Source organism: Camellia sinensis, chromosome 1, assembly GCF_055761805.1.
Source record: "Camellia sinensis isolate YWXY chromosome 1, ASM5576180v1, whole genome shotgun sequence".
In the NCBI taxonomy this organism is placed as follows: Eukaryota; Viridiplantae; Streptophyta; class Magnoliopsida; order Ericales; family Theaceae; genus Camellia; species Camellia sinensis.
Genome location: NC_138961.1, coordinates 105,638,076 through 105,710,164, shown reverse-complemented (window position 1 = coordinate 105,710,164; position 72,089 = coordinate 105,638,076). Strand labels below are relative to the sequence as shown.

Sequence of the window (72,089 nt, the reverse complement as noted above, 5' to 3'; positions counted from 1 at the left end):
GAAGCTAGAGTTGAAGTTCCCGCGAAGGGATTTCGCGACAAAAAGTGCACTTTCCTTGTACTTTCCCGAGTGCTGGGGACTCCAATCACTTCCAAAATTTGCAAGGAGTTCAATGAGACCGTGGAGACCACCTTAGGAGCACCACCAACCAGGTTTGGAGGCCATTGGAGGTCGCCGACCAGGTTTGGTAAAGGGGGCCGCCTACCAGAAAAGGTGGTCGGCTGACCATCTAGCCCAAATCCAGGGCAGTTTGGTACTTTCACACTTGTTTCTTTAAGTATACTCAGCCAAAGCTCTTTTCCTCACAACTCCAAGTCCGAAATCAGTCCCTCTCCCTCCCTAGAGCATTTTCCCTCTTAGATCTGCGCTCTATACACGTTTTTCAACGCCCCACGTAAAGTTGTTTCGCCAAATCTTTCGATTTTCTTCACTTTGAGCCGATTAGATTTTGATTTCGGAGCTCTTTTCCACATTTTCACCACTTGAGGTAAGTTTGTCTCAACATTTGGAAGATTTTCTCGGGAGTTGACTTTTGTTGACTTTTTCATTTCCCGAGAGTTGACTTTTGTTGACTTTTTCCAATTTTGGTTCATTTTGCTCCTTTTTGCAGATTTTTCGAGATGGCAGGTCATTTCCCTTATGGCAGAGGTCCTCCCGGTGCCAGAGGTGAGCCAGACATCATGTCTTTACCCCCGAGGGTTCAGCCATTCGACCCCGAGAGGTATCACCCTCGGGAGCATATCCTTCCTCGGGCCGTTTTCTACCACTTTACTGATTTTGATGATCGAGCGCCCATGGATCTGCTATTGCGGGAGCCGGAGTCCCACCTCTCTCATCAGGCACAGGAGGTATGTACTTCACTTTTACGTTTTTTGCAATGTATTATGGATTTTCCGTGCATTTCATGCTTTCGCTATGTTTATCTGCTCATTCTAGCACACAGCTTATTCTAAACACTTAGTCTATCACATAGCATTCCGTTTGTATCTTGAACACACAGCTCAATCACTTGAATTTTTGAACACGCAGCCCACATATTGATTGTGAACACACAGCGCACAGTTGTAGAGAGTTGAACACGCAGCCCAAACTGTTGAATTTCTGAACACGCAGCCCATTGCTGATTGTGAACACACAGCACACTTGTTGAGAGTTGAACACGCAGCCCGTTGTTGAATTTCTGAACACAGCCCATTGTTGATTGTGAACACACAACACACACTTGTTGAGAGTTGAACACGTAGCCCGTTGTTGAATTTCTGAACACACAGCCCATTGTTGATTGTGAACACACAGCACACACTTGTTGAGAGTTGAACACACAGCCCAAACTGTTGAATTTCTGAACACACAGCCCATTGTTGATTGTGAACACACAGCACACACTTGTTGAGAGTTGAACACATAGCCCAAACTTTTGAGGTGAACTCACAGCCCCCTGTTGATTGTGAACACACAGCACACACTTGTTGGGAGTTGAACACACAGCCCAAACTTTGAGGTGAACTCACAGTCCACTGTTGACTCTGAACACACAGCACACACTTGTTGAGAGTTGAACACACAGCCTAAACTTTGAGGTGAACTCACAGCCCACTGTTTCTGAAGTCCGAACACGCAGCCCAAACACTTGACGTTGAACACACAGCTCGAACTTTGAGATGAACACACAGCCCACTGATTTTGAAGTCTGAACACACAGCTCATTCTTTTAAATGAACACACAGCCCACACTTTGATGATGAACACACAGCCCATTCTTTGAGATGAACACACAGCCCACGCTTGTTGAAAGTTAAACACGCAGCCCGAACACTTGATGTTGAACACACAGCTCAAACTTTGAGATGAACACACAGCCCACTGATTTTGAAATCTGAACACACAGCTCAAACACTTGATGTTGAACACACAGCTTGAACTTTGAGATGAACACACAGCCCACTGATTTTGAAATCTGAACACACAACTCAAACACTTGATGTTGAACACACAGCTCGAACTTTGAAATCTGAACACACAGCCCATTCTTTTAGATGAACACACAGCCCTCACTTGTTGAAAGTTGAACACGCAGCCCAAACTCTGAGTTTCTGAACACACAGCCCATATTTGAGGTGAACACACAGCACACACTTGCATTTGCACGCAGCTCACAGCATAATGTCTGATTTGGTCTGCACACAGCTCATACATTTCATTTGCACACAGCTTATTCGTTTCATTATGAAACTGAATACATGTGTTCATTATGAATGTAGGTGTCTTCCCGTGTCACACGAGGATATGGCTCCATTGTTGCGGGGGAGTGGTACATAGAACTCCCGGAGGCCGTTCGTGATTGGGTTGACCAGGCAGGGTTCGGACCCTTTTGCACAGGGATATCTCGCTATCCTGCTAGTAGGACATTGATGGGTGCCCTTGTAGAGAGATGGTGGGACACCACCAACTCCTTCCATTTCTCAGCTACCGGGGACATGACTATGACCCCGTTCGACTTTGTTGTATTGACAGGCCTTAACGTGGGAGGTTGGGCGATCCCTTATGATGAGGATATGGGCAAGTGGGAGGCCGCCTGGATCTATATATTGGGAGCTCGCCCACCGGTTGACAGAGCATCGGGCAGGGTCCGGTACACTTGGTTCTCCATACATTTTAGGGGGACTGGGCCCGAGACTCCCGAGGAGACAGCGCAGTACACCCGGGGTTTTTTGATATTCCTCCTTGGGACCACTCTGTTCTCCGATAGGGGAAACACCGTCAGACTCTATCTGTTGAGGGCCCTAGTAGACCTACCACAGGTCAGTCGGTATGACTGGGGTGGCGCCGGCCTGGCTACCCTCTACTACTATATGAGCGATACCTCCCGCGGGCGAGGGAACATAGTCAGTGGCTATTGGAGAGCCTGGGAGGTACTTTCTGCCCTCTTGATTTACATTTCTGCTTTTCATTTTTTGTACCTTGCACACATGGCACATTTTATGTTCTGTACTTTGCATTCTCTGTACATTCATTCACATTCTGCACTCAGCATCCTGTATTCTGATGGCTATTGCCTTGTTTTCCACAGCTCTGGGTTTTCACGTACTTTCCGATGCTGGCCCTGGAGCTCGAGGTGGCGGTGCCTCTTACGATCCCTTACTCACTTGTATTCGAGGACCAGTACCGGCCGAGGGCCCGAGAGACTTTGCCCTACCTGTGGCAGTATTTTGACACAGTGCGGCCGATAGAGGTAATTCAGAACTCTCAGTTCTTCATGTTTTCATCTCTGATTCCTTTTGCACATTTATGATTTCTAATCGGCTCATGCATTGGTTATTTGTAGATCACATGGCAGCCTTGGGCGCCCTTGGGTGGAAATACCCCATTTCAGCTTGCTGGGGGGTGGGCCGCTTCTCGGTACAGGATCTTATTTGAGGGGCCCGTTGGTAGGGCCTGGTTTCTGGGGGATCGCTTCATGCGTCAGACTATGGGCTAACCTGAGCAGAGTGTCCCTGCAGCACCTCTGATCGACATGCGGTCCACTGAGGGGCTCACTCCCCAGGATGTTGAGTCGGCCATGCTGGGTACTGATGTACTTCTGCATTTGGAGGAGGGAGAGTACGCGACCTACCGTCATAGATACTTGATGCCTCCATTGACAGGTGTCCGTACCCCCACGAGGAGGTCTGCTGGCATGCCATCATCGAGTCGAGCTCGGGCTGCAGATATCCCTTCTACTAGCAGGGCCGGTACATCTAGAGGTGGGACTGAGCTGGTTCCCCCGATTCCCCCGACGTATTATCAGGCTGGATGACTAGCTATCCCGACTGAGCTGACAGGATGGCGATACAGAACTTCATACCCGATTCCGATAGAGCCCCCTATGCCCGATCACCGATACGTCAGGGATCCTGACTCACCACCGGTATGTTCCACTGCTTTTCGTTTACCACACAGGTACTCATTTGTTTACTCATTGATGACGTGAGCTTGTATCTGCAGCCTACCAGGGAGTATACGGAGGGGTTACTCGGGTTAGTAGCCTCACTCGAGGGCATGGTCCTGCGGAGAGAGACACAGTTGTCCATCGTCGGTGTCCCGGTAATCTTTAGTTTTCTTGCATTTATCATACTTCTGACGACATGCTGAACTTGAACATTTCACTGCATTGATTGACAGTATGTATAGAGCAAATCTGACACACACCACATTCATGTACTGTATCTGCATACACCCATCCCTCATAGTTTTCTTGCATCTGCATCTGATATACATACTTTGGCTGATGTATTCAAATTGCGCTCTTTCTTTTCAGATGCCTCCACTACATACTGGGCCATAAACGGGGCCATCCAGGCCTCCTCGGAGAGTTGGGAGAGGGGGTTCGACTAGTGGCCGAGGCAGACGCAGAACACCTGTCGTAGAGGAGGAGTCCAGTGAAGAGGAGGAGCCTGCACATCCCCAGTCAGAGACATCCGCCGGCAGAGAGGAGGACTCTGGTTCCGGGTCCGGTAGTGGAGATGATGTCGAGGAGGATTCCGCGGCCGGCGACTCCGATTCCGATGATGATGATGGTGCAGAGGCTGTTCCGCAGAAAAGGATGAAGAGGGCCTCTTACTCCTGTGCTTGATAGCATTAATGCAATTGTTCCCTGCTTTATTTGCCTTTTTTACTAGTAGTTGTAGCACATTGTACATTATTAGGCAGTTTTTATTTTCTGTAAAACTTGTACCCTTGTTGTAAAATGTTGTAACAAAGGAAGCATGATGGAATGAAACAGCTTTTTGAAAAAGTGTTGTATTTTATGTTCTCAGCATTGCATCGCATCGCATCGCATTATTTTGCACGAAAATGAGATTAAACGGAATTGTGCACTGAAAATTGCCAAGTCAGGTAGTGAAACGACTTAACAAACTAAACAACTTAACTTACTAAGAAATAACAAGACCTTAGCAAGTTTACAACTCGATAAGCAAGACACAACAACGTTGAGTAAACAAAGAGTAACAACTCAATATACGAAATTCGATGACTCGATAAACAAAACTCGATAAACAAAACAACTCGATGATCAAAGCAACAACTCGATAAGCAAAACAACAACTCGATAAGCAAGACTCAAACAACAACTCGATAAACAAAATGCATTTTGGACGATCGGAGTGACAAAACGCATCCGAAATAGAGAAAAACTCGCACCTTCAGCGCTCCCGACGCATGGAAATGCTAGGAACTTTCTTCTAGAGGCTAGGACAAGACCAAAGCCCCACTTCTCTTCATGGCCGACCATCAGAGGGAGCTGGCCGACCAGCTTTTTTATTAGAAACCAAAGGGGTGGTCGGCCTACCAGAAAAGGTGATCGGCCGACCACCTAGCTTGGCAACCACCAAATTGTTGACACGTGTCCCCCGAACAGTGCCTTATCCTCTATAAAAGTCCCAGCTTCGTGGTTCATCCATTTCATCTCAGTTTTGCACCAAAATGGAGGTGTTCCTCATCCAAAATCTCACAGCTTGGATTGCTTCTCTTGATGGCTCGGAAAAGTTAAACTTCCAGGGCTTCGACTTGAATGTACTATTCATGCTAGGCCGTACTCCGCTGCATCTTCCTTTCCTCCATGCCGCGGCAAGGTTTTGGAACCCGGTAACACACGTCTTCAACTTTAGCGAGCAAGAGATGTCTCCTACTTTTGAAGATTTCCAAGCTTTGATGGAATCTGAGCGCGATGAGGAGATCTTGCCTCAACTCCGATTTGGCCACGTCCAAGCCCTAGGACGAATGTGCGGCCTCACTTTGCATGATGCTCGGTCATTGGTTCACGATGGGGAGCTGGACATCCCAAGCTTGGTTCGTTGGTTTTCTGATGCTGGTGACCGAGACGACCATCATTGGCAGTGCTATCGGCGACACGCGCTTTGCCTATGCTTGCTATCTCACTTCTTGCTTGCCCCAGGCTCCGGTGGATTCAGTGTCCGGTTGATCGAGGTTGCCCAAGGTTTGAAGGAGGGCAAGAGTTGCATCGCCATGACGTTGGCTGAGACATTGATGGGCTTAGACGCATTTCATCGCCGGGAGACGGCTAGGCTTGCGGGGAGCCCACTACTATTGCAGGTAATGTTTCCCACCCAATCTCACATATGTATAGCTCACATCACTCGGCCCTCAGGCTCGATTTTTCTCACAAAATCCTTTCCTTTATTTTCTCTCATCGTACGTCTCTCTATTCTTTATTCTCTTATTTTTCATCCCTTCCCAGGTGTGGTTGATGGACAAGTTACAGATTGTGGAGCCTTGCCCAGCATACTCAGCTCGCGGCTACTTTTTTTGACAACGCCTGGTCGATGCCCTGGATGAGGGGTGGTGGTATAACTGGATGTGCAGTTTGTCTGCAAACCGCATCACTTGGCACTGCCCTTGGCTCAACTTGCCGGCAATGGGTTACAACATGACCCGTCAACCTGGGATTCAATTGATTGGCATGACACACTGTGTCTTCTACTTTCCGTTCCGGTTCCAACGCCAGTTCGGGCATGATCAAACTTGCCCGCCAGAGGGGATAGAGTACCCTGCTGCATTCCCAGCCCAAGGCGCACAACTTGCCCGGTATGCCACAGCATGGAGCACTAGAGAACTCCTGGCTCCCGCTCCCACTTTCAGTTGCACTTTGTCTGATGAGTGCTTGGATTGGCTCAATGAAGAGGCACAGGAAGGGCCCACTTTGGCATCAGAGGCTTCGACCAACTCTGGGAGGGGGCGCAGGAACACCTGACTTATCTATGCCCCGGATTTATTGCTTTGTTAGTACCTTCAAGTTTTCTTTATGAATGTAATAAAAAGCAAGTTCAATTTGTATGCAAGAGCAGGAGAACTCTGTATTGAAATCAATGAAATTGAAGGTTGTGGGTACTGAAAATTTTCCGCTTTGGTACAAAAATGGTCTAGGTTTTAAAAAGATTAATTTTGAACAAAGTCAACTTTTATTAAAACTTTTCAAAACCATTTTCGATATGGATCAGAACTGGACACGCCTGAAATCTGTCACTGAGATGCACAACCTCGGATTCCTAGCAACTGAAAAGTTGCCCCTAGTCTGAATAGTACCGCGGCACTGTACAGTAACGAAAAGTTGCCCCTAGTCTGAAAAGCACTACACCGGAGATCATAACCGAACTCTCGAATGCTGAATAGACAAAGATGGCCGAGATGATCAAATAGACAAAGTTGATCGGGGAAAAGTTTATGGCTGAACTTCGGGATGAAGTTACCTATGTATCCCAAAGATGGGAATCAAGCCTTATGTAGTTCAGGCTCGGGTTCACTCGAGTATTTTCACTCTCCTTTTACGCTCTAACTTTTGCCAAGGCCGCCCTTTGCGGGTTTTCAACCTTGCGAGCTCAGTTTTTGTATTTTTCAATTTTTTATGCTCTAACTCTTGCCTAGGTCGCCCTTTCGGGTTTTCGACCTAGCGAGCCTCTCAGGGGTAATATTTCTTCAACTTGTCCATGTTGATCGGTTGGGAGAACTCTGGGCCATCTAGGTCCATCGGAACCACAGCTCCACCTGACCAGATAGACTTAATGATGTAAGGGCCAGTCCAATTGGGTCTGAACTTGCCCCTAGGGTCGTGGATGGGAGCTCGGTTGTCCTTGAGCACCAAATCTCCTTCTTTCAAATTCCTGGACTTAACTTTCTTGTTGAAAGCCCTGGCAATTCTGCACTGATAACCCTGAACATGGTACAGTGCTTTCAGTCTTCTCTCATCAAAGAGCATGAGTTCTTCAAATCTGCTCTGCTGCCAATCTACTTCGGCTATTTGACACTCAACCAACACTCGTAAAGACGGAACCTCAATCTCGATAGGTAGAACGGCCTCCATCCCATAAACTAATGAATACGGAGTCGCCCCAGTAGAAGTTCGAATTGACGTTCGGTAACCCCACAGAGCAAATGGCAACTTATCTAGCCAATCCCGGTAGGTTTCTACCATCTTCTGCAGTATGTGTTTGATATTCTTGTTGGCGGCCTCAACCGCACCATTGGTTTGTGGCCGGTATGTGGATGACTTATGAAAAGCCACGTTGTATTTCTCTAACAAGTCAATCACTTCCTTCTTGAAGTGGGAACCATTATCTGAAATGACCTCGTTTGGGACCCCATAACGACAGATGATGTTGTTTCTGATAAACTTGGCAACGTGTGATGCCTTCAACACCGCATAAGATTGGGCCTCAACCCACTTCGTGAAATAATCTATCGCGACTAGGATGAACTCATGCCCATTCGACCCCTTCGGAGTGACAGCCCCGATCACATCGATTCCCCAAATTGAAAATGGCCATGGCGAAGTCATATTGTACAGCTTCGACGGCGGAATGTTCATGCAGTTAGCATGGATCTGGCACTTGTGGCATCGCCGAACAAAGCCGATACAATCCTCCTCCATGGTGGACCAATAATAACCTTGTCTGAGGATCTTTCGCGCTAGCATGACCCCGTTCATATGCGCACCGCATTCCCCTCTATGGATGGCCTCCATCAGGCGTTTCGATTCTTCAGCTTCAATGCACAGCTTATGCATTCCCAGATGACCTCTTTTATACAATTTACTTCCGCAGATGATGAACTGGATGGCCATTCTTCTGATTGCCCTTTTATCCTTGGCATTTACCCCTGGTAGATATGCTTCCTTCTCCAAGAAATTCCAAACATCGTAATACCAGGGGTTCTCATCTTGAACCTCATCTATAGCAACAATCGACTCGTAAGCCGGCACAAATTTCTAGTCGATAATGACTGGATGCATCCGGACTCCAAACGGGATGTCTATCATGGAAGATAGAGTTGCTAGTGAATCTGCGAACCTGTTGTTTTCTCTTAGTAGATGACTGAAGTTTAGCTTCTCAAACCGAGGAATCAGCAGGTCCAAGGTCTGGTGGTACATTATCATCTTTTCCTCTTTGACCTTCCAATCCCCCTTAGCTTGGGATACAACAAGATTCGAGTCCCCAATGACGTCCAACCGTCTTGCCCCTAGCTCCAGGGCCACTTCTAGACCGGCAATGCATGCCTCATATTCTGCTTCGTTGTTCGAGACTTTGAACCGGAGTTTGAATGCTAGAGGGATACGAGAATTGTCGGGTGCTAACAGTAACACTCCTATCCCATACCCGTATTGGTTTGACGCTCCGTCAAAGTACATCGTCCAAGTTTCGTCTTCGATATGCAAAATGGCCTCATCTGGGAATAAGTACTCAACTGCTTCGCCTCCTTCCACTGGATGATCAGCTAAGAACTCTGCTACCGCTCTTCCCTTGACTGACTTGCGCGTCACATATTTCAGATCGAATTCGGAAAGCAACAGCAACCAACAAGCTAGCCTACCCGTAAGTGCTGGTTTCTCAAAGACATATTTGATGGGATCTAATCATGAAACCAACATTATGGAGTGAGCTAACAGGTAGTGCCGCAGCTTCCTGGTAGCCCATACCAAGGCTAAGCAAGCCTTTTCCAACGGTGTGTAGCGAGTCTCATACTCCGGCATCTTCTTGCTCAGGTAATAGATAGCTCTCTCCACCTTGTCCTCAGACTCTTGCGCGAGCATGCAGCCCATTGTAGTCTCAGTCACTGAAAGATACAAAATTAACGGCTTCCCCGGCTCAGGCGGTGACAGCACAGGTGGGTTCTGTAAGTATTCCTTGATCTGTTCAAAAGAAGCTTGGCATCGGCCGTCCCATTAGAATTTCTTTCCTTTCTTCAGGAGGCCAAAAAGTGGTTCACAAGTCAAGGTTAATTTTGAGATAAACCGTCTTATGAATTACACTTTACCCAGAAAGCCTCGCACCTCCTTTTCAGTCCTTGGTGGTGACATTTCTAGGATGGCCTTGATTTTGGAAGGGTCGACTTCAATACCTCTCTATGTAATCAGAAGCCCCAGTATTTTCCCTGCTATAACACCAAACGTACACTTCTAAGGATTCAGCCGCAACCGAAATTTTTTGATCCTTTGAAAGAACTTTTGCAAGGCGGTGTAGTGGTCCTCTCTTTCTTTGGACTTGACAATCATGTCGTCCACATACACCTCAACCTCTTTGTGGATCATGTCGTGCAATATTGTGGTCGCGGCCCGTTGATATGTAGCTCCAGCATTCTTCAGCCCAAATGGCATTACCCTGTAGCAATAGGTCCCCCACGGGGTGGTGAATGCAGTCTTTTCTCGGTCTTCAGGTGCCATTACTATCTGGTTGTAGCCCGAAAAGCCATCCATGAACGAAAGCAAAGCATTCCCCGCTATGAAGTCCACTAACTCATCGATATGCGGCAAGGGGAAGTCGTCCTTCAGACTAGCTCTATTCAAGTCCTTGAAATCCATGCATACCTGGATCCTACCATCCTTCTTCGGCACCGGAACGATGTTGGCCAACCAAGTTGGGTATTCGGATACCAGCACGAAACCTACGTCAATTTGCTTGGTGACCTCTTCCTTAATCTTGAGAGCCCAGTATCCTTCTGAGTTTTTATTTAACGAGTCGGGCCTTGGGGTCAAGAGGGATCCAATGCTGTACAATCTCAGGATCGATTCCAGGCATGTCTTCGTAGGACCACGCGAAAACATCTTTGAAATCTTTTAATAAAGCGACTAAGCGCTCGCGTTCCTCCGAAGACAACGTGGACCCGATCTGGACCAGCTGCGGGTCCTCCTCAGTACCAATGTTCACAGTAGTGATTTCATCCATTAAGGGTTTGACAAACCTTTCCTGCTCTTGTTCAATTAAGCATTGCAAAACCAGAGAAATTTCTTCCTCGTCGTTTTCATCAAAATTTTGAAAGTCTGAGTTAATGCAATAAATCAAGGGCACAGAAAAGTACTCAGAAACCACAGCTGCATCATTCTCATTAAGCACATCCAAATCGTCCGATTCTTCGGTTATAACAGACTCAAAAGAGAAAGAAAAAGACGACCTGGACAGGACTGTGGTATCCGGGTTATCACCCCTTGGAATACCAGACTCAGACTCAGTCGAGCTGGAACCTGATTCCGACTCAACAAACTCGGTGGAATCAGATTCCGGCTCACTACCTGACCCGGTGCTGCTTGACAAAAATCCCTCTTCATACTGCCAAATAAAAGAGGGTGCGATAGATGCATCCAAAATATTTGCTGGTAGGTCCGCAGCCGTTTCATTCCTGTCACGCATACCGAGAAGTTATCCCCCAAGCACTTATGTTCGATCAGAGGATCTGAAAGCAGACACGCCAACGCTACCCCCATTTCACTTTCAGCGTCCTCAGACTCCACTTTCTTGCTCTGCTCAGCCTCAGCTAATAGGTCTGTCTGCTCTTTGGCAACGTCATCCCCGGATAACTGCAGGCCAAAGAAGATCTCAAAGCCTGGTACGCGCTTCCTCTCCGCGTTCAACCATGGTTCCGGGAAGCCACAAAATGGAAAGTCTTCCCCTCCCGGACAAAGCGTCCGTTTAGGGTACCCTGGATGGGCCGGTGCATTAACTCATATGGCTTCTCTGCCTTTTTGCTCTGGCTCTCCCAGCCATCTCCTTACCTTTCCTTATCCAATCCTCTTTGGTGGGTAGATAACCCAAGCCAAAGGCGTGTGGGTTGTATGGCACTTCGGCCAACGCTGCAACGCCCTTCCGGTCGCTTTTTCCCAATCCCATCCCGGGGATGTGTTAAAGCTTGTTCATGAGGTATACTGATTAAGCACTGACATACACCCCCTCATTAACAGCCAAAATGTTCTGCACGACCCGGGCCTCAGCCAGAGTGAAACCAGATAAGAACACATCCTCCATACCATGCTCAATTTCCAGAACTGGTGTAGACACCTCTGGCGGTGGATGGATCGATGAATTCCCAAAAACAACGGCTACTCCCTTCCCATGGTGGTATTTCACCATCTGATGTAAGGTGGACGAAACTGCCTTCACCTGGTGCAACCATGGCCACCCCAAAAGCAGATTGAAGGTCGCTGGAACTTCTAAGACGTGAAAGTCTACCTCATGCTGTCCCGGCCCAACCTTGGCCTGAATTTTCACTGTCCCCATTACTTCTCTGCTCATGTTATCATATGCCCAAATCACCTGGGCTGTCGGCACAAAGTCCGCGGTCTTTAAACCGATTGGATATGTAGTTCTTGCCGGGCACACATTGATTGCGGACCCTGTGTCGACAAGTACCACGGGTATCCATTTGTTTCTACACTCCACGGAGATGTAGAGTGGCTTGTTATGACTCGCACCCTCAGGTGGCAGCTCCTTGTCGGAGAAGGTTAACATCGGGGTAGCTCCTCCCGAAAAAACTAAGCCCACCAGCTGTTCGGGCGTGGTGTCTATAGAGAGCTTGGCCTTGTCCATGGCTGATAAGACAGCTTGTCGATGCACTCGTGATGCCATAAGCAGTCCCCAGATGGAGATGTCTGCCTGTATCTTTTTTAACTACTTCAGTACAGCCTCTTCTTCGATTTGCTTCTCTTTTTGCTTCTCTGCCTCCTTATCTTTCCCAGACACCTCTGGCTGATCTAGATGTGGAGGCTTGAAATACCGTCCACTCCTAGTCATATGGTCGACTTCGTCGATGTACCAGGTATCGTCTGGTTGGTTGCTCCCCCAGTCTTCGTCCGTGTGGGCAAGACATAGATCATTATCCTCCCACCACATTCCATCGGCAGCCAACCGATACCTGTCCGGCTCCGGTACAATTATGCCCGCAGCACTTTTCGTCCACATGCTCGCAGCATTCTCTATACCCGTGCACACGGCACTTTCAATCCCTACGAGGGCTTTAGCTTTCCTGATTCTCTCAGAATTCCCAAATCTTTCTTGTTCCAACTGCGTCAGTACAGCTGGCTGTTCAATAATTCCTGCATTCAAAATGCCCAGATCCTGAGCGAAATTCTTAACACCGACGCTGTCCGGCGATGCATTCTGATTTTCGGCCCTTCCGACCATAATTGATGTTCTTGCCCCTGCCTGGCCCTGTCCCAACTGAGTCTCGTCGACAACATCTGGTAGGTCATCAAGCCACCCGGTGACCTCGGCTGACTCCTCAAAATCTGACCAGTTGACTACCATGCCCTCTGGATCTTGTTCTTTGAAAAATTGAAGGTTAGCAAAATCCTCCTCCACAGTTGCCAAGTCATCTATCCTCTGACCAGATTCATCCCCTTGTATCACACAAAGCTCTGCCCCTACCAGCAATTCCACATTTGGTCCAACCTGGCCTACTAATAGAATGTAGTCACTCGGACTGTATACCTCCTCAGCAAAACTCCTAGATTCCTCATATTCTGACTCAACAATCCCATTCTCCCCTGAAATCTCCCATGTTCTGTCTTCGATAGTCATCACCATTGGTTCAGGTTGGGTTCTGGAGATGTCCAACATGCACAAGTCAGTGCAATCAGGACGGAGCACCTCCGGCTTGGGTAGGTGGGACAAGGTAATATATATGCTAGGATCGTAAGACACGACCCCAGTCTGGATAAAGTTGATACATTTGGGGGGTGGAGCTTGGTTGTGCGGTGGGAGAGGGTTTGTTGTGACATTGGGTTTTTCTGGAGGCATAATCACCTGCTTGTCAACGAGATCCTAAATCTCGTGACGCAATCTAAAACATTGGTCAGTGTCGTGACCATGTTGTTGGTGATATGCACAGTATTTTGCTGGGTTATGAGAGGGAGGGAGTGGATTTGGTAATGGCCTCGGCTCCAGGGGTTTTAAGTGCCCTTTCCTGATTAATACCCCTAGAGCCTTGGACAGGGGCATATATAATGGGGTGAAGGTTCTTTGGCCTCGAGGTTGGTATTTGGTGGTTTGTGTGTTGCTTCCGAACGCGCCTGCCATGGGACTTGGAGGGGGAATGGTAGTGACCATGCTTACTTTTGAAGCTCTAGCAATTGCGGCATTGCTGGTGCCTGTATTGTTGTTGCGGTTGAAGGTTCTTCTGGGTTGCTCTCTGTCATTATCAATCAAGCCCTGTTTCAAGGCATCCTCAATCTGTACTCCCATCTCATGCAAATCTGAAAAGGTAGGGAAGGGGAGCACGATCATTTTCTGCATCAGCTTAGGCTGGAGATTGCGCACAATCATTCGGATTTGGTCTTTATCAGTAGGCCTTAGGGTCATCATCGAGGCCTTTGCCCTCCACTGGGCTACAAATTCAAAGAAGCTCTCCTTAGGCTCTTGCCTTGTTGTCTCAAGATCACAGGTCGTAATCTCGATTTACGTATTATAGGAGTACTATACAATGAAAGCCTCGGCCATCTCATCCCAGTTCCACTTAACATCATCTTCTAATTTCACGAACCAGATAGCGGCCACGCCCGATAGGGTCCGACCGAATAATGAAAGCTTCTGCGATCTGGTGAGGCCCATCGGTCGTAGTATATCTGAGAACAACCGGAGATGCATCATGGGATCCCCAGATCCGTCAAAGCGGTCGATTTGGGGGATTTTGAACCTATCTGGCAGCGTCATAGCCACGTCAGTATACCCATCCTCAATGTCCGGGATAGACTTCACCCCTTGGAATTTCTTGAACAATTTCTCAACCTTTCTCAGTTTCAATGCGGTAGGGTCGACTTTGAACTCGAAGGGAGAGTCCGATTGATTGATAGACGTAGGTGCCTTGGACAATTGAGGCAGAATCGGGGGCGGAGCCAGCCTTGTCGGAATGTCCGTCTCTCCCTGGACATTTGGTACTTCCCCGGGTGGCGGAACTCCTGGTGGGGGAGGGGCTTGATGTGAAGCAGATGCCCCGGTTTGTTGTTGCAGCCTGGCAATTAACTCTGCCTGCTGGGCCATGATCTCGGCCTGTTGTTTGGCAAATTCATCTCGATGAACAGCATCCCGCTGTATGGCTCTCATGGTGTCTTGCATCTGACGCATCATTTCCTCAACTCCTGTCGTTCCTGCCATACTGCCCTGATCTATCTGAACTACCAGTAGGTCTAACTCTAAAGTAACCTCATGAAGCTCAACCTGACTGTTCAAAGTCCACTAATCTGGCAATCTTTGCTCGAATACACTGCGTTTCCTCGACCTTCGTCTGGTAACTGGGGGTAGAGAGTGGAACACTAGTTGTCCGTCGACCAGATCCTCAGATCGATTGAGTCGGCGACTTCTTGTCCAGAGTGATTGGGGAATATTTGCTTGGTCTGAAGCAATTGTGCTAAACTACCTAGCAAAAATAAATAAATAAAGCAATAATAAGGAAATAAATAACCAGACAAACGGACAGCATAACGGCTTAAAATAAATACACGACACACAGTCGGGCATCACAGCACACAGTCGATAAGCTGAAAATACTATTCTCAAACACTGATCACTATCCCCAAATCACTGCCCCCAAAACTGAATCTGATACCCGCAGATAACTGATTCCCAAAATACTGAATCGGTGCCCGTAGGCCTGATACCCTAAACTTGCAAACTGATACATGCATTCCTGTAGAGACGCACTCTAAAAGCACATAGCAAGCAAGTGAGAGCCAAAACACCCCTATGTTGGGGTAGGGTTTCCCTGTCCTATTTTGTCAGGAGCTAGGGGTTTCACTACGCACACAGCGGTTTCAAACAGCCTATAATCGGGTAAGAAACCTGTCTTAGCTTGGAATGGTCACTATGCATTCCGAATATGCACTAGGTCGAATGGTCAAAAAGGGTGCCGCGGTGAAACCGGGGTTTGTGTTCCCGTCGTGGCAGAGCCCGCAACCAGTCAGCCTTATGGCACGCTTCTTGAAGCGAGCCTCCGACAAACCGTTCTGGAATAGCATACGGCAAACACGGTGTCCTAGGCGCACCAATGCAAATGCAATGCAAAGAAACACACAAGTGTAGTCAAAACAAGATATCATGAGTTCGAGTCAAGTTCTCTAACTCCCCAGCAGAGTCGCCAGAAACTGTAGACGTCCCCGAACGTCCTGGGAGGGAATTCCCGTTTTCTTCATTTGGGCTCACTACAGTTCAGGACTCAATGTCACGGTCCTGTATCTAATCTCGCAGAGTGCAATGCAAGACCGATGAATCATCAAAGAGTCCAAATCCGGCAAATCGTTTTTGAAAACAGATTTTTTTTTTTGAAAGAAGTGCCAAACATGGACTGCTTTGCCAGATACAGAGTCGCCACCTAAATATTTTATTTTGGCGAATTTAGGAAACCCTGACTCGTTTGCCTAAGGCCACGTGTCCGTCATCACCAAAGTTGCCTCGGCTAGGGAACTTGGGTACGATTGGGGAAGGTCACTTCGTGAGCACCCCCGCTCGCCCGATCAAAGATCGGTCTCTACTAATCATGATATCGAGTTTTGAAAACATTATGCATTCTTATTCCGGTTATTAGCCTAGATTTACTACGCGACACGCACAGTATACAAGTGTAGACTGGATCACCTAAATTGGAACAAAACATTTCATGTTTGTTTTTGAAAGCGGTTTGCTACTCGCAAGTAGGCTTAAAATGCAGATTTTGCCACCCTCGGGTGGGCTTAGGAAATATGGCTTTGCCACTATCTAGTGGGCTTAAAACTCACAGTCAATGCATTATTCCAATTCAGGTAATCCAACCTTCACCCATAGGCATTCAGACAGGTATATCACATAAGCAAATAGCCTCATGGTAAGCATTCTATCATGGTAGTCACTCACACGCATGCAAGGATGCTAAAGCATAGAACTTACCGAGTACTCCAAGCCAAAACAAAAGCTATGTTAGAAATCCATGCATGATCCTATCTATGCTGGAATGCCTAATGCAACACATGCAAAATGCTACTAAAATAGGCTCGGCTATTCTACAATGGCATGTGAAATGCTACAATTAACACGTATTTAACTCGGAATTGAAATACAATGCAGTTAGTATGATGCACCGAGCCCGATGCATGCAAGACAGATGAATGAATGCAAATATGCGAGCATAAGTATGCTAATTGAAACATGCCCTAATCTAACCATCATAAGTTGATAAATAAAAGGGAGAAAGACGTGGGGTTGGAAGACATGCATCACACACAGACACACTTATTACAGTTGTGCCCTTACTCGGAGGGTCCAAATAAATAATACAGTCCGAATAAATAATTACAGTCCAAATGAATAATTAAATATTACAAAACCCTAATTATTGAACAAATTAACTAGGAAAGCAATAAACTGGTATGCAAATTCATGGACCGCCTCAGCTTTGTTCCGGATGATGAAAGATGCATGCATGCTCGAGTCGCCTCGTCGGGAAATTCCATCGTGATGGCTCGTCTCGCCATTGTTTGCAACTGATTTTAGAAACTTGCACAAAGCTCCAGAAGGCTGAAACTCCACCTTGGGAAGGCTGTCGACCAGGTATTGGCTTGGGAGACACCTGCCGACCACCCTTTGTGGTGGAAACCAAAAAAGGTGGTCGGCGTGCCAAAAAACCTGGTCAACCAACCACTTTCTGCCCCTGGATCCTGGTTTTTTTGCAACAAAGGCAAGAGGGAGAGAAAGCAAGGTATTTTCAACATATGTGTGCAAGACCACTCTCACCGTCCTTGCACAAGCTCAAGGGAGTGTAGACCTCGATCCTCATGCCACCAATCACGCATCTCGATGCATGATGGCTGAGAAGTCGAATTGCACGACTCAATGGAATGAATGCAAGTATAAACACAACAAGGCATAGACTCTATCATGGTTAATCCGGAGTATCGGCGACCGAAAATTGAGACACGTTTCGTCACTTTGAGTATGAAACGCCCCTCGTTTCTCGTGTTTCGGCTAACTCTTATCCCAAACACAATGCAATGAGATGGCATGCACCAATGCAAAACTATCATGCAACCCTAATGCGATGCGACTAAGTGATGCAAACGCGACTAGCATGCACAAATGCTATGAACTACATGACATGCACAACGCTCATGAACTAAGGCATACTCAATGCAACTAACAACCTAGCATACACGATGCGAGGAATGACATGGCATGCACAATGCACCTAACAACCTAGCACACGCAATACAAAGGCCAAACATGCAACAACATGAACTAACTGGCATGCTCAATGCAAGATGGACTTACACCAATATGAGTGGACCTCAGCCACACCCACATCAATAACCATATGATGGAAATGAGACAACCGAAACACATGCAAACATGCACGATACAAGGGACCGATCCTAAGGCATCAAATGCCACTCTACCAAAGAATGGCAAGGGATGAAAGATGGCATACAAACATGCAATTTCCAGCTCTGAAATAAGATGCTCAATGGTCCCAAATCATGGAAACATGTCACCCAATGCACGAAATAAGCCCCGAAACTCAAAACTAGGCAAATGCATTGAACCACAAGTATGAAAAGCAAGCATTATTTGACCATGAGGCATGAAAACAGAGCCAAGGCAGTCCTAAACATGCACCAAATCAGTTTCAAGCATGGCCAAAAGGTGCTAACATGAAGGGCTAAAACAACATGCGACATAGGCTAGTAAGCATGGTTTACATGGCATGTATATGAAGCACAAGAGAGGTCACCAAACCAGCCACAAATAGGAACATGGTATGCTAACATATGCCTAAATAACCACTGAAATGTATCCAATGCATGCAAAAATGATGGGCTCCTTTGGAGGGCCATGAGGTGGATTACTCAACACATATAAGATAGACATGTAAAATGGCACAACTAACTCTGGAAATCAGTTATGACAATCCTAAAACTCACCAAAAAGGCACTGAAATGGGTCAATGAAACATGCAATGAAAGGTTCCCTTGAAAGGCCTTGAGGAGGATTTCTCAACACATGCATGAGGGACACAAAATATGGCCAAAAGGGCTCTGGACAGAGCTAAGGTAGACCTCAAAACTCACATAATAGGGCCTGAAACAAGAATTTAAAGCATGTAAGATGGAGCCCCTTTGGAAGGCCAAAAGGGCCAACAAACAAGACAAGGAGAGAGAAAATGGATTTCAAAAGAATTGCTGGTGTCCCACCATCCTACCACCTTCCAAACAATGAAAATAGGGTCCATACCAAAAATGAACCTTAACCGATACAAAATGAGGGTTCGGGGGCCAAGACTTGCGGCATGGGGCCCCGAAAACAGGCTGTTAGGTACCGAAAGTGGCGTGCGACCACGAAGGTGGTCTCTCGGGCCACAGTGTCCCTCAAAAGAGAGGAAACAAGGTGTGTGCCAAAAACCGGAGCAAACGGATGTAGTTAAGCGGTCCTGAATCGAGGCACACGGCCGACGGCTCCGAAAACCGAAAACTGGTCTCCAAACGGGAAAAATGGCCTACGACCATGAAACGTAGCCTACGGCCACTGAGAGATGGTCTACGAGACCTCTCGCTCCCTTCGGGAAGAGAAAACAGAGAAAACAGGACCTGGTTCGCAAACCGAGACAAAGCACAAAAGAGTCCCGAAGTCTGGAGGCAAGGCTCTCAGCCGAGACTCCGCAACCTCAGAACGAGCACAATATGCATCATCACCGAGCGCTCAACCGGTGACGTCTGAGTCTTAAGGCCGGTCAAAAATGGGGTGTCTACAGTAAGCAAACAAGCCACACTCCCCGTTGATTTTCTGCCCAAGGCATCAGCAACTGTGTTAGCTTTCCTAGGGTGATACTGAATCTCTAAATCATAATCCTTTATCAATTCTAGCCATCTTCTCTGCCGCATATTCAACTCTTTCTGTGTGAAAAAGTATTTCAAACTTTTGTGATCTGTGTAGACTTCACACTTTGCTCCATACAGATAATGCCGCCAGATTTTCAAAGCAAAAATAACTGCGGCCAATTCTAGGTCATGTGTTGGATAATTCTTCTCGTGTGGCCTCAACTGTCAGGAGGCGTAAGCAATAACCTTTCCGTTCTGCATTAACACACAATCCAAACCTTTATAAGATGCATCACTGAAAATTACAAAATTCTCCGTACCTGAAGGTAGTGTCAAAATTGGTGCAGTGGTCAATCTTGTTTTCAGTTCATGAAAGGCAGCTTCTCTTTCGTCATTCCATTCAAACGGTTGCCCTTTACGTGTCAATTGGGTAAAAGGCACAGCTAATTTCGAAAAGTCCTTCACAAACCTCCTGTAGTACCCAACTAAGCCCATAAAACTACGGACTTCTGTCACATTGGTCGGTGTAGGCCAACTCACAATCGCCTCTATTTTCTACGAGTCCACTGAAATTCCTTCCTTGTTGATTACATGCCCTAAGAAAACAACTTCATCCAACCAAAACTCACATTTATTTAGTTTAGCAAATAATTTTCTTTCCCGAAGTATTTGTAGGATAGTTCTCAAATGATGTTCATGTTCAAGTCTATCTTTAGAATATATCAAATTATCATCAATAAAAACCACAACAAATTCGTCAAGGTAGGTTTTAAAAATTCGGTTTATTAAGTCCATAAATGCTGCAAGAGCATTAGTCACTCCAAAAGGCATAACAAGAAACTCAAAATGTCCATACCTTGTTCTGAATGCGATTTTCTCAACATCCTCTGCCTTAACTTTTAGCTGATGATACCCGGATCTTAAATCAATCTTAGAAAACACCTGTGATCCCTGCGACTGGTCAAATAAGTCATCAATACGGGGTAGGAGATATTTGTTGTTTATTGTTACCTTGTTCAATTCCCGATAATCGATGCACAAACGCAAAGTTCCATCCTTCTTTTTCACAAATAATACTGGTGCACCCCAAGGCGAAGTGCTAGGTCGAATAAACCCCTTGTCAAGCAAGTCTTGCAACTATTCTTTCAATTCTTTCATTTCGGCAGTAGCCATTCTGTAGGGAGTCTTAGAAATGGGCTGGGTGCCTGGCACAGTTTCAATAGTAAACTCTATTTCCCTATCTACCAATTTCCCTGGTAATTCATTTGGAAACACATCTGGAAATTCTCTAACAATAGGGATATCATTCAATTCAACATTCGCAGATTGTTCAAACAACACATAACACAAATAACCCTGGCACCCTTTCCTGATCAGTTTACATGCTTTCATTGTAGATATCAAATAAGGTGGAGGTACTACCCCATTACCCACAAACACAATCTCTTTCTGTTCTGGTGGTTTAAACACAACCCGTTTTGTTACACAATGTAGACGTCCCCGAACGCTCCCAGGAGGGTGAGCTCCCGTTCTGTTCATATTGGGATCACTACAGCTCAGGACTCTTAAATTGTCACGGTTCTAAATCTGAACCAAAGAGTCCAAATCCGGCAAATCGTTTTGAGAAAACAGATTTTGAAAGAAGTGCCAAACATGGACTGCTTTGCCAGATACAGAGTTGCCACCTAAATATTTTATTTTGGGAAATTTAGGAAACCCTGACTCGTTGCCTAAGGCCACGTGTCCGTCATCACCAAAGATGCCTTGACTCGGGAACTTGGGTACGATTGGGGAAGGTCACTTCGTGAGCACCCCCGCTCGCCCGATCAGAGACCGGCCTCTACTAACCATGATATCTATTTTTGAAAACATTGTATGTTCTTATTCCGGTTATTAGCCTAGGTTACTATGTGATGCGCACAGCATACAAGTATAGACTGAGTCGTCTGAATTGGAACAAAACATTTCATGTTTGTTTGTTTGAAAATGGTTTGATGGTGCTACCCACAGGTAGGCTAAGACGTGGATTTGCCACCCTCGGGTGGGCTTAGAAAACATGATTTTGCCACTATCTAGTGGGCTTAAAACAAACATTTGATGAATTATTCCAATCCAAATAACCCAACCTTCACCCACAGGCATTCAGGCAGTTATATCACATAAGCATATAGCCTCATGGTAAGCATGCTATCATGGCAGTCACTCACACGCATGCAAGGATGCTAAAGCATAAAACTTACCGAGTACTCCAAGCCAAAATGGAAACCACATTAGAAATCGTGCATGATCCTAAGTATACAGAAATGCCTAATGCAACACATACAAAAATGCAACTATAGCAGGCTCGGCTATTCTAAGCATGGCATATGGAATGCTACAGCTAACATGTATTCAATTTGGAATTGAAAATACAATGCAGTTAGTATGGTGCGCCGAGCCCGGTGCATGCAAAACAGATGAATGAATGCAAACATGCTATCATACTGTATGCTAATTGAAATATGCCCTAATCTAACCATCATAAGCGGGTAAATAAAAAGGAAGAAACACGTGAGGTTGGAAGACATACATCACACACACGCACACTTATTACAGTCGTGCCCTCGCGCAGAGGGTCCGAATAAATATACAGTCCCGAATAAAAGAATATTACAGTCCAGATGTTACAGTCCAAATAATGTACAAATTCCTAATTAATTAACGAATTAACTAAGAAAGCTGTAAAACTGGCGTGCAAGCCAGGGACTGCCTTGCTTCTGATGAATGATGTATGTTTAGGCTGCCTTGCGTGGAAATCCACTGGGATGCCCCAATTAGCCTCTGTTTGCACCTGTTCTTGAAATGCGTGCCAAGCCTCGGAAGACCGCTGATTCTTGATTTGCTGCAACAGAGAGCAGGAAAGGGGCATAGCAATGTATTTTCACAAATATATGCATGCCTCGATCCTCGTGCCACCAATCACGCATATCGAGGAATGATGGCCGAGGAGTCGAATTGCACAATTTAATATGAGATGAATGCACATGAAAACACAACAAGACCTAACTCCATCATGGATGATCCGGAGTGTCGGTGATTGGGGAATTGAGGCACGTTCCGTCACTCGGAGTACGAAATGCACCTCGTTTCCTGTGCCCGGGCTAACTTCTATCCTGAACACGATGTAATATGCATGACATGCAACTAAGATACAATCCTAACATACACAATGTTATGGAATGGCATACACGCTATACGAGGTAATATACAACTGGGCATACACAATGCTATGGATGAAATGGCATACGCAATGCAATAATGGGCTTACACCAACATGAGAGAGCCTCAGCCACACTCACATAGGAGGCCATCAGATGAAAACAAGACAACTCGAAATGCGTGCACGCGTGCACGCAAACCGAGGACCGACCCTCAGGCACCGAAATGCCACTCTAATGAGACATGGCAAAGACATGGAATATGATATGCAAACATGCAAAAATCAGTAGCAAAATGAGGGGGAAAACAGCCCCGAAACAAGGCGAAATGACACCCGATGCATGGAATTTCTCCCGAAATGCAAAACTAGGCACATGAAATGGCTTACAGCTATACAAAGCATGCATAATTGGTACATGGAATGAAAATACAGAAGCAAGGAAGCCCCAAAATAAGAATTTTTACAGTTCAAAGCATGGCCAAACAGCAAACACAAATAGAGCAAAACTAGCATGCAAAAATGGCCCTAAATGCGAGGTAATGAAGCAACTCACAGCTGCTGCCCCCAAACAGATTAGGGCCCTTCAACAAAGTTGAAGAGGGGATCAAAACATGATCTTTTATAGTTTATGTCAAACTACAAAAACCAGCACAGATATGGCTAAACTCTCATGCAAGAAAAGGGCCAAAAAGTGGACAAAGAAGCAAGTGAAGGTTGCTGGCCTTAAACACAAAGGGGCCCTTCAACAAAATTAAAGAGGGGCCAAAAATAATGCACTTTACAGCTGATGGCCGGACCCAAAACAGTATGCATACAAGCCAAAAATATCATGCAAAATATGGCCAAAAAAGAGAGATATAACACAAAGTATGTAGAGGATGTCTCAAACAGTGAAATACCCTCAATGAAACATGAAGAGAAGGAAAAAATAAGACTATTTTCTGTTCTAAAAAACGCCCAAAAATAGAATCATAATAGGCTAATAAATCATGCAAGAATGGGGACCAAAGAGGGGTATAATGACAAGTAGCACATGGAGGTCCCAAATAGTGATGAGCCCTTCTTCAATGTTGAAGAAGGGCTCAAAATAAGCCTATTTACAGTTTACATCATACTCCAAAACAGATCACGTATAGGCCAAAAATACTATGCAAGATTATGGCATACAAGAGGGATAATGAAGAAAGTGCAAGGTGGGGACCTCAACCAGTGAGAGGCCCTTAAGCAAAAGTGAAAAAGAACTCAAAAGAAGGCCACTTTCAGTTAGGGCCGGAGCTCAAAACAGCAAGCATGTATGGCTTATAAATGATACAAGAATGAGCCAAAAAAAGGGGGGAAATGCTACTCACCCTTGAAGACAAGTCTTTGGTTGCTTCTTGGCTTGAGAAGTGATGTCTCCTAGCTGCTGGAAAGCTCCCCCAAGCTGCTGGAAATGGAGTAGTGGTGGTGATGCTTGGTGGTGATGAAGAAAAGGTGGTAGAACTTGGATGTTTTTGCTTGAAAGAGAGAGATGGAGAGAGATATGATGCAAGGCTTAAAGGCAAATTTCTTCCAACCCTTATTACAATATTGGAGGCTGGTTATATGGACCAAGGAGAGGGAGGGCATGGAGGGAAAGAGTGGGGGAAAAAGGACCATGTTTTCCCCCAAAAGCTGTCCCCCGGATACAGATATTTTTGGGGGAAAACAGCTATACAGCTGTAAAGTACACACTGTAAGGATTATGCCCGGCCACTTTTTGGAGTTGCAGGTGGCCGACCGGCCACCCCCCATGGCCGGCTGGCTAGGGGTCAAAAAGGTCAAGAAGATTTAGTGGCCGGCCACCACAGATAGGTGTCCTCCCAGGTGCCCTCAACACAACCCTGTGGTTCAAAATTGTCAACTGCAAAACAGGAGAGAGAATAGGCCATTTTTAGAAAGGGGTCAAAAGGGTCAGGTGGAATTACTGGCTGGCCACCAACTTCTAGTGTCGTCCCATGTGTGTACAACACAAATATGTGGTTAAAAGTTCAAGAAAATGGCCCAAGGTTGTTCAACATTAGCTTTGAAGTGAAGAAAAACGGGCATCGGAGGGCGCCGGAGGAATATAACTAGTTGCTGAAACAATTGCTGGCCTCCCACCCTTCTACGGCCTTCCTGGTGATAAAACAGAGGTACCTGCCAAAAATCAACGAAAACCGATGCAAAACGAATGTTCGGGGGCCAGAACGCGCAGTTCAGGGCCCCGAAAACTGCCTGTTAAGCACCGAAAGTGGCATTCGGCCACGAAGTGGGTCTTTCAGACCTCAGTGTCCCTCAAAAGAGAGTAAATAAGATGCATGCTAAAAATCAGAGCAAACGGAGATGGTTAAGCGGTCCCGAACCGAGGCACACGACCAACGGTCCCGAAAAATCGGCAACCGGACTTCAAAATGGGCAAAATGGCCTATAGCCACAGAATGTAGCCCACGGCCACTGAGAGATGGTCTACGGGACCTCTCCCTCCCCTCAGGAAAAGAAACAGTGAAAACTGAGTCTGGTTCGCAAACCGAGGCAAGGCACAGAATAGGGTTCGGAAATCCGGAGGCAGGGCTCACGGCCGCGACTCTGAGACTTCTGAACGAGCATGATATGCAATATCACCAAGCGCTCTATCGGTGACGTCTGAGTCTTAAGGTCGGTCAAAAATTGGGTGTCTACAGTTGTCCCTCTTTGACAGAACTCGGAAGTCACAAGTAACGGGAGTGAATGTCAAAGCCCAGAGACGACCCATTTTTGACAAGGCCGAAGACTTAGAAAAACGTACAAGATAAACAGAGATGTGCCCGCAGGCATGCCCGCAGGCAAAGGGGGCAAAATGCAAAGCGATATGCACAGAGCCGGAAGTAACTCAATGATCATGCAAATGCAGTAAGCTGTAATGAAGCAAGTATTCGCAAATAGATGCAACAGTTTTAAGCAAGAATGCAAAGCAACAACTACATTTCATGCAGTTAAAGAATGCGGAGAATTATTCAATCCTCGCCACGTCTCACACGGAGAAAATACGATACCTGAGCGATTCGTCTGGTCGCACCAGCCTCAAATGAACCGTACATACAATATCGTGCCTGCAAAAGAGAGAAATTCAACAAGCACAATATGCTACCAACATATATTCAATGTGATTCCGAAAGTTTGACACACGCAGTGTCGGCGAGCGAATGCATCGCGATGCGAGAAAGGAACGTGTGTGACAACGCATGCTCAGGCACAGAGGTATGGCAATATCAAGAAATGTGCATAACAATGCAAGTATGCTCATGAGATTGCAAATTACGTGCATGATAGTGCAAAACGAGCATAAATCAAGGTGCCCGTTTGTTACGAAATGACGAGCAAGGAAACGCGTGTTTCGGCGAAGGTGACTCGATCACGGCCTCCGATCCACTTCTTGGAAAGGCTACAACTCATTCAAAAAAGGATACACTTTGATTTCGAAGAATGATGATGAGACACATGTCAAAACTTTAAAGCTAAAGTTCCGGCGGAGCAATTTCGCGACAGAAAGTGCACTTTCCTTGAACTTTTTCAGGTCCCGGGAACTCCAATCTTCCTCAAAATTTGCAGAGAGCTAGGTGAGCATGTGGGGGACATGGCCGGCTAGTTTTATGAAAGGAGGGAGGTGGCCGGCTAGTTTTCAAAAAAGAGAATGGCCGGCCAGCCAGAAAAGGTGGCCGACCGGCCACCTGCCCAAATCCGTGGGCAATTCGGTCTTTTCACCTTCTTTTCTTTATGCTCTCTCACCCAAACACTTTGAGCCTATAAATTCAGCCACGAAATCTTCTCCTCTTGCTTCCTACACCATTTTCTCCCTCAGATCTGGGCTCTATACGTGTTTTTCGAGGCCCCACGCAAGTTGTTTTCGCGAAAACATTCAGTTTCAAGCACTTTGAACCGATTAAATTTTGGTTTCGGGGCTTCTTTTCTCATTTTCGCCACTTGAGGTGAGTTTGTCTCAATATTTGGAAGATTTTCTCAAGAGTTGACTTTTTCATTTCTCGGGAGTTGACTTTTGTTGACTTTTTTCGATTTTGGCTCATTTTTGCTCATTTTTGCTCCTTTCGCAGATTTTCCGAAAATGGCGGGTAATTTTCCTCATAGTGGAGGCCCTCCGGGTGCTGGGGATGATTTTGATGTCATGGCTTTGCCTCCGAGGGTTCGCCCCTTTATTCCCGGGAGGTATGCTCTGCCGGCGCATGTTCTTCCTCGGGCCGTTTTCCGTCACTTTACGGATTTTGATGATCAAGCACCTGGGGATCTGCTTCTGAGAGAGCCAGAGCATCACCTCTCCTATGAGGCACGAGAGGTATTTATGTTATTTTCTGCATTTTTCATGCATTTTGTGCCTTTGCCATGCTTGAACACACAGTTTAGCCTATGACATAGTACTTTGTTTGCATCCTGAACATGTGGCTTAAACACTTTGAATTTTTGAACACTCGGCTCATTAATTGATTGCGAGCGCACGGCACACATTAGTTAAGAAGTGAACACACGGCTCAAACACTGATTTGTCGAACACACAGCCCGAATTTGAAGGTGAACACACAGCACACACTGACTAGGAGTAGAACACGCAGCCCAAACTCTGAATTTATGAACACGCAGCCCAAGTTAAAGGTGAACACACAGCCCACATTGATTGAAATCTGAACACACAGCTCAAGTTGAAGGTGAACACACAGCCCACACTAATTGAGAGTTGAACACACAGCCCAAACTCTGATTTTCTGAACACGCAGCCCAGATTAATGGTGAACACACAGCCCACACTGATTGAGAGTTGAACACACAGCCCAAACTCTGATTTTTTGAAATCTGAACACGCAGCCCAAATTGAAGGTGAACACACAGCCCACACTGATTGAAAGTTGAACACGCAGCCCAAACTTTAAATTTCTGAAATCTGAACACGCAGCCCAAATTTAATTGTGAACACGCAGTCCACATTTAATTGAAAGTTAAACACGCAGCCCAAACTTTAAATTTCTGAAACCTGAACACGCAGCCCAAATTTGATTGTGAACACGCAGCCCACATTTAATTGAAAGTTGAACACGCAGCCCAAACTTTAAATTTCTGAAACCTGAACACGCAACCCAAATTTGATTGTGAACACGCAACCCACATTGATTGAAAGTTGAACACGCAGCCCAAACTTTAATTTTCTGAAATCTGAACACGTAGCCCAAATTTGATTGTGAACACGTAGCCCACATTTAATTGAAAGTTGAACACGCAGCCCAAACTTTAAATTTCTGAAACCTAAACACGCAGCCCAAATTTGATTGTGAACACGCAGCCCACATTTAATTGAAAGTTGAACACGCAGCCCAAACTTTAATTTTCTGAAATCTGAACACGCAGCCCAAATTTGGTTGTGAACACGCAGCCCACATTTAATTAAAAGTTGAACACGCAGCCCAAACTTTAATTTTCTGAAATCTGAACACGTAGCCCAAATTTGATTGTGAACACGCAGCCCACATTTAATTGAAAGTTGAACACGCAGCCCAAACTTTAAATTTCTGAAACCTGAACACGCAGCCCAAATTTGATTGTGAACACACAGCCCACATTTAATTGAAAGTTGAACACGCAGCCCAAACTTTAATTTTCTGAAATCTGAACACGCAGCCCAAATTTGATTGTGAACACGCAGCCCACATTGATTGAAAGTTGAACACGCAGCCCAAACTTTAATTTTCTGAAACCTGAACACGCAGCCCAAATTTGATTGTGAACACGCAGCCCACATTTAATTGAAAGTTGAACACGCAGCCCAAACTTTAATTTTCTGAAACCTGAACATGCAGCCCAAATTTGATTGTGAACACGCAGCCCACATTTAATTGAAAGTTGAACACGCAGCCCAAACTTTAAATTTCTGAAACCTGAACAGGCAGCCCAAATTTGATTGTGAACACGCAGCCCACATTTAATTGAAAGTTGAACACGCAGCCCAAACTTTAAATTTTTGAAACCTGAACACGCAGCCCAAATTTGATTGTGAACACGCAGCCCACATTTAATTGAAAGTTGAACACGCAGCCCAAACTTTAATTTTCTGAAACCTGAACACGCAGCCCATTTACTTGCACACAGCTTATTCATTTCACTAGCACACAGCTCATTCATTTTATTGGCACACAGCTCGTTCATTTTTATACTGACACATGTATTCATTCTGAATGCAGGTTGGTTCTCGCGGTGTACGGGGATATGGCTCCACCGCTGCGAGGGATTGGTATGTTGAGCTCCCGGAGGCTGTCCGGGATTTAGTAGATCTGGCAGGGTTCGGGGCCTTCTGCATCGGGTTATCGCATTGTCCTGCCAGGAGGACACTGATGGCAGCTTTGGTGGAGAGATGGTGGGACACCACCAACTCCTTTCATTTCTCTGCCACTGGGGACATGATTATGACCCCTCTGGATTTTGCTGTGTTGACCGGCCTGGACATAGGAGGTTGGTCCATTCCTTATGACGAGGACATGGGCGAATGGGAGGCCACTTTGATACATCTGCTGGGGGCCTGCCCGCCTGTCGACAGAGCTTCCGGGAGAGTTCGATACACTTGGTTCTCTTCCCATTTCCGGCGGGCGGAGATGGAGCCCGGGACTCCTGAGGAGACAGAGCAGTATGCCCGTTGTTTTCTTATGTTCCTCTTCGGGACTACTCTGTTTGCCGATAGAGGGAACACGGTTGCGCTATATCTGTTGAGCGCTCTGGTTGACCTATCACAGGTCAGTCGATACGACTGGGGTGGCGCCGGCCTGGCTACCCTTTACTGCTAAATGAGCGCGACCTCCCGCGGGCAGGGAGACTTACTTGGCGGTTATTGGAGAGCCTGGGAGGTACTTTCTGTCCTCTTGATTTACATTTCTGCTCCTCATTACTTGTATATTGCACACACAGCGCACTTTACAGTCTGTATTTTGCCCTCAGCACTTTGTACTTACATTCTGCACTGCTTTTCTTAGTTATGGGTCTACGTATATTTCCCGACGTTAGCCCCAGAGTTGGAGGTGGCAGGGCTCCTAATGACACCGTACTCACTGGTGTTCGAGGGCCAGCACCGGCCGAGACCCCGAGAGACTCTCTTTTATCTACGGCAGTATTTTGACACTGTGCAACCGTCGGAGGTATTTCAGAACCCTCAGTTCTTTCCATTTTCATCTTTGATTTGCCCCGCATATTCCCGATTTCTGATTGGTTTATTCACTTGTTATCCGCAGATTACATGGCAGCCTTGGGCCCCCTTGGGTGATGGTCTCCGATTTCAGTATGCCAGAGGATCGGGCACCTCCCAGTACAGGGTCCTGCTCGAAGGGCCGGTTGGTAGAGCATGGTTTTTGGGGGAACGCTTTCTGCGTCAGGTATGGGGGTACACTTCTCAGGACCCTCCCGCAGCACCCCCAGTCAGTATGCGGACTGCTGATAGGCTCTCTCCCCAGGATGTAGTCGGCGCTATGCTGGGTAGTGATGCTTTGCTGCATCTCTAGGAGGGGGATTATGCCACTTACCGTCATACATATTTGATGCCTCCACTGACGGGAGTTCGCACCCTGATGACGAGGTCTGCTGGTACGCCATCCTCGAGCCAGGCCCGGGCTCGGGCTGCAGACGCCCCTTCCACCAGCAGGGCTGGTACATCCAGAGGTGGGGGTAGACCGGTTCCCCCGATTCCTCCGACTCTTGCTCATCTTGGGTGGCCGGATATGCCGACTGAGCTGATGGGGTGGCAGTATGGGACCACCTCTCCGACTCCGATCCCGTTAGAGCCTCCGATGCCCGGTGATCGATACGCCATTGATCCCGACTCACCACTGGTATGCCCCATTGTTTTTCATCTATCATTCAAACATTTAGACATTCCTTTATTCACTGATGATTATGAGCTCGTATTTGCAGCCACCCCGAGAGTATATGGAGGAGGTGATCGGATTGGTGGCCTCACTCGAGGGCATGGTCCTGCGAAGGGAGGCACAGCTGTCTATCGTGGGCATCCAGGTACCCTTTAGTTTTCTAGCATTTATCATACTTCTGATGACATGCTGATTTCTACTGCATTGATGGGCTACTTGTGTAGAGCACATCTGACACACACCCCACTTGTACACTGTGTTTACATGCACTCATTTCATGTAGTTTCTGCTTGTATCTGCATCTGATGTACATGTTTGGACTGATGTATTTGAATTGAACTCTTTATTTTCAGATGCCCCCGGTGTACGCTCAGCCGCCGGCCAGGCCACCTGGGCCTCCTTGGGGAGCTGGGCCATCTGGGCCTTTTCTCGGAGCCGGGCCATCCAGGCCTTTTCACGGAGCTGGGCCATCCCGGCCTTTTCAGGGAGCTGGGCCATCCAGGCCTTTCCGAGGAGCTCGAGGAGGGTCCTCCTGCAGACGTAGGGCACATGTTATAGAGGCGGAGCCCGATGAGGAGGAGGAGGAGGAGGTTACAGACCGTCAGTCAGAGACATCTGCTGAGGAGGGCGACTCCGGTCTTGGTTCCGGGAGTGGAGACGAGGCCGAGGGGGATCCTGAGGACGACAGCTCCGACCCGGATGATGATGGTGATGCAGAGGTTGTCCCGCAGAAGAGGACGAGGAGGGCCTCTTATTCCCGCTCCTGAGAGCACAGACGCGTCTGTTCCCTGTTTTATTTATCTTTTTGCTAGTAGTTGTAGCACATTTGTACATTATCAGACAGTTTATTTTCTGCAAAACTTGTGCCTTAGTCTGTTGTAAAACATGATGGAATGAAATAGCTTTTGAAAAAGTGTTTGTATTTTAAACTTTTAGCATCGTATCGCATCATTTTATTTTGCACAAAAATGAGATTGAATGGAAGCGTGCATTGTGTAATCACCAAGTCAGGTAGTGAACCGACGCAACAAACTAAGCAACTCAACTTACTAAGATATAACAGAACCCTAGCAAGTTTACAACTCGATAAACAAAATGCAATAGCGTTGACAACGCAAATAAACAAGACTTAAATAAAGATTGCTTAAATAGAGAGCAATGACTTAAAACACGAAACACGACAGCTCGACAAACAACTCGATAAGCAAAACGACAACTCGATAATCAAAACAACAACTCGATAAACAAAACTCACCAGAACGAAGTGTACTTCGGACGATCTGGGCATCGGAACGCATTCGCAACAGAGGGAAATGAAGGCCTTTGACACATCTGTTGCATGGAAATGCTCGAAACTTTTCACCGGAGGGTAAAACAGGGCCAAGGAGATACATTGGAGCATGGCCGGCCACCTTTGGGAGCCGGCCGGCCAGTTTTATTGGAGAGAGGGGGGCCACCGGTCAGTTTTGGAAAAGGAGATGGCCGGCCTGCCAGAAAAGGTGGCCGGCCGGCCACTTATCCCTGCAGCCGCCCAATTTTTGACACGTGTCCTCCTGAATAGTGTTTTTCCCTCTTTAAAAGCCCTAGCTCCCTGGTTCATTCAATTCACCTCAGTTTTGCATCAAAAATGGAGGCGTTTCTTGTTGAAAACCTCACAGCTTGGATCGCTTCTCTAGATGGTTCTGAAAAGCTGAACTTCCGGGGTTTCGGCTTCAATGCACTGTTCACGCTGAGTCGCACTCCGTTGCACCTTCCTTTCCTCCATGCCGCGGCGAGGTTTTGGAACCCGGTGACGCATATCTTTAGCTTTGGCGAGCAAGAGGTATGTCCGACTTTTGAAGATTTTCAAGTTTTGATGGAATCTAAAGGCCAAGAAGAGATCTTGCCCCAGATTCACTTCGGTCATGCCCAGGCTTTAGGGCGGATGTGTGGACTGACCGCGCATGATGCTCGATCTCTGGTCTGTAATGGGGAGTTAGACATTCTTGGCTTGATCCATCGCTTTTCTGACGCCGGTGACCGCAGCAACCATTATTGGCAAGGTTTCCGGCAACACGCCCTTTGCTTGTGCTTGTTGTCTCACTTTCTGCTTTCCTCGGGCTTCGGCAGAGCTAGCATTCGTCTGATTGAAGTTACTCAAGGTTTGAGAGAAGGAAAGAGCTGCATTGCCATGACCTTGGCCGAGACGCTGATGGGCTTGGATGCTGTCTATCGCCGGGAGACGACTAGGTTTGCTGGGAGTCCACTGCTGCTGCAGGTAATGTTTCCCACCCCATCTTACATATGTATTTGCTCACATCACTCGGCCATCAGGCTCGATTTTTCTCACAAAACCCTTGTCTTACTTTTCTCTCATCGTACATCTCTCTATTCTTCATTCTCTCATTTTTCATCCCTCCCCAGGTATGGTTAATGGACAAATTACAGGTCGTGGACTCTTGCCCGACCTACTCAGCTCGGGGCTATTTCTTTCGACAGTGCCTAGTCAATGCCCTTGATGAAAGGTGGTGGTTTGACTGGATGTGCAATTTGTCTGCAGATCGCATTGCTTGGCGTTGCTCCTGGCTCAATCTCTCGGCAATGAGCTATAGCATGTCCCGGCTGATCGGGATCCAGTTGATTGGTTTGACCCATTGTGTGTTCTACTTCCCGTTCCGGTTCCTGCGCCAGTTCGGTCATGATCAGATTTGCCCACCAGAGGGGATTGAGTACCCGGCTGCTTTCCCGGTCCGAGGTGCACAACTTGCCCGATATGCCACAGCATGGAGGACTAGAGAACTCCTGGCTCCTGCTACTACTTTCAATTGCACTTTATCTGACGAGTGCTTGGATTGGCTCAACGAGGAGGCACAGGTTGGGCCTAGCTTGGCGTCAGAGGCTTCGACCAGCTCTGGGAGGGGGCGCAGGGATGCTTGACTCGACTATGCCCCAGATTTATTGCTTTATTAGTACTTTCAAGTTTTCTTCATGAATGTAATAAAAAGCAACTTCGATTGTATGCAAGAGTAGGAGAACTCTGTTTTGAAATCAATGAAATTGAAGGTTGTGGTACTGAAAATTTTCCGCTTTGGTCCAAAAATGGTCTTAGTTGTAAAGAGATTAATTTGAACAAAGTCAACTTTTACTAAAACTTTTCAAAACCATTTTCGATATGGATCAGAATTGGACACGCCTAAGATCTGTCACTGAGATGCACAACCCCAGATCCCTGCAACTGGAAAGTTGCCCCTAGTTTGAAGAGCACCGCGGCACTGCATGGCAACAGAAAGTTGCCCCTAGTCTGAATAGCACTGCACCGGAGATCACGATAAATGCTGATGGATAAAGATGACTGAGATGGTCAAAATGGACAGAGTTGATCGGGGAAAAGTTTATGGCTGAACTCCAAGGTGAAGCTACCTACGTATCCCGAAGATGGGAATCAAGCCTTACGTAGTTCAGGCTTAGGTTCACTCGGGTATTTTCACTCTCCTTTTACGCTCTAACTTTTGCCAAGGTCGCCCTTTGCGGGTTTTCAACCTTGCGAGCTCAGTTTTTATATTTTCGAATTTTTTATGCTCTAACTTTTTCCTAGGTCGCCCTTTCGGGTTTTCGGCCTAGCGAGCCTCTCAAGGGTAATATTTCTTCAACTTGTCCATATTGATCAGTTGGGAGAACTCCAAGCCATCTAGATCCATCAGAACCACAGCTCCACCTGACCAGATAGCTTTGATGATGTAGGGGCCAGTCCAATTGGGTTTGAACTTGCCCCTTGGGTCGTGGATGGGACCTCGGTTGTCCTTGAGCACCAAATCTCCTTCTTTTAGATTCCTGGACTTAACTTTCTTGTTGAAGGCCTGGGCAATTCTGCGCTAATAGCCTTGAACATGGTACAGTGCTTTCAGTCTTCTTTCATCAAAGAGCATGAGTTCCTCGAATCTGCTCTGCTGCCAATCTGCTTCGGCTATTTGACACTCAGCCAATACTCGTAACGACGGAACCTCAATCTCGATAGGTAGAACGGCCTCCATCCCATAAACCAATGAGTACGGAGTCGCTCCGGTAGAAGTTCTGATTGAAGTCCTGTAGCCCCACAGAGCAAATGGCAGCTTGTCTGGCCAATCCCGGTAGGTTTCCACCATCTTCTGCAGTATGTGTTTGATATTCTTGTTGGCGGCCTCGACCGCTCCGTTGGTTTGCGGCCGGTATGTAGACGACTTATGAAAGGCCACGTTGTATTTCTCCAACAAGTCTATCACTTCCTTCTTGAAGTGGGAACCATTATCTGAAATTATCTCGTTTGGGACCCCATAGTGACAAATGATGTTGTTTCTGATAAACTTTGCAACGTGTGATGCCTTCAACACCGCATATGATTGGGCCTCGACCCACTTCGTGAAATAATCTATCGCAAACAGGATGAACTCATGCCCATTTGACCCCTTCGGGGTGACAGCCCCAATCACATCGATTCCCCAAACTGAAAATGGCCACGGCGAAGTCATGTTGTACAGCTTCGACGGCGGGATGTTCATGCGGTTTGCATGGATCTGACACTTGTGGCATCGCCGAACAAAACTAATACAATCCTCCTCCATGGTGGACCAGTAGTAACCCTGTCTGAGGATCTTCCGTGCCAGCATTACCCCGTTCATGTGTGCGCCGCATTCTCCTCCATGGATGGCCTCCATCAGGCGCTTCGATTCCTCGGCTTCTACACACAGCTTGTGCATTCTCAGATGGCCTCTCTTATACAACTTACCTCCGCAGATGATGAACTGAACGGCCATTCTTCTGATTGCCCTTTTATCCTTGGCATTTACCCCTGGCGGGTATACTTCCTTTTCCAAGAAATTCCAAATATCATAATACTAGGGGTTTTCATCTTGAACCTCATCTATAGCGGCGATCGACTCATAGGCTGGCGCAAATTTCTGGTCAATGACGACTGGACGCATCCGGATTCCAAACGGGATGTCTATCATAGAAGATAGAGTTGCTAAAGAATCTGCGAACCTGTTGTTCTCTCTTGGAAGATGAGCGAAGTTTAGCTTCTCAAACCGAGGGATTAGCAGATCCAAGGTCTGGTGGTACATCATCATCTTCTCTTCCTTGACTTTCCAGTCTCCGTTTGCTTGAGATACAACCAGGTTTGAATCCCCAATGACGTCCAAGCATCTTGCCCCTAGTTCCAGGGCTGCTTCTAGACCGGCAATGCACGCCTCATATTCAGCTTCATTGTTCGAGACTTTGAACCGGAGTTTGAAGGCTAATGGGATACGGGAATTGTCGGGTGCTATCAGCAACACTCCTATCCCGTACCCGTATTGATTTGACGCTCCGTCAAAGTACATCGTCCAATATTCGTCGTCGATATGCAAAATGGCCTCATCTGGGAATAAGTACTCAACTGCTTCTCCTCCGTCGACTGGGTGATCGGCCAAGAACTCTGCCACTGCTCTTCCCTTGATTGACTTGCGCATCACATATTTCAGATCGAATTCGGAGAGCAACAGCAGCCAACGAGCTAGCCTACCCGTAAGCGCCGGTTTCTCGAAAAGGTATTTGATGGGATCTAGTCGTGAAACCAACATTACGGAGTGAGCTAACAAGTAGTGTCGCAGCTTCCTGGTAGCCCATACCAAGGCTAAGCAAGCCTTCTCAAGCGGAGTGTAGCGGGTCTCATAATCCAACATCTTCTTGCTCAGATAGTAGATGGCCCTCTCCACCTTATCCTCCGATTCTTGTGCGAGCATGCAGCCCATTGTAGTCTCAGTTACTGAAAGATACAATATCAGCGGTTTCCCCGGCTCTGGCGGTGACAACACGGGCGGGTTCTGCAAATATTCTTTGATCTGTTCGAAAGCTGCTTGACATCGGTCGTCCCACTGGAACTTCTTGCCTTTCTTCAGAAGACCAAAAAGTGGTTCACAAGTCAAGGTTAATTTTGAGATAAATCGTCTTATGAATTGCACTTTACCCTGAAAGCCTTGCACCTCCTTTTCAGTCCTTGGTGGTGGCATTTCTAAGATGGCCTTAATCTTTGAAGGGTCGACCTCGATGCCCCTTTGTGTAATCAGAAACCCCAGCATTTTCCCCGCTGTGACACCGAAAGTACATTTCTGAGGATTTAGCCGCAACCGAAATTCTCTGATCCTTTGAAAAAACTTTTGCAAGGCGGTGTGGTGGCCCTCTCTTTCCTTGGACTTGACAATCATGTCGTCCACGTACACCTCAACCTCTTTGTGGATCATGTCGTGCAATATTGTGGTCGCGGCCCGTTGATAAGTAGCTCCGGCGTTCTTCAACCCAAATGGCATTACTCTGTAGCAGTATGTCCCCCACGGGGTGGTGAATGCAGTCTTTTCTCTATCTTCTGATGCCATCACTATCTGATTGTACCCTGAGAAGCCATCCATGAATGAAAGTAAAGCATGCCCTGCCGTAAAATCCACCAACTCATCAATATGCAGTAAGGGAAAGTTGTCCTTCGGACTAGCTCTGTTCAAATCCCTGAAATCCACGCATACTCGGATCCTGCCATCCTTCTTTGGCACTGGAACGATGTTGGCCAACCAAGTCGGGTATTCGGATACCTGCAGGAAGCCTGCGTCGATCTGCTTGGTGACCTCTTCTTTAATCTTGAGAGCCCAGTCGGAGTGGATCCTTCAGAGTTTCTGTTTGACAGGTCGGGCCTCGGGGTCAAGGGGGATCCGGTGCTGTACAATCTCAGGATCGATCCCAGGCATGTCTTCGTAGGACCACGCAAAAACATCTTTGAAATCTTTTAGTAAAGCGACTAAGCGCTCGCGTTCCTCTGAAGACAGCGTGGACCCGATCTGGACCAGCCGCGGGTCTTCCTCAGTACCAATGTTCACGGTAATGATTTCATCAGTTAAGGGTTTGACAAATCTCTCCTGCTCCTGCTCATGCTCAATCAAACGTTGTAAAACCGGAGGAACTTCGTCCTCGTCGTTTTTATCAAAATTTTGAAAGTCTGAATTTATGCAATAAATTAAGGGCACAGAGAAGTACTCAGAAACCACAGTCACCTAATTCTCATTAAGCTCATCCAAATCGTCCGAAATCTCGATTACATTAGACTCAAATGAAAAAGAGAAAGACGACCTGGACATAACTGTGGCATCCGGGTTATCATCCCCAGGATTACCAGACTCAGACTCAGTCGAGCTGGAACCTGATTCTGACTCACAGGACTCAATGGAATCAAATTCCGGCTCACTACCTGACCCGGTGCTGCTGGACAAGAATCCCTCTTCGTACTGCCAAGTGAGAAAGGGTGCGATAGATGCATCCAAAATAGTCGCTGGAAGGCCCGCAGCCGTTTCATCCCCAATCATGGAAACCGAGGAGTTATCCCCCAAGCACATTTGGTCGATCGAAGGATCTGAGAGTAGACTCGCCAGTGCTACCCCCATCTCAAGTTCGGTGCCCTCAGAATCCACTGCCTTACACTGCTCAACCTCAGCTGGTGGGTCTGTCTGCGCTTCGGCAACGTCATCCCCGGGTAGTTGCAGGTCAAAGAAGATCTCGAAACCAGGCACGCGCTTCTTCTCCGCGTTCAGCCATGGCTCTGGGAAGCCGCAAAACGGAAAGTCCTCCCCCTCCCGGACGAAGCGTCCGTTCAAGGTACCCCAGATGGGCCTATGCATCAATTCGAAAGGCTTCCCAGCCTGCTTAGCTCTGGCTCTTCCGGCCATTTCCTTTCCCTTCCTCACCCAGTCCTCTTTGGTGGGCGAATAACCCAGTCCAAAGGTGTGAGGGTTGTATGGCACTTCGACCAACGCTGAGACGCCCTTCCGGCCGCTCCTTCCCAATCCCATTCCGGGGATGTGTTGTAGCTTGTTCATAAGGTAGACGAATTGAGCACTGACGTACATCCCCTCATTCACAGCCATAATATTTTGCACCACTCGAGCCTCAGCCAAAGTGAACCCGGATAAGAACACATCCTCAGTGCCGTGCTCGATTTCCAAAACAGGCGTGGACACTTCCGGCGGTGGATGGATTGATGAATTCCCAAAAACAATTGCTACCCCCATCCCATGAGGGTACTTTAGCATCTGATGCAAAGTTGAAGAGACTGCCTTGACCTGGTGCAACCATGGTCGCCCCAAGAGTAGGTTAAAGGTTGCGGGAACGTCCAAGACATGGAATTCGATGTTGTGTTGTCCTGGACCAACCTGGGTCTGGATCTTGACAGTCCCCATCACTTCCCTGCTAGTGTTGTCATATGCTCTGATCACTTGAGTAGTCGGCACGAAGTCCGTGGGCTTCAACCCGATTGCATACGCTGTCCTGGTTGGGCAGACATTAATAGCGGACCCAGTATCAACAAGTACCACTGGTATCCACTTGTCTCTACATTCCACGAAAATATAGAGAGGTTTGTTGTGATTTATGCCCTCAGGCGGTAGTTCCTTGTCTGAAAAGGTCAATGCCGGGGAACCTCCTCCCGGAAAAACCAGCCCAACCAGTTGCTCTGGTGTAGTATCGATGGAGAGTTTGGATTTATCCATAGCAGTTAAGACAGCTTGTCTATGTACTCGCGATGCCATAAGCAGTCCCCAAATGGAGATGTCTGCTTGTATCTTCTTTAGCTGTTTCAGTACAGCTTCCTCTTCAATCTGCTTCTCCTTTTGCCTCTCGGCTTCTTTATCTTTCCCGGATGTCTCTGGTTGGTCTAGGTGTGGGGGCTTGAAGTACCGCCCACTTCTCGTCATGTGATCCACCTCACCAAGGTACCAAGTGTCGTCCGGTTGGCCACTTCCCCAGTCTTCGTCTGTGTGGGCAAGACATAAGTCATCGTCTTCCCACCACATTCCGCTGGCATCCAAAAGGCACCTATCTGGCCTAGATATGTTTCTACTCACAGTACTTTCGGTCTGTATGCCCACAGCATCCTATATTCCCGTGCCCACAGCACTTTCGATCCCCTCAGGGATTTTGGCTTTCCCGGTTCTCTCAGAACCCTGTTGTTTTATCTGCGTCAGTGCAGCCTGTCGTTCAACCGTCCCCGCATTCACAATGCTTTCGTCCAGAGCGAAATTCTTCGTACCGGCGCTCTCCGGCAATATAACTTGACTTCTGGCCCTTCCAGCCACAGCTGATACTCCTGCCCCTGCCGGGTCCTGTTTTGGTTGGGATTCCCCCACTACATCTGGTTGATCCTCGAGCCATCCAGTGGCCTCTGCCGATTCCTCATAGTCGAACCAGTTGATTGCCGCATCCCCTGGTTCCTGGTCATCGAAAAATTACAGGTTGGCAAAGTCCTCCTCTATAGCTGTCAGATCATCTGCCCCTTGCCTAAATCCATCTCCCTGGATTACACACAGCTCTCCCGTCTCTGGCAATTCAATACCCAGCCCAATCTGGCTCGTTGACAAGATGTACTTGCTTGGATCATTGCCTCCCCCAGCAAAACTCTGTTCAGTCCCAAATTCAACAATCCCATTCTCTCCCGAAATCTGCCCTGCCCCATCTTCGATAGTCACCACCGTCGGCTCTGGTTGGGTTGTGGAGATGTCCAACATGCACAAGAAGTCAGTGCAGTCGGGGAGGAACACCTCCGGCTTGGGTAGGTGGGATGGGGTGATATAGATACTAGGATCGTAAGATGCGACCCCAGTTTGGATAAAATTGATTCTATTAGGAGGGGGAGCTTGGTTATGTGGTGGGAGAGGATTGGTTGTGACATTGGGCTTGTCGTGAGGCGCAATCACCTGCTTGTCAATAAGATCCTGGATCTCATGATGCAATCTGAAACAACGGTCGGTGTCATGACCGTGTTGTTGGTGATATGCGCAGTATTTTGCTGGGTCGTGAGAGGGAGGGAGTGGATTCGGTAGCGGCTTCGGCTCCAGGGGTTTCAAATGCTTTTTCCTGATCAATACCCCTAGAGAGGGGCATGTATAGTGGGGTGAAGGTTCTTTGGCCTCTGGGCGTGTACTTATTGGCTTGAGTATTACTTCCGGATGCACCGGAGAAGGGTGTGGCCGCCATGGGCCTTGGAAGGGGAGGGGGAATGGTGGTGACCATGCTCACCTCTGAAGTTCTTGCAGTCGCAGCGCCACTCGGGCCTGCATTGTTGTTTCGGTTGAATGTTCTCCGGGGTTGCTCCCGGTCTTGGTCTATCAGACCTTGTTTCATTGCATCCTCAATTTGCACCCCCATCTCGTGTAAATCTGAGAAAGTGGGAAAGGGGAGCACAATCATTCTCTGCATCAACTTTGGTTGGAGATTGCGCACAATCATCCGGATTTGATCTTTATCAGTGGACCTCAGAGTCATCATCGACGCCTTTGCCCTCCACCGGGTTACAAAGTCTGAGAAATTTTCCTTGGGCTCCTGCCTTGTCGTCTCGAGATCACGAGTTGTAATCTCAATCTCAATGTTGTACGAGTATTGCGCGACAAAGGCCTCAGCCATTTCATCCCAATTTCTTTTGACCTCATCCTCTAGCTTTGCGTACCAGATGGCGGCCACACCCGATAGAGTCCGGCCAAACAGTGAAAGCTTTTTTCGTCGGGTTAGGCCCATTGGTCGCAGGATGTCTGAGAATAGCCGAAGATGGACCATGGGGTCCCCGGACCCGTCAAAGCGGTCAATTTGCGGCATTTTGAACCTATCGGGCAATGTTACGGCCACATCGGTATATCCATCCTCAATATCTGGAATAGCCTTCACCCCTTGCGATTTCTTGAAGAGCTTCTCAAGCTTGCTCAATTTCAGAGCTGTGTGGTCTATCTCGAACTCAAAGGGAGAGTCCGGGTGATTGGGTGTATGGGTCTTGGACAGTTGTGGCGGAAGCGGGGGCGAAGCTGGCCCCGTTGGAAGATTCGTGTCCTCTTGTGGGTTCTGAAGATTTGGCAAGGTATTCTGGGTGTTTGGCGGAGCATTTTGGACAGTAGTTGTCTACTCAGGTAATGGAGCCCCTGGTGGAGGAGGGACTTGATGTGAAGCAGATGCCGCATTCTGCTGTTGCAGTCTGGTAATTAGCTCAGCCTGCTGGGTCATAATCTCGGCCTGTTGCTTGGCAAACTCATCTCGGTGCACGGCATCCTGCTGCATGGCCCGCATGGTTTCTTGCATTTGGCGCATTATCTCCTCAACTCCTGTTGGTGCTGCCATACTGTTTTGATCTATCTGAACTACTGGCAGATTTATCTCTACAGCAACAATGGGGATCTCAATCCGACTGTCCACTAATGGGGGAAACCACTGTTCTGGTAATCTCTGTTCAGATACACTGCGCTTTCTCTGCCTTCTTTTGACAACATGAGGTAGAGAATGGAACACTGGCTGTCCGTCAATTAGATCCTCAGATCGATTGAGTCGGCGACCTCGTGTCCAAAGTGCTTGGGGAATATCTGCTAGGTTGGAAGCAATTGTGCTAGAACTGCCCTAGACAAAAGATAAATAAAGCAATAAGGAAATAAATAAACAGATAAACGGACAGCATAACAGCGTAAAGTAAATGCATGACACACAGCCGGGCATAACAACACACAGTCGATAAGCTGAATACACACTGTCCTTAAACACTGATTATTATCCCTGTATCACTGTCCCCAAAGACTGAATCTGATACCCGCAGATAACTGATTCTCAAATACTGACTGATGTCCGCAGGCCTGATACCCACAATACTAAACTGATGCCCGCAGGCCTGATGCCCAAACTCATATACTGATACATGCATTCCTGTAGAGACGCACTCTAAAGCACATAACAGATAAGTGAGAGCCAAAACACCCATATGTTGGGGTAGGGTTTCCCTGTCCTATTTTGTCAGGAGCTAGGGTTTCACTACGCATGCAGCGGTTTCAAACAACCTATAAACGGGTAAGCAACCTGTCCTAGTTTGGAATGGTCACTATGGATCCGAATATGCACTAGGTCGAATGGTCAAAGAGGGTGCCCCGGTAAAACCGGGGTTTGTGTTCCCATACTGGCAGAGCCCACAACCGGTCAGTCTTATGGTCATGCCTTGACAAGACAAGCCACCGGCAAACCGTTCAGGAATAGCAAATGGCAAACACGGTGTCCTAGGCGCACCAATGCAAATGCAATGCAAAGAAACACACAAGTGTAGTCAAAAACAGATATCATGAGTTCGAGTCAAGTTCTCTAAATTCCCCAGCAGAGTCGCCAGAAACTGTAGACGTCCCCGAACGCTCCCGGGAGGGTGAGCTCCCGTTCTGTTGATATTGGCGTCACTACAGCTCAGGACTCTTAAATTGTCACGGTTCTAAATCTGAACCAAAGAGTCCAAATCCGGCAAATCGTTTTGAGAAAACAGATTTTGAAAGAAGTGCCAAACATGGACTGCTTTGCCAGATACAGAGTCGCCACCTAAATATTTTATTTTGGGAAATTTAGGAAACCCTGACTCGTTGCCTAAGGCCACGTGTCCGTCATCACCAAAGTTGCCTCGGCTCGGGAACTTGGGTACGATTGGGGAAGGTCACTTCGTGAGCACCCCCGCTCGCCCGGTCAGAGACCGGCCTCTACTAACCATGATATCTATTTTTGAAAACATTGTATGTTCTTATTCCGGTTATTAGCCTAGGTTACTATGTGATGCGCACAGCATACAAGTATAGACTAAGTCGTCTGAATTGGAACAAAACATTTCATGTTTGTTTGTTTGAAAATGATTTGATGGTGCTACCCGCAGGTAGGCTAAGACGTGGATTTGCCACCCTCGGGTGGGCTTAGAAAACATGATTTTGCCACTATCTAGTGGGCTTAAAACAAACATTTGATGAATTATTCCAATCCAAATAACCCAACCTTCACCCACAAGCATTCAGGCAGTTATATCACATAAGCATATAGCCTCATGGTAAGCATGCTATCATGGCAGTCACTCACACACATGCAAGGATGCTAAAGCATAAAACTTACCGAGTACTCCAAGCCAAAATGGAAACCACATTAGAAATCGTGCATGATCCTAAGTATACAAAAATGCCTAATGCAACACATACAAAAATGCAACTATAGCAGGCTCGGCTATTCTAAGCATGGCATATGGAATGCTACAGCTAACATGTATTCAATTTGGAATTGAAAATACAATGCAGTTAGTATGGTGCGCCGAGCCCGGTGCATGCAAAACAGATGAATGAATGCAAACATGCTATCATACTGTATGCTAATTGAAATATGCCATAATCTAACCATCATAAGCGGGTAAATAAAAGGGAAAAAAGACGTGGGGTTGGAAGACATACATCACACACACGCACACTTATTACAGTCGTGCCCTCGCGCAGAGGGTCCGAATAAATATACAGTCCCGAATAAAAGAATATTACAGTCCAGATGTTACAGTCCAAATAATGTACAAATTCCTAATTAATTAACGAATTAACTAAGAAAGCTGTAAAACTGGCGTGCAAGCCAGGGACTGCCTTGCTTCTAATGAATGATGTATGTTTAGGCTGCCTTGCGCGGAAATCCACTGGGATGCCCCAATTAGCCTCTGTTTGCACCTGTTCTTGAAATGCATGCCAAGCCTCGGAAGACCGCTAATTCTTGATTTGCTGCAACAGAGAGCAGGAAAGGGGCATAGCAATGTATTTTCACAAATATATGCATGCCTCGATCCTCGTGTCACCAATCACGCATATCGAGGCATGATGGCCGAGGAGTCGAATTGCACAATTTAATATGAGATGAATGCATATGAAAACACAACAAGACCTAACTCCATCATGGATGATCCGGAGTGTCGGTGACTGGGGAATTGAGGCACGTTCCGTCACTCGGAGTACGAAATGCACCTCGTTTCCCGTGTCTGGGCTAACTTCTATCCCGAACACGATGCAATATGCATGACATGAATGAAATGCAACTAAGATACAATCCTAACATACACAATGTTATGGAATGGCATACACGCTACACGAGGTAATATACAACCGGGCATACACAATGCTATGGATGAAATGACATACGCAATGCAATAATGGGCTTACACCAACATGAGAGAGCCTCAGCCACACTCACATAGGAGGCCATCAGATGAAAACAAGACAACTCGAAATGCGTGCACGCGTGCACGCAAACCGAGGACCGACCCTCAGGCATCGAAATGCCACTCTAATGAGACATGGCAAAGACATGGAATATGATATGCAAACATGCAAAAATCAGTAGCAAAATGAGGGGGAAAACAGCCCCGAAACAAGGCAAAATGACACCCGATGCATGGAATTTCTCCCGAAATGCAAAACTAGGTACATGAAATGGCTTACAGCTATACAAAGCATGCATAATTGGTACATGGAATGAAAAGACAGAAGCAAGGCAGCCCCAAAATAAGCATTTTTACAGTTCAAAGCATGGCCAAACAGCAAACACAAATAGGGAAAAACTAGCATGCAAAAATGGCCCTAAATGCGAGGTAATGAAGAAACTCACAGCTTCTGGCCCCAAACAGATTAGGTCCCTTCAACAAAGTTTAAGAGGGGCTCAAAAAATGATCTTTTACAGTTTATGGCAAACCACAAAAACTAGCACAGATATGGCTAAACTCTCATGCAAGAAAAGGGCCAAAAAGTGGACAAAGAAGCAAGTGAAGGTTGCTGGCCTTAAACACAAAGGGGCCCTTCAACAACATTGAAGAGGGGCCAAAAATAATGCACTTTACAGTTGATGGCCGGACCCAAAACAGTATGCATACAAGCCAAAAATATCATGCAAAATATGGCCAAAAAAGAGAGATATAACACAAAGTATGTAGAGGATGTCTCAAACAGTGAAATACCCTCAATGAAACATGAATATAAGGCCAAAATAAGACCATTTTCAGTTCTGAAAAACGCCCAAAAATAGAAGCATAATAGGCTAATAAATCATGCAAGAATGGGGACCAAAGAGGGGTATAATGACAAGTAGCACATGGAGGTCCCAAACAGTGATGAGCCCTTCTTCAATGTTGAAGAGGGGCTAAAAATAAGCCTATTTACAGTTTACATCATGCTCCAAAACAGATCACATATAGGCCAAAAATACTATGCAAGATTATAGCATACCAGAGGGATAATGAAGAAAGTGCAAGATGGGGACCTCAAACAGTGAGAGGCCCTTACGAAAAAGTGAAAAAGAGCTCAAAAGAAGGCCACTTTCAGTTAGGGCCGGAGCTCAAAACAGCAAGCATGTATGGCTTATAAATGATACAAGAATGAGCCAAAAAATGGGGAAATGCTACTCACCCTTGAAGACAAGTCTTTGGTTGCTTCTTGGCTTGAGAAGTGATGTCTCCTAGCTGCTAGAAAGCTCCCCAAGCTGCTGGAAATGGAGTAGTGGTGGTGAAGCTTGGTGGTGATGAAGAAAATGTGGTAGAACTTGGATGGTTTTGCTTGAAAGAGAGAGATGGAGGGAGATATGATGCAAGGCTTGAAGGCAAATTTCTTCCAACCCTTATTACAATATTGGGGGCTGGTTATATGGACCAAGGAGAGGGAGGGCATGGAGGGAAAGAGTGGGGGAAAAAGGACCATGTTTTCCCCCAAAAGCTGTCCCCCGGATACAGATATTTTTGGGGGAAAACAGCTATACAGCTGTAAAGTACACACTGTAAGGATTATGGCTGGCCACTTTTTGGAGTTGCAGGTGGCTGGCCGGCCACCCCCCATGGCCGGCCGGTTAGGGGTCAAAAAGGTCAAGAAGATTTAGTGGCCGCCCACCACAGATAGGTGTCCTCCCAGGTGCCCTCAACACAACCCTGTGGTTCAAAATTGTCAACTGCAAAACAGGAGAGAGAATAGGCCATTTTTAGAAAGGGGTCAAAAGGGTCAGGTGGAATTACTGGCCGGCCACCAACTTTTAGTATCCTCCCATGTGTGTACAACACAAATATGTGGTTAAAAGTTCAAGAAAATGGCCCAAGGTTGTTCAACATTAGCTTTGAAGTGAAGAAAAACGGGCATCGGAGGGCGCCGGAGGAATATAACTGGTTGCTGAAACAATTGCTGGCCTCCCACCCTTCTACGGCCTTCCTGGTGATAAAACAGAGGTACCTGCCAAAAATCAACGAAAACCGATGCAAAACGAATGCTCGGGGGCTAGAACGCGCAGTTCGGGGCCCCGAAAACTGCCTGTTAAACACTGAAAGTGGCATTCGGCCACGAAGTAGGTCTCCTAGACCTCAGTGTCCCTCAAAAGGGAGTACATAAGATGCATGCTAAAAATCAGAGCAAACGGAGATGGTTAAGCGGTCCCGAACTGAGGCACACGGCCAACGGTCCTGAAAAACCGGCAACCGGACTTCAAAACGGGCAAAATGGCCTATAGCCACAAAATGTAGCCCACGGCCACTGAGAGATGGTCTATGGGACCTCTCCCTCCCCTCAGGAAAAGAAACAGCGAAAATCGAGTCTGGTTCGCAAACCGAGGCAAGGCACAGAATAGGGTTCGAAAATCCGGAGGCAGGGCTCACGGCTGCGACTCTGAGACTTCTGAATGAGCATGATATGCAATATCACCAAGCGCTCTATCGGTGACGTCTGAGTCTTAAGGTCTGTCAAAAATGGGGTGTCTACACACAATCGATGGTGGCACAATATTTGGTCAACCAATCCATGCCCAAAATTACATCAAAATGTCTAAATTTCAAGGGCAACAAATCCACATATAGGATAGCATCCTCAACACGCATATCACAAAACCAGTATATAGATTCACACAATACAGATTTCCCAGATGGAGCAGACACACATAGCAGATACAGCAGTAATTCTAAGGGTGTAGACACCCCATTTTTGACCGTCCTCAAGACTTGGACGCCATCGTTTGAACACTCGATGATCACCCATGTTTGTGTTCGTCTTGAGTTCTCGGAGGTTTCAGCTATGCGCCTTGCCTCAAGACCTCTCGACTTGTTTGTTTTGTGTTTGGTTTTGCACCAAACACTTGTTGTTTTGCTTCTAAGGGTGGGAAATAGCTTGTTGGCCATTCCCACACCTTACCAGCCATGGCCTAAGGCCACCGACCCTATTTTCTTGCTACCGACCAAAAGTGTTGGCCGGTCGGCAATGTTTGTGGTCGGCCGGCCGTTGTTTTGATCAATCGGCCACTTTTTTTGGCCGAGCCCTTTTCTTGAGGAAGTTTAAACCTTTTGAACCCTTGTTTTAGCTTCTTGAAGAAGCTTTTGAACCTTTTGAACCTTTGGTTTTAGCTTCTTTGGTTTTAGCTTCTTGAGGAAGCTTGAACCTTTCGAACCCTTGGTTTTAGCTTCTTGAGGAAGTTTGAACCTTTTGAACCTTTGTTCTAGCTTCTCCAAGAAGCTTGAACCCTTTGCTCCAAGCTTCTAAGAGAAGCTTGACCCTTTTTTTAGCTTCTCCAAGAAGCTTGAACCTTTTTAGCTTCTCCAAGAAGCTTGACCCTTTTGTTTTGGCTTCTTAAAGACCCTTTTGTTTTGGCTTCTTAAAGAAGTTTGACCCCTTTGCTTAGCTTCTTGAGGAAGCTTGACCCCTTTGCTCTAGCTTCCTCAAGAAGCTTGGCCCTTTTGCTACAAGCTTCTAAGAGAAGCTTGGCCCCTTTGCTCCAAGCTTCTCTAAGAAGCTTGGACCTTTATTCCTCTATAAAAGAAGAGCTCCTCTTCCATTGCAAGGGTTCCAAAAATTTTGCTAAGGCAAACAATATACATCTCTCTCTATCTCTATATTTTGAGCTCCAAAAGTGTTGGTTCTTGACCCCTTTGCACCATACCTCATAGCCACACACCTCCACCACTCATCTAAGGTCCTTGGAGGCCATTTTCAGAGGTTGAAGGTCTGATTTTTTGGTCTCAAAGCTGCTGGTTTTGCTGGAAATACTAGGGTAACACACTTTACCCTCTTTTGGTCTTTATTTTGCTTCATCTTTTAGCCATACTTAGAAGCATTTTCGAGCTTTGTCATAAACTGAAAAAAGTCTTATTTTGAGCTCCTTTTGAAGTTTGTTTAAGATCACTTTTGTGTTTGGGGTTGTTCACCCCCTCTTAGGCCTTGTTTGGCCTCATTTTTGTGCCTTTTTGGTGAGCTCCGGGACCACCTTGTCTTGGCCTTCCCACCACTGAAATCCAGAGGGATTTCAGTGGTGAGGATGGTACTTTAAGGTCCTAAGAAGGAGAGGGCCATCTCCTCTCCTTGTTGTCTTCAAAACTTGCCATTTTAGCCTCATGTGTGAGTACCTTTCTTGAGTTCATGTTGGCCATGTCTTAAGTGTTATTTGTGCTTATTTTGCCATGATATAGCACTGTTTCTAATTGGTTTAGACACACCATGCATGCTTTGCACACTTGTCTTGTAATGCCATGAAATTGCCTTAACATGCACCTAGCATTTAGACCACTATGCTTACTTGTTTTGGCTTAGCTTTGTGAAGCTTTTATGCATGTTTTAGTATGCCTAAGGTCTGTTCATGGTTGTTTTGGCCATCCATAACATGCTTTGTATAGCCACCTTGCATTTTGGCTTGTTAGTCTTGGGTGTGTGAGTGTTGAGCATGCATTGCTTGGCTTGTTTCAGTGGTTTGGCACCACTTATAGAATCATTTCAGTCCTTGTGGTATGCTTGTATGCTTGCATTTGATGTTCCTTTAAGGCCTTAAAGCGTTTGTGTTTCATGCTCCATGAATGTGTCATTGCGTATGCCATCATGTTTAGGCCTCTAGGATGCCATGTCAATGTGTTTTTTGGCTTTGTTTTAACATGCTAAAACTCTGATTTTGGTTGTTCAAATCATGTCATGTTTGGTCTTGCTAAGTGTAGTTGAATACCTCTTTGGTGAGCCTTAAGCTTTGGGCTTGCTTGCATGCCTTACTTGCATGGTTTGTTTGGTTTGGCACATTTTCTAGCATGTTTTCAGAGTTTAACATGTTGGTTATATATCCATGCTTGCCCCTTTTAAGTGTGCTTAAAAGTCCCTCTTTTGTGCCTTAGTCTTTAGACCAACTTGCATGCATGTTTGTATATATTTTAGACTTCATGTTCTTGGCATTTGGCCACTGTTTTGGGCTTATTTGAGAGCTGCCCAAACTAGTTTAAGACCATCCTTTGCATGTTGTTGCATGCTCGCCTTGTGTGTTGTTGCATGCTTGGCCTATCGCATGTTTTTGCATGCTTGAAACACTTTGCATTTGGCATGCATTCTCTTGGTTAAGTTGCTTAACATGTTGTCACATGTCTTGCATAGTTACATGTCCACATTGCATCTTGTATGCTTGTCATTAGCATAGTTGTTCCATGCCTTGCATGCTTGTTTGCTTAAGTTGTGTGCCTATTGCATGTTTGTCCACATGTTCATGTTGCATACTTAGGTCACATGCCTAGGTTGCATTTTACATGCATGCCTTGCCTCTTGAATCACCATGATAGAGGTTGGATCCCTTGTTTGTTTTGTGTACATTACATTTGACATTAAAATGCACACCTTGGCCTCTTTGGCCATCACGCATTAAAATGCGCGATTGGTGGCCTGAGGGTCGAGGATCAACCTCCTTTGAGTCATGAACATAATAAGGAGGGTGTTGGTGCACACATTTGCTTGAAATGCATTGCCATGCCATGTTTGCCCTCTGCTGCTGTCAAAACAGGATTCTGCAGGCATACATGGTCGGCCGACCATCTCTATTGCCGACCGACCAAACATTTGAGGCCAAGAGCCATATAAATGGTCGATGACCCTTCTACCATGGTCAGTGATGTTTCCCCTTGATCGGTGATGCTCCACAGTGTTCAGAGAGTGTTCCTTGGGACTTGTGCAATTTTTAGAAGAGTAGAGCAGAGTAAACAGAGGCAGCTTGTGCACGGTGACGGATTTCCGAGCAAACCCGAGCACGCATGCATTGGACCCTCTTCCCGAGGCTGTTTTATTGCTTTCTTAGCTTAGTTAATTTGCTTAACTAGTTAAGTGGTCTGTAATAATTAATTAGCTTGTAGGTTAGTTAATTTGTATTATTCTTTTGGTCCCTCCGAGCAAGGGCAATTGTGTAATAAGTGTGCATGAGTGTGTGTATGTCTTCCAACCCCCATTTCTTTCTCCCTTTTACTTACCTGCTTTTGATGGTTAGTACTAGGGCATATTTAATTTAGCATACCTTATGCTATGCATGCGTGCATTCATTCATCAGTATTGCATGCACCGGGCTCGGCGCATCATGCTAACTGCATTGTATTTCAATTCCAAGTTGAATACGTGTTAGTTGTAGCACCATCATATGCCATCTTAGAATAGCCGAGCCTATTGTAGTTGCATCTTGCATGTGTTGCATTAGCCATCTTAATATGAACTAGGATCATGCATATGATTATTAACTAGTTTCTGTTTTGGCTTAGAGTACTCAGTAAGCATTTATGTTTTAGCATCCTTGCATGAGTGTCAATGTTAACATGACAGCATGCTTACCATATGGCTATATGCTTATGTGATATATCTGCCTGAATGCCTGTGGGTGAAGGTTGGATTGTTTGAGTTGGAACAACTCGTCGAAATCCATGTTTTAGCCTACTTGCAAGTAGCAAATTTCAAACCAATTTCTAAGCAAACGGATATGCGATGCTTTATTCCAAATTAGGCGATCTAGTCTATACTTTTGTGTTGTGCACATCACATAGTAAGATTAGCTAATTAATCGGAATAAGAATGCATAATGTTTTCAAAACTAGATATCATGGTTAGTAGAGGCCGATCTTTGATTGGGCGAGAGGGGTTGCTTATAGCTGACCTTCCCCAATCGTACCCAAGTTCCCGAGCCGAGGTAACTTTGGTGATGACGGACACGTGGCCTTAGGCAACGAGTCAGGGTTTCCTAAATTCCCCCAAAATAAATATTTAGGTGGCGACTCTGTATCTGGCAAAGCAGTCCATGTTTGGCACTTCTTTCTAAAAATCTATTTTCCAAAAAATAATTTGCCAGATTTGTACTCTTTGGTGATTTATCAATCTCACATTGCACATTGTGAGATCAGATTAAGAACCGTGACAATTTGAGTCCGAACTGTAGTGAGCCCCAATGAACGAAACGGGATTTCCCCCGGGACGTTCAGGGACATCTACAAAGGGCCTATTCAGTCTAGATGCAAATGCATATGTCACAAAAGAGAGTGTGGATCCGGAGTCAATTAACACAAAAGCATCCTGATTACATATAGAAATAGTACCTGAGACAACTGCGTTGGCATTCCGCGTATCGCCCGGAACAAGCGCAAAAACTCTTCCTTGTCTCACGGTATCCCCGGTGATGGCAGGTCTCAAAGTATTTCCCGGCTTCGGGATCGATGCAGTTGAGCTAGCAGCTAGCTTCCCACTGTTTGATTACAATCTCGGGCCATGTGCCCTTATTTACCACACTTGAAACACGCCCCTGACACACAGTAACAAACCCCACAATGCCTTTTGCTACAAATATTGCACATGGGAGATGTGTCTCGGGAAGAATTCGATGTACTTGAGGAACCCGTGTTTTGCTTTTTCAGAAATTTCTTCTTTGAAAAAAGCCTTGTCTTTTATTGCCTTTCTACTCTGTTGGTGGCTTAGCCTGTCTAGCTATGTTAGTCTCTGATATGATGGCCCTGTCTAGCACCCTAATGTAAGTCTCCAGCTTCAAGACATTCACTCTTTCTAAAATGTCACTTCGGAGCCCACCTTCAAAGTGTCTCGCCTTCTTATAGTCAGTATCAATTACATGTGGTGCAAACCTGGCCAATTCGATGAATTTGGCATCATACTCAGCTACGGTCATACTGTCTTGCCTTAGTTCCATGAACTCTGCTACTTTCCTGTCCCGAACACACTGCGGGAAGTACTTGTCATAGAAAATCTCCAAAAATTTCACCCAGTCAACATCTTTATGATTTTCTCGCATTAACATCCACCATCTTCTTACCTCGTCTTCTAGCATAAAAGTTTCTAGAAGCACTTTCTGTGTCTCTGAACAGGGGAACAGTTCAAACAGTTTCTTAATGCCGAGGACCCATGTTTCGGTTTTCAACGGATCTAATCCCCCATGGAACTGTGGTGGTTTCATTTTCTTGAACTCTTTGGTGAGTGCTATTATTCGATCATCATTCAGATTATCTGGCACGGGTGGTGCCGGAGGTGGAGGTGGCGGATGTGGTTGCTGCCACTGTTGTTGCCACTCTTATTACTGTCTCAAAGTTTCCGCCATTTCCTGTATCAGTCTTTCCATTCTGTCTATTCTGGCAGTAGAGGATTCCTCTATCTCATCCCCTCTTGTTCTCACCATCTGATTAAACTTGCATTATTCTTTGTACAAAAGATTCACGGGTATGCATATATTAAAGAGCATACATATTCAATCAATTTGCAAGGCAAGCAAATCACAAACTTATAACACATAGTTGTTCACATTGAAGCATTTAGATGCATTCTCGATGCTATCAAATTCATACTTATCACATGAATGCATCCTAGATCTTTTCTAGACGCTTATTGCTCTTTTGGACCAGTGTGTGAGTTATTAACTCGTGCTCTGATACCACTCTGTCATGACCCGAACCCGCCCCCGTGGGTTAAGGACATAACCGGCCAGTAATCATGAGATTACCTACGGCCTCAAACCAATCCAAACGTATTTTAATAGAGTTAACGGGGGCCAAACGGAAGCAATTAAAAACTTTGTCCATAGAGTTATGCTTACATGGCACAACATAACAAACCATACATATGCATATTAATAACTCACAACAAAATATGTACCACACAAGGTTCTGTACATACAGGATCATAATAGTCTAAGTCAACCTGTCAAAACTATATACACCATATTCAAAGACTTCGCCCACATGACAAAATAAAACAGAATGACAAAAAGGCGAAAATGGGTCTCGTGCGTGAGACGCAAGGACTGACTCTTCAAAACCTTTGTTGTTCCACACAGACATCACTGAGGCTGGGTCTGGACTTCTCTTGGCTCACTTACAAACACATGAATGAGCGTGAGCGATAGCCCAATGAATAATATCAAATACAGAAGTTATACAACCAATATGTAGAACAACATGCTTCAAACGGCCTTGGGCCCAATTCATATTTCTATTTAACATACATACACATAATTCAGGTCAAGTAACTATAGTTCCAAACAGACTAGCCTTTGGCCCATTTATCTTTCATTTGTCAGACTGGCCTTTGGCCCATTCAGATTTTCATGTCAAACTTGGCCTTTGGCCCATTCAACTTTCATTCATGTCAAACTGGCCTCTGGTCCATTCATTCATGTCAAACTAGCAAACTTATAAGGCTTATAAGGATATAAGCAATTGGACAAATGACGACTTCAAGGTATCGATATTACTCACAGTGATCGGTTGGTTGGTTTGCCTTGGAGCTCGACCCTACACATTCCATGAACACAAAAGGGTCACAAATAATTCGATTTGTTCTAAATTCACATATTCCTCTTTAGGCTTCATTCTTATCTCTTTAACTCAATTGCAATGCTCAATGCATGCCTAAGAGTACTTAAAAGTGAAAGGGAACAGAAAATGAAACACAGAATGTCCTTTTCAAAATTTCAGAAAATAGAGTCCCCGCTCGAGCGTGGACTTACCCGCTTGAGCGGACCCTTGAAGCCTACAAAAGTACTGGACATATCAAATTTACGCTCGTTCGCGAACTCTGGCACTCAAGCGGAAGGCCTCTCTACATGGCTCCCCGCTCGAGCGTGAACTTCCCCGCTCGAGTGGACACCATGTTTGCAGAAAATACTGGGAACACGAATTTCACGCTCGAGCAGCGGTTTCCCCGCTCGAGCGGACATCAAATTTTCTGGATTTTCTAGAACATGTTCTTGAGTTCCAATTCGACATTCAATGGCTCTAAATGCATGCTTTTGGCTCAAACTTCACATATACATATTCTAACATGGTACCAACACCAAATTACAACACAATGGAGCTCAATTTCACAAATCAAACACATGCATGTCCCAAATTGACTCAAACTCATCACCAACACACTAAATTCAAACATGCAAGACTCAAACTCCCATGATTTGCACTTGCATGTGAAATATACACAATGTCCTCAACTTAATTGGTGAAGAGGTGATCAAATATATGGACTTAAACCAAAAATTCAACATGGATCATACACATTGTGCTCAAATATGAAAATTCATAGTAATTCCCTACATGCATGCATCTATTGACTTTAAATTCAACAAATACAACTCAATTTCCTTATAATCAAACTAATTCATGTTCTTGCCCATTAATCAAACTTGAATTCACAATTTACAACATTGAACTCATGAATTCACTTACCTAAGAGTTCAATCTTCCAAACTATAGCAATTTCTTGAGTTTAATCTTCAAATTCCCCAAACCTTGGGCCAAGATTACACAATTCTCTCCCTCACTCTCTCTATAGCCGGCCCTCTCTCTATTTTGAGTTCAAATCAGCCAAATGAAGTTATAAAGAGAGAATAGAGGGTGTAGTGCCTTATTACAACAAACCCCACTAATTTCAATTTAATAATAATAAATAATTAGGCACTAATTCATCAATTAAATCAATTAATTCTGATCTGAATCAATTTCCAATCAAACTTCACTGTAGGCTCTAAAAATTACGCTAATCATAATGGCGCAATCAATTTCGGGTTCTGTGGCCGATAAGGCCTTCAATTTAATTTCCAAAGCAGACAATCAAACAGATATTCCTACGGTGAACAGATAAAAATTTAAAACCACATATTTTCACATAATGGCTCACAAAATCATATTAAACACATAATCATGCTCATATTAAGGACCAATTAACATATTACGGAACAGGGATATCACAACAAGATTAGACCAAAAATCCCAAATTCAAATATTTGTTTTGAGTAGTGTTCACTTTTTTGCCGTTTTCTCTCTCCATATTTTGAATCTTGATGTAAGGCAAAAACCATTGAAAAGCTTATTTTTGGAGCTTCAATTTAGACACAAAGTTGACCATATTCCGATTTCAAACGAGGGAGATACGCTTGTTTGAAATGCATCCAGTAAAAGTTGTCAGGGTCAAATCCGCACGAACGGTATATGAATTCCGCACGAGTGGATTTCGCGAGAAAGCCATTCTTCACTGAGTTTGAAGATCCACATGATCGAATTTTGTATGTCCAGGCATCAATTTTTGTATTCTTTCCACTCAAATTAGATCGATCTCTCTCTCTCTCTCTCTCTCTCTGACCTTTTTTCATCTCTCTTTCTCTTTAACTTCTCTTTTTTCTCCCTTCTCTCTAAACTTTCACCAAATTTGACATTCTCTTCGATCTACCAAGATCAAGCAAGATTTTGATACTAGTTCCTTATACCAAAATGATGAGCATTCTAAGAGCTACATTTTGACTAGTGGATATCAAATTCTAGCAAAATTGATTCTTTTGTGCTTTTTCTCCTCTTTTATCTTTGAGGTAGGGATTTCTCTATTTTTTCTTACTATAGTTGTTATATATGGATATGTGGTATTTTATATTGCATAAAAAGAAGACTTTGATCAGTATTTTTGAAAAATCATGAAGCTGAGATTTAGGGTTTTTGATTGAGGAGTTGAACATTGTGATTTCTTGATTAGCATAGTAGATTGGTACTATTGGAGCATGTTTGTAATGTTTAGAATAGAAAGCCCTAAATTTTAAATTAATGATTTCAAGAGATGTAATAGAGTTATTGTTGTGTAAATGTGAAATTGATGTTAATGTTAATTAATCGAAATACCATTGATAAAAGTAAATAAATAGATAAATGGGATTAGTTGATGTAAGTTATGATTATTGAAAATTAGAAACAAGAGGGAGTGTTGTCTAAAAAGTTAAGTTGTATGTTGGCATGGTAATTCGGGAAGATGATAGATAAATGAAAATAATGAAAGTTGGAATATAGAAACCAAGTGTTGGTTGTACATGCTTAAATACTTGAGAAATGTATATCGTATATTGAATTAAATTCATTGATTATGCTTTAATATTGTTAAAACAAGTGATTTCATTAGAGCTCAAAACGATGTTCGATATTATTTTAAAAAGTAGAATTGAAAATAAGAGGAATTAAATTTGGAAGCACGATTAGATTGGAAGTAATGGAAATCATCAAAAGTCTAGGAAATGTCATAATTAATGAATGAATAATCAATTTATGAGTTTATTTTTGCATAGTTGGGATTGTTAGTGTGGAATGTGTTGTCAATGGAAGTGCATTTATATATTGTTTAGAGATATCTATTTTGGCAATCGGTGGAAGATTGCATTGCTTATTGTAGAATGGTTATGGAATTAGGTAAATTGAAACCTTTTGTGCTCAATAATTTTCCTAACTAGTTTGTCATGGAAATGTTATGATTATGTGATGAAAGTGCTATATTAAGGTCCTAAGTTCCTTTCGTCTAGCACCCGTGTAAAGTGGTCTGTGCTTCGAATGAGATGTACCAATTTTCTTCCAGTTAGCGCTTAGTAAAGTGGGATGCGCTTCTAAAGAAAAGTACCAAGTTCCTTCCAACTAGCACCCAGTAAAGTGGCTACGCTTCGAATGATAGGTTTCAAGTTCTCTCCAGCTAGTGTCTGGTAAAGTAGAAGGTTGTGGCTTGTCAAAGTCGGGTTTTCTTATGTGATATTAACGTTAGTTTATTTTTGTACGTGTGTCATGATTGAGAGGTGCACCATTTTCGTTCTGTGCCCAGTGGTCGGTAAAACATGGGCATACATGTCAACATTACTTTGGATTATAGGTGCACCATTTGCCCTTACGCTTATGATCATAAAATATGGTAGGTGTCTTGAGTGTATTGCGAGTCAGAATGTGTCATGATGATTCTAGTAAGTTGTTTGACATGTTAGTCTATTGGGAGTTACTTGAAATTCACGGGATTGCTTGATTCTAAGTTGTCGTCTAATCGTAAAATTGTTTTACTTAGTTCGTCGTAAGGAGAAGAATGTTTTGAAAATGGTTTTCAAATATGAAAAGGAATGAAATTCTTAAACTATCTTGAAAAAATGACAAACTAAGATGATGGATTGTTTCGTGAAATGATGAAGATTTAACTTCTTGAGAAAGGAGTATCTACGTATATGTATATTTCGGATATCAAACAATGAACACTATTGATATATGTATTATGTGGAGCATTCATGATCATATACATATATTGTACTGTATTAATTAAAATTATTGGAATTTCTACTGAACTATATGTTCATCCTACGTTGTAAAAAAAATTTAGGTACAGAGATGGAGAATTACTTGGTTGTTAAGAAGCTCTTTTGTTTTCGACTATGGAGCCATTTATATGCAGACGAAATGCCATTATATTTGTTAAGGGTCAAGCCCTTTCGTTTTCATTTGTATTTGCCTAAGGGCATTTCTATCAAATGTAATCTATTGATGCATCATGTGTATGAACGAGAGAGAATTTCAATGGTTTAATTATGATTGTGTTCGTAGCTTTTGCACCTATATACTATAAATGAATAATGATAATGGATTTGGTAAAAGATTTCGATAATAAAATTTGGAATCTTACAATTTGACACGTGCCAAGTTATTCTCCAATATTCTAACAAAAAGTATTGGATCTGACAATTTTAACCAATAATATCAAGTACTGGCCTATGTGAACTTGTTCCAAGACCACAACCAAATTTTCCATAGCCTTTTTAATAGCAAGAACCAAAAGTACTTTAAAGTCCAAGTCTCTATTTGATTTGATTTTTAAAGTTCATTTTTAGAAAGACAAAAAGAATTTGTAAAAGACTAAAATTCATCTTGGTGACCAAAAAAATAAAAATAAAAATATTCATCATTTTCATATAGTTTTATTTTTTAAAAAAGTAAAAATATAATTTTAAAATTTCAAAATATCTTTTTGATATTTCTTTTAATCAAATTACTTTATTTTTTTTAAAAATATATAAAAAATCATTTCTAAAAAACAAACCAAACAAAATCCATATTTATCACAATAAAACTCGTGCCTTGCATGAGCATCTTCAACTAGTACATATATATTTGTAGCGAGAGTTAGTGGTAATAAATGAATTAAACAGATTGAGTTTGACTTGTATTCAGTTTGTTAAAAATTGATTCAAGCTTGATTTGTAAAATAAACATTAATTACACATTAAGCTTGGTTTGACAAACTTAAAAATATATAAAAACGCATGGTTTCTCTCCAGTCCAGTGTCGTTGGGCTTTGTTGGGCCTAACTTTGGACCCATTTTGACAATCCAAACATTTCAATATGTAGAATTCATTGAGTACACCATTCTTGTAAAAAATTACGTTGATTGGATATCGATAGCCACTTGATCATACTATATTTGTGTCTGTGATTTATTTTTAAAATTATAATTGCATTTGAAACAAACGTTTATTGATCAAATGACTATCAATGTCCGCCTAACCTGATTGTTGTAAGAATAATGTACTCGACAAGCTTTACATATTAAATAATTTAAATCATCAATATGGGTCCAGGAGTTGAGTCCACCATGGCCTAATAACATCGTCTAATCCAAAAAATTATAATCTATATAAAAATACTAAACTCCTAACTTAACTCAATAAAAACTCATGTGAGATAAACTCAAAAAATTTGACAAATTAAACTTGACTTAAAAAATTAGGATCTGTTTGGTAACATTTACGTTTTCAGCTTATATTTACAAAAATTAAACTGATTTTTGTTTATTTTTAGAAAAACATAAACTACAAACGCGTTTGGTAATTGACAAAATGTTTAAAAAAATTTTAAAATATAAAAAATAGTGAGAAATGGCAAGTGGCGGCGAAAGACGGTGGTGGAAAATGGTGACGGTGGGTGGTGGGTAGCGGGTGGTGGTGGCAGGTAGGTGGGTGGCGGATAACGGGTGAGTGGTAGTAGTGGTGGTGGGTGGGTGGGTGACGGTGGTGGCTGGTGGGTGGTAGCGAGTGGGTAGTGGCGGTGGCGGGTGGTGGTGGCAGGTGGGTGACGGATGGCTGGTGGTAGTGGGTAAGTGGCAGCTGGTGATGGTGGGTGGGTGGGTGACGGTGGCGGGTGGTGGTAACAGGTGGGTGGCGGTGGCAGGTGGGTGGCGGATGGCGGGTGGTGATGGTGGTGGGTGGATGGATGGGTGACGGTGGTGGGTGGTAGTGAGTGAGTAGCGGTTGGTAGTGGTGGCAGGTGGGTGGGTAGTGGGTGATGGTGGTCATGGTAGTGGTGGGTGGCGGGTGGGTGGCAGATGGCTGGCGGTGGTGGGTGGATGGTGGTAGCAGGTGGTGGTGGCAGGTGGGTGGTGAGTGGTGGTGCGCGGGTAGGTGGTGGGTGGTGGCGGTAGGCAGTGGATGGTAGTGGTGGGCGGTAGGTGGTGACAGATTGATGGCAAGTGGGTGGGTGGTGGTGGTGGTGGCGGCGGTGGTGGTAGCGAGTGGGTGGTGGGTGGTGGGTGGCAGGTGGGTGGTGGTGGCGGGTGGTAGGTGGTAGGTGGTGGTGGCAAGTGGGTGGTGAGTGGTGATGATAGGTGGCGGTGGCGGTGGCGGTGGCGGTGGCGGAGGCGGAAGACGGTGGTGGAAAATGGTGGCGGGTGGTGGCTAGTGTTGGGTGGTAAAAAAAATGAAAACTCAAAACGGAAACATATTTTTTGAGTTCACATTTTTGGCTAAATTTATAAACTGAGACCACTGATTTATAAATCAAAAATTTACCAAACAAATTTTTATTTAAATTTTTAAAATTTTTATAAATATAAACAAAAAATTAAAAACATAAATGTTACCAAACTACACCTTATAAATCAAATTAAATTAACTCTTACTAAACCAAAAGCTAAATAAATTTTGAAATTCATAAAAATTTTCAAATCAACCTCAAACAAGCTACCTGGCATTCCAACCACTCCCACTTTCACTTTGATCTCCAACCGAGTCGCTGGACCCCGGGACTTTATTTCCAATACTGTCTATCCTCTTTCCAAGCAGCATATTTCATTTGATAATACATATCTCTCATCTCACCATTCTCTCAATTTCTCAGTCCGAAACTATCTTTTTAGCAAAGGCTGGAACAAGGCTGCCACTGCTCATGATAGCCTCCGGAGATTTACCCGCAATGACACATTGATGGGTAAGACATCTAGATGGTTCCGTGCCCTTATAGGCTCCAAAAAGTCGTCGGAGTCGGAGTCGGCGTCGTCGAGTGGGTCGGGATTTTCTAGGCCGACAAAGGAGAAGAAAAAGTGGGGTTTCCAGAGATCCGTCAATCACAATGACCACAAGATTGGTGCTGCTGGGACCAAAGGGTCTCAGGCCCAGGCCTCGTCGTCGGCTGTGTACGTGGAAGCTATTGACGCCAACAAGCAGGCGATAGCGGTGGCGGCGGCGACCGCTGCCGTGGCTGAGGCAGCCCTTGCGGCGGCGCAAGCGGCCGCGGAGGTTGTGAGGCTGACGAGTGGCGGTGGGACTAGACCTGCCACCGCCTACGTCAGGGGGAGCCTCCGGCGGCGGGAACTGGCGGCTGTGCAGATTCAGTCGGCGTTCCGAGCATATCTGGTTAGTACTTCAATCCATATTTTGCTTCCTGATTTAACCCTCCCTGTATCTTCAGAATTACCATTTATTTTGTTATTATTATTATTATTATTATTATTATTTATTGTTCTTTTTACATGGAAGTCATGAAACTTTCGTCGTAGTTTCAGCTGTTATACTCAAAAAAAATGGAATTCTGTTCTGCAGATTTTGTTTGGGATTTTTTTTTTTTTTTTAATTTTCTGAAAATATTTTTGGAAAACACTAGTCTAGTTTGTTTCCATTGTTGGTTTTTGTGTAATTATGAAAGAATTGAAGCTGAAAGTTGGGAAGGCACTAACTAAGACTAACGTGTACAATAACTGGTGGGGGTGTCTTTTCGCAATCAGACGGGAAATGATTCCCTGTTATCTTCTTTGAGCATGAATGTTACGTGTGATTCACGAAACTTCCACTGGTATTAAAAAAAAAAAAAAAAAAAAAAAAAAAAAAAAAAAAGAGAAAAAATTGCATTTCCTTGCTACAGAAAAAAAAAAAGTTGAAAATATCACATCAGTGACATTTTAAAAAAATAATTACAAATTAACAATAAATTTTATAAACATTAATAATTAAAATTATAAAATTTTCTTTTGTACATAATTATTTTATGAAAATGGATTGTAATCCCCCCCCAAAAAAATGCATTTCAGTTTATACAGAACAAATGAAATCTTGAAAAATAATAGCAAATTGGTGTTAGTATTTACAACAAATTTGCTCCCACCCAACCTTGTTGCCCCTACGAAGCTGTGGCAGTGTCGGATACGAGGACACGCCGGGGACACGTACGGAACATGTCAGATGACGTGTCCCTTTAATTTAATTTTTTTTTTTTTATAAGGAACATGTCGGGGACATGTGTGTCTAAATCTGGACACGCCATGAGCTTAGTTGCAGCTTTGCTCTAGCCTAAAATAGGATCGTATAAGAGAGAGAGAGAGAGAGAGAAACCTGGTAGCAGCTTTGCTCTAGCCCTAGCCTTCGCCTTCGACATCGAGTGGTAGCAGCTTTGTAGTTGGAGTGGATTAGGACTGAGATTAGGGCTTCGATCATTTAAGGCCTTAGCCTTCGCCTGCCGATCTCGATCTTTGAGGGATTTGTCTTTGTTCTCTCTCTCTCTCTCTATCTCTCTTTCTCTCTAATCATAATAATATGATTTATCATATTATATATATATATATATATAATAAAATTTATAAATTATAATTTTTATCATATATAATAAAATATCTAATGGCTATTTCTTAAAATATCATATATAATAATTTTTGTAAATTATTATTTCTTTACTTTAACATATAATAAATAAAATAAATCATCCAATTATTTAAAAGAAATCTAATTAATTCATATATAATAAAAAAAATTATAAAAAAAAATATCTAATTTTTCTTTTTATTTATTTTAACATATTTTATTATTCCTTATTTGTTATATTTTTTATTTATAATATATATCAATTAAAAATAAAAAAATAAATTAATAATAACACATTATTTAAAAAATATAAAAATATTTATAAAAAAATTAAAAAATTTGTCGTGTCCCCTACCGTGTTTGTATCCTTATTTTTAAAAGTTGTCGTGTCTTGTGTCTCATGTCCGTATCCGTATCTGTATCCGTATCTGTGTCCATATGTGTGTCTGTGTCCATGCTTCATAGTCCCCACCACCATTGTCTCCCTTCCAACCTCTCTCCCGCCATAGCTACTACCACTGCAGCGCTCCCACCACCTTCGCCGCTCTCCTGCCATTCCCACCACACCCCCCGCAACCTTTTTTCACCAAAAACTACTCACCGTAGACACCACACACCACAAACTTCTCCAACCCCTTCTTGCGGGTGATCCAAAAGTCTCAATTCTCACTGTTGTGAAACCTAGTTTGGTGCATGTGCGATTTGTGCATGGTTGCAAATGCAACCTATGTGTTACATATTGCACTTGCACTGAGCACAAGTCACATTTACACCAATTGGGTTTTTCAACAACGGGGATTTGGTGTTTTGGGTCACGACAAGAGGCCAGAGAGTTCTGTAATGGTTAGATTTTGAGTGACAAGCGTTGTTGGATGGAATGGGATGGGATGGTAGGTTGAGGGTGGCTGGAGAGCGATGGGGATGTTGGGGAGTAAGGACTAAGATAGGAGGTGTCATGCCCTCCCCCCTCCTTGATTTTTGAAAAGCATATATATAGTATTGTGCATAGAACCTACTCTCATACATTAACCAATAACATTTTCTCTTAGCCACTATTGATTTTGAAATATATATATATAGTATTATTATTTTGAATTTTTTTTATATATATATATAGTGCAAATACTTTACAATTGACTTAATATAATGACTCTCATATATTATAACTAATGACATTTTAATATTCATACTTTGATTTATGCAGTTTTTAAGGAAAACTTTAAACTATAGCCATATTACCAGGAATGTACACTTGATATGAATTTATAAAATGACTTTTTGATGGCATTTTTTTTTTATCATATTCATAATAACGTGTTATTTTTATTTAATTGTTTTTTGAAAATTATTCTTGTCCTCCCTTAGAATAAAATCTTTGCTTCACCTCTAGTGGGTAGGGGTTGGGGACAATGGAAAAAGCAAGCAATGGTGGTGGGGATGATTGGGGAAAGGGGTTGGGGTTGGTGGGAATGATAGGGGAGAGGGGTTGGGGGTGGTGGGAGATGGCATGGGAGTGGCGGCCGGTGGCTAGCTACTAGAATTACAAAAGGATGAAGGAGATGGAAGAGGAAGAAGAGCAGAGAAAGGGACAACTTGGTAAATTCAAAAAAGAAAAAGGGGTAGTTTGATCCAAGAAGACTAATAAAGTAGATTCAATGTTTTAGTACTTTTTTTGAACTTTCCATTTATGTTGCAATTATTTTTTATTCTTCCATTCTTTTGCAATTCTTTTTTCAACTATCATTTATTTGCAATTTTTACTAAATTTAATTGATATTGATTTTATTTTCATATTTTAAAACTAAAACATTGAAAAGTTTAAAAATATCAATTGCTTTATTCTTGTGCAAAAATATTTTTAAAAAAATTACAAAACAATTATAAAAAAATTTGTGTCATTGTGTCAATTTTTGTTGTTTTTATTTTTTGAATTTTAAAAATGATATCGAATGGGCCTAACTTATCAAACATCCATGCTCCACATGGTCCAAACTTGCCCGATCGGAAAAAAAAAAAAAAAAAAAAAAAAAAAAGTCCAAACTTTCATGTGAAATTAATCTAGGCATAACCCTTTAATCTCACACCTAATAGCTCAAACAAAGTGTTAGTTTTGCTGTTCGAAAATATAATTTTGTTTTAGAAAATGTAAAAGTTTTAAGAATCAAATGTGTTTAGCTATGTTAATTGTTTTGTTTTGTTTTTTTTATTTTTTTAAACTGGTGATAAGTCTATTTCTATGAGGATGTGACATTAGGTCCAAGAATTGATTTTTTTATGGAGACAAGAACATGATCAATAAAATTGTTTGGTGAGAGAACAAGTTATTGTTTTGAATTTATTTTGTCATTCTTACCCCATTGTCGTTAGATCATCGTTGGACAACCGCCGGCACCAAAAAAGTGGCCGAAAAAGTCAGCGGCGGCGGGCAGTGGCAACAACCGGTGGTGGTAGTGATATGGACAAATAGATAGATTAGGTGGATAGATAAGTGACAAATAAAGGATGGCATGTTGACAGATAAATGACACTGGGAAAGATAGGTGGACAGATAGGTAACATGGATAGATAAGTAAACAGTGGACCGATAAATAGGGATAATATAGTCTTCCAAATTATTGTCCTTTTGGCTCCAAAAAAATGAAGTTTGGAGCTATTACCCCAAAAGTTTTGAAATTGGACCTACAGCCCGCGTGCTCTTTTATTATTATTATTATTGGAAACTAAAAAATACATGACGAAAAAATAGAAATTGATTATTTATATCGTAGTTTTTTATATATAAAAAAGGGCTGGAGGTTGGAGTTCAAAGGTATAATATTGAGAATGTTCATTGATTGAGGAATTCAATAAGGGAGCTCAAATGGAATATATATTGTTATTCTGGTTCAATATGAGCTCTTGGAATTGGATTATGTTTGGCAGTGGATTACAAAATCTTAGTGATATTTTCTATCTAATGAATAGGGGAGTATGCTTTAAATCGTCAAGTATATGCTTTAACAAAATAGAAAAGCTATTGGAGATGTTGAACAAGAAACTGAGAGAGAATGAGGGATTTGAAAAAATAAATAAGCAATGAGTTTTGTATTACAGAGGGACTCTAACTAACTATGGTGGGCTGGACTTCATCTAAATAACTGAACAAGTATACAAAACTATTACTTAACATAGATCAAGTCATGTTTTAATTGAGTAAATAATTATTAAAATATTACTTAATATAGGCCAATTAGTTCTATTAAAAATTATAGGAGACTGGTCTCAATTTTAACATGATACTCACCTCTCCTAAATCCTATATAATTATTTAAATATAGCTCAATATTCATATGTCCATAAAACTTTACAAGGGGTCCAATAAATTGTTGAACCCTCATAAGAAATAATTTATTTTCTCTTCCACAATTAATTCATTTAGTAAAAGTTTGTTTAATATGATTTCATACCAATCAAGTCAACTATATTCCTTGTTTATTGCAATGTTTTTTTTTTTTTAACATGTGAATCAATGGCTTTTTAACTGGAGGACAGATTAAACTTTTAGTGGACCAATACATGGTTTATTAATTTGAAAGACAACTTAAGTGGGCTTTACAAATTTTTTGGGGTGCCGAATTGAATTTGGAGGGTCATTACACTGGGTACATATTTTTAAAGAATAACACTTGTATAGAAATGGAATTTTCCAGAATTTTAAAGAGGCCACGACCCCCTGACCCCCCCCTCCCTCCGATCCTGCCCCAATGCAAATGGGGGCATCAACAAACTTTAGTTTGGATTTGAGAAACATTAGCAATCTCAACAATTTGCTTGTTCAAAACCTTCTCTGTAATAAAGTGGTAATCCACTTCAATATACTTAGTTCTAGCATCAAATATGAGATTAGAGGCCAAATCTATAGCAGACTGATTAAGGGTTTTAAGTATTGGTGGCGGCTACCATAACAGTTATGGTAGCACTGACGTGGTGCGTGGTGTAACGGCTATAGCACAATGGTGGCAGCTACTAGAGCTATGTATTGTTAATTCTATACACAATTTTGGAAAAACATATCAATACTTTTTTTTATTATTTCGTAATCATATTTAGTGAAGTTCAAAATAGTTTCTAATGTGTTTTGTCTAGTTTTTTAAACATGATCTGTTATATGTACTAATTTTTATACTAGTTCCAAGTTGCTATACAGATTTCTTTGCTAGATGTAATTAAATTTCTTTACTTTACTGATTGTACTTACGGATAATCCTACTAATAAAGGAAAAATTCATGAAGTATGCTGAATATTAAAAATGATAGTCTTGTAAACATAAGTTCATAATAAAAAATGTCAAGATACTAGTGTAAAATACATGACATGTTATCCAAATTTTGTTCAACAAATTTAACTTAAAACCAAATAAATACAAGCTAATAATGAAGGAATCAAACGAGAAAGTAACGAAAGTTTGTCGATAAAAGAAAAAAGTGCAACAGTTCTAAGTTCGTAATGGCTGTAACTATGATATGTTGCCACTGTAATGGCCGTTATGGTTGTGAATTTCTTTCACTCTGCTATACTGGCTGTAATGGATTAAGTTAACCACTAAAACTGTACGTAACAGTTGCGGCAAAATTTTAAAACGAAGGACTGATTGTCGCACCATATGACATGAGGATTAGTAAGATATATATGAAGATCATCGAGTAGCTTATATAACCATGTAACATTTGCAGCAGTTTGAGCTAAAGCTCTAGGTTACAAGATTTTGACCCAAAATAAACATTGGATTTAACAGCAGAAGGAGATGGATTAAAATTACAGCCATTTATTCCAAACTTTTTTTTTTTTTTTTTTTTGATGAAGCAGTTATTCCAACTTTCTGAAGAATGTCAGTTGCATAATTGGATTGGTGTTAAGGTTAACAAGGTCAATTTAGTAAAATCATTAGATACTTTTTGTCATTTGACATTAAAGTTAGATTTGAGATATAATATATGTATAAAGCATCTAAGGCTGAAAAGGTGGTTTTATTTTGGGGCATTTATATACAAATCCCATTTTGTGAACTTATAATCCATTAGGTCCTAGATAAAATTATTTGCTCCTTCAAGTTCCATTAATTTTTAATAGACCAATTTACCCATCCACACCCCCTTCCCTCTCCACCAAATTCATCGGCGATTTCTCCAAAGAAAGCTCAATTTAGAGGCAACACATCCAAACCTCACTTCAATCAATCTTCTCTCTCTCTCTCTCTCACTAGTTTTTTTCTCTCTCTAAAGCATTCAACAATGGCGCAAGTGATGGTTGCTCGAGCGATTCACAGTTCCTTAGCGTGCCGTAGCTTTGGATCTCTCCAAAACCAGGTCGATAAGATCAAGCCCTTTGGATTTGCTTCCAAAGTACTTGCTCGCGAGCCGCGAAATGGCCACAGAGCATTTTGCATTAGCTCACCGATCACTGCCAAGATATCTACCGCAGAGGTTGTTCCGGTCTCCTCCGAAGATGTGCCAAAGGTTGTGTCTTTGCATACTTCTGCTTCGTCATTTCGTTTGCTAGGTCTTTGTTGAATTGTTCTTGTTCTGATCGTCGTCGTCGTATTACCCCTCCTTCTCCTCCCCACAGACCCAATCTTTGGTCTCATCCATACGGCTCCTCATCTGCCTCAGTCCCTCTCCTCTCACCTCCGATTGCTTCCCCTCCATCCAGTGCGTTGTCAGCTCCAGATTTAGATTCTACAATCGCAACACAAAGCAAGCCACGACCCTCAATTGCAAACTCTCTGTTAAACTCGAGTCACTGTGTGTCTGAGTCTATTTTTTTAAATTAAGAATATTATCAATTTATAATATTCTCAATTTTATTCATGAAAAAAAACTCAATTTAGCGATCTAATGTGTCAGGTTCACAGAATTATTTTTCTCTTCAATCCCAGAAGCCAAACAGAAATTTCTTAGTTTGATAATTATATACTGAAATCATTCTCTGTTTTGAAAATTGAGAACATTCTCAGTTTTAAAATTGAGAACATTCTCAATTTTGGAATTTTTACCTATAAATGGGACTTATTGATTCAAAAACTTTTTGACAGGACCTAAGCTACCACCAAATATGTAGACAAGACTTTTTAGTAATTAACTCTTTTATTTTTTGTGTTTACTCGATTTATGTTATAGTTACTAAAAGGGAGGTCGATATGATATTCACATACTTTGAAGGGCACTATAATAGACCCATTTATCTAAGGATGCCAATGCTTCTTAGAGTTTTTCAATAAAAGTGTACAGAGAGATAGTTTCTTTTAAAGCCACGCAAGAGTGAACTACAGTATAACGTCTTTAAATTAATATTCGATAAATTAATAGTTTCTTTTAAATAGTAAAATTGTTTGGTCTCGACTCTGGACCAAAGTGCTAACTCCATAAAATTATAAGATAATACATTTCAAATATTTCTTTTGTATTTTAGACGTCCCAAATATTTTATAAATTAATAATTAGCTAAAAAGTACATAATACATTTCTTCTGTCATGGTTTTTTTGTTGACACCTTTGAGATTGGAAGCCATGTTTGCTATTTTTGAACTAAAGATACCAAAAAAAAAAAGGGAAAATTCAATAAATTGCATGGACTTGTTTTAAATAAGTTGAATACATTATATTTTTGTGCTAATTATAATTCAATGAACTCTTAATTGGTTAAATATAGAAATATATCTTATAATACTTTGAATCTTAACTTGGTCACTTGATGTGATAAATCGAATTCATCGAATATTGTTAAGCCCAAAAAAATAAAAATATTTTTGTAAATTAATAATTATTAATTTATCGATAAATTGATATCTCACTAAATTAATAGAATTGAGGTGGTCCCAAAGCTATTAATTTAAAGAGGTTATATTGTACATGTTCATCTACTTTATTTTCCATGGAAGTTGATATAAAAATGTGATGTGTAATTGTTGGTCCTATATGTAAAATCATGATGGACACACACTTACCCCGCATTTATTCAAAGTACTTTGGTTGTTTTTCTTGCCCTATATATATTGGTACTTTTTTCAAAATTAACATGCGGGATATTATTTTTCCAAGTCAAGTTATGATTTTGTGCACCTGCCTTCACATTCACAAAATTACAATCTAATGTGTATTATTTCGACTTATGATCCACCAAAATTAGTTTTTAAATTATATGCATCAGCATATTGAATGGGTCCCTACGTAGGTAGTTTTAACTGAAATGCATACCTAATGTATAAATGATGGTGCTGGATTAATTTATTTGCATAGCTAATTTATTTTTTGGGGAAAAATTCTGAAGGCTAGGAGGGCACTGAGGGCACTTAAGGGATTGGTCAGGCTTCAGGCATTGGTGAGAGGCCACATTGTCAGAAAGCGCAGTGCAGACATGCTCCGATGCATGCAAGCATTGGCCCGAATCCAGGCCCGGGCATGTGCAAATCGGGCTCATGTGTCAGAGTCCTCACATTCTACCAACAAGTCCTCCCAATCCTGCAATCTTGTAAGTGTACCCTCATATTTCTTATTGAAAATGATCCATGTAAAATCATGAACCACATTTTTTTTTTTTTTTTTTAAATAATGTAGAAAAATGCTATCTGGATTCTGAACTAAAAGGTTGAGGATGTTACAGCATTTCCCTACAACCATTAATTTTGACAATTTGGGATACTCATGTAATGAACTTTGGACTAGTGCAGTATGCTACATGCATAGATCAAGTGAAAATGCAAGATATATAAGAGAACCTGCCTAGTAGAGGAAGACTGAATATGAACATTGAACTAGCCTAGTAGAGGAATATTGAAATAGGAACTTTTAAATCTTAAATTTCAACAATTTTTTTATATTCTTTCAGATAATTGTATGCTTCTTCGGCTTGTTCTAGTGGTTTTATATGGCTAACTATATTAACTCTTATATCATATTCATGAAGGGCCTTGCGACTCCCAAAATATATGACAACCAACTTCGTGCATATGGTTCAAAATCTGATTGGTCCCCCATATTGAAGGTAGTGACTTCATTTCCAAGTTTATTTATTTATTTGTTTGTTTTTTATAATGAGTAGTGTTTTAGTATATCTATAACTAATTGAATATGCAACTTCGGAAGCAATTTTAAGTGGAAAAAAAAAACATCCATTTCAAGTTTCAACTATTTGATTTCTACACATTGAAGTTATGTTGAAGTACTAAAAATAAGTTCAGTAGTTGAATTACTGTGTACTGAATCTGGACATATAATCAGTAGTTGATTTTTTTGTGTCAAAGTTAATTAATTTAAACTTCGGAACATGATCCTGAAAAATTCGAAGTGGAAACCCTTGAATTTGCTTCAGAAACAAATCATCTCATGTGTAACAAATTAGTTAATATTAAAAGCATCCTACGGTTTTCCACAAATGCAGAGTTCTCAATCAAGTATAAAGATCAAGAGCAATGTTGACCAAGAAAGGACAAATTTGGGTTCAACTTGGTTAGATCGATGGATGGAAGAATGTACATGGAACAGCCAAGTAGATGCCTCGTTAAAAATTGGACGTGGTGATGACGAGAGCAGTGATAAGATTCTTGAAGTGGACACTTGGAAGCCTCACCTCAACTCCAAAATCTCTAGGACAGCACAACATGTTACAGCATGCAATTACAACGATCAGGGTCTCACAATATTCGACCCTCTATCAAGACAGTCAACAAAAGCTCTGAAACAAAATCCATATGCATGGACTAGTGAGAACTCCGCATCGTCTAGACCTGGAAGTAGTGGCAGGAGAGGTTCCTTCTCACCTGCAAGGAGCAAGTTCTCAAGAAGCTTCTTTGACGAGTACCTGGGATACCCAAACTACATGGCTACCACTGAATCTTCTCTGGCAAAGATCAGGTCCCAGAGTGCTCCGAGGCAGAGATTACAGGTTGAAGATCGTGGTTCAACAACGAGGTTTGCTCGTGGGTTTTGGGATGTAGATACTATTTCAGAAAGGGGTTCGGCTTTACATTCTAACTTGAGGACCAAAGCATATCCAGACTGTGGTCGGTTGGATAGACCTGGGATACCAGTTCGAGGCAACATCACCACCACCAGTTATAATGGTGGAAGCTAGAGTGGTGCTTTGTCCATTATTTTTTGCTTGTTTTACGAACATGTCCTTAAAATCATCGAACTTGACGTTGGATTTATGAATTATAAAACAAAAGCTATCAGTGTGCTCTTCTTCTATTGGTTTGTAAATTGTAATTGTTTGCTTGAACAAAATGTTAATGAATGTGTTTGAAGATCATTGGAAACTATGACACTCTTGATTCTATTCACTTTGTTAATAATGTTAATATGTTATACTATGCCTATAAACTATACCTATAATTTAATACTATTGATCTGTAATTGATACTTGTTGCTAGTTGTTGCTAGCCTAGCAGATAGTTCTTTACACCTTCACACCTTCTTTACACCTTCTTTTCCTTTTGCTTTCATTTGTATATTTCCTTTGTTCATCATTTTGTCTTGTAAATCATCTCCTATATAATGGAGGTTCCATTTGGTTGCAAATATATCAAACACACAGAGCTAATATTTGCTCTCTCAATCTCTCTCAATTTCTTATATGGTATCAGAGCACAGGTTTTCTGCCTAGCCTCTTCTTCCAACATATTTTTCTGCAGA

General features: G+C 43.5%; 1 protein-coding gene across 2 annotated transcripts; it reads left to right on the top strand.

Moving 5' to 3' along the window:
• Positions 1-60,506: 60,506 nt before the first annotated feature.
• Positions 60,507-71,716, top strand: LOC114289040 (protein IQ-DOMAIN 24). Of its 2 annotated transcripts, XM_082881651.1 has the most exons (4): positions 60,529-61,202; positions 69,727-69,927; positions 70,363-70,440; positions 70,837-71,716. In XM_082881651.1, exons 1-4 carry the CDS (start codon positions 60,774-60,776, stop codon positions 71,527-71,529), a joined length of 1,401 nt encoding a protein of 466 aa, XP_082737777.1. In that variant the 5' UTR covers positions 60,529-60,773; the 3' UTR covers positions 71,530-71,716. The 2 variants fall into 2 exon arrangements, with proteins under 2 accessions (XP_082737770.1, XP_082737777.1); XM_082881644.1 differs by lacking the exon at positions 69,727-69,927 and having other exon boundaries at positions 60,507-61,202.
• Positions 71,717-72,089: the final 373 nt, after the last annotated feature.

Coding starts and splice junctions, on each gene's coding strand:
- LOC114289040 (XM_082881651.1), top strand. CDS start 60,774: ATGGGTAAGACATCTAGATGGTTCCGTGCCCTTATAGGCTCCAAAAAG. Junction 61,203..69,726: donor CGGCGTTCCGAGCATATCTG/GTTAGTACTTCA, acceptor AAAATTCTGAAG/GCTAGGAGGGCACTGAGGGC. Junction 70,441..70,836: donor ATTGGTCCCCCATATTGAAG/GTAGTGACTTCA, acceptor CCACAAATGCAG/AGTTCTCAATCAAGTATAAA.